The 72,089-nt window shown below is 32.9% G+C and overlaps 1 protein-coding gene and 3 long non-coding RNA genes across 4 annotated transcripts; 1 reads left to right on the top strand and 3 right to left on the bottom strand.

Moving 5' to 3' along the window:
• Window positions 1-14,606: 14,606 nt before the first annotated feature.
• Window positions 14,607-19,999, bottom strand: LOC143069610 (uncharacterized). The gene is made up of 3 exons (XR_012976447.1): window positions 19,600-19,999; window positions 17,171-17,329; window positions 14,607-16,669 (listed from the first exon to the last, which is right to left on the bottom strand). It is a non-coding gene; the product is annotated as an uncharacterized LOC143069610 (long non-coding RNA).
• Window positions 20,000-38,441: 18,442 nt separating this feature from the next.
• On the bottom strand, window positions 38,442-42,171 carry LOC143066677 (uncharacterized). Its single transcript, XR_012975735.1, has 3 exons — window positions 41,856-42,171; window positions 41,217-41,393; window positions 38,442-39,054 (listed from the first exon to the last, which is right to left on the bottom strand). It is a non-coding gene; the product is annotated as an uncharacterized LOC143066677 (long non-coding RNA).
• Window positions 42,172-44,706: 2,535 nt separating this feature from the next.
• LOC143066678 (uncharacterized) lies at window positions 44,707-48,524 on the bottom strand. The gene is made up of 3 exons (XR_012975736.1): window positions 48,285-48,524; window positions 46,758-46,919; window positions 44,707-45,268 (listed from the first exon to the last, which is right to left on the bottom strand). It is a non-coding gene; the product is annotated as an uncharacterized LOC143066678 (long non-coding RNA).
• Window positions 48,525-57,168: 8,644 nt separating this feature from the next.
• LOC143069611 (uncharacterized) lies at window positions 57,169-58,674 on the top strand. Its single transcript, XM_076244328.1, has one exon. The coding sequence runs from the start codon at window positions 57,241-57,243 to the stop codon at window positions 58,381-58,383; it is 1,143 nt and encodes a 380-aa protein (XP_076100443.1). The 5' UTR covers window positions 57,169-57,240; the 3' UTR covers window positions 58,384-58,674.
• Window positions 58,675-72,089: the final 13,415 nt, after the last annotated feature.

The following is a 72,089-nucleotide window of genomic DNA, read 5'->3' on the forward strand; positions in this document are numbered from 1 at the left end:
TCTGGAAAATGAAAGTTTTTCAATGTTTTGAAAGAAATAATTTTATTTTAAAAAATCATTCAAAATTGTAATTTAGAAAAATAGTTTTATTTGGTCACACGTTCAAAAACACACAATATTGTTGTTATGACCCCACAGACTAAGCTCCGGTACTGGGAATTCTAGCTGAGATTGAACGCCTTTTATAGTTGTTGTGTGAAATGCATCTCGGGAGGAACATTAAGTCATATCTATACATAGATATTGTATAAAAAGAAAACACACTTTGTCATTGGTCGGTTTATAAATGAATAAAAGGAAAACAAATGTTATAGTAACCTAGTAACAGTAACATAACAATACAATTATGTCAATTTGAATTTTTATGTGCTTAGAAACGTATCAAAAGGTAGCGTTTTTGCACTATGAGAACATTTGCGGATAAAAAAAAATGTTTCGTATAAGAACATCTTCAATATGAAAATGGATAACAAATTAAATGTAGATTTGACATGATTGTGTTCACATTCAGAGAGCACTTCGTTCTCCATAAACACGTTACGTATTTAACATGGCGATGGCGTGACTGTGAATTTTAACATGTCTTTAATAGACCACTTTTAACATAGACATTTTTCTACATCAAATACGTTTTATGTAACCAATCTAGACCACCATGTTCTCGAGTTTCCTTTTCCAATCGTTGATACAAACTTTTGGTTTTAAATAAACAACTATGAACTGCCGATTTTTAATGTTTCAAATTGAGAAATCAACTCGTTTGTTATGAAAACCTGATGATTTTCGCGAAAGATATCAAAATAAAATTTTACAACAAATGAAAACTGTTAGTTTTCTAACAATATTATAATAGTTGAATGCAATCTGGCTTCACTATCAATTTGTCACATGAAAATTAAATTATTCATGTTATAATTTTATTGTATCTAATTTAAGAAAGCACTGATTTTATCTGGTAAGAATTTAATGTGTTATCATATCTCATTTATTTTGATATGAAATAGATCAGTACATTTTAATAACAAATAGAACCAACAGACGAAAGATACCAAAGGGACGTTCAACTCACAAGTCGAATAATTAAAAGGACAGCGACATGGCTAAAAATGAAGAAGACCAACAGAAAACAAACAGTAAACAAAAAACAACAAGGAAAACTAAAGTCCGAGCAACAAAAACTTTGGCTAAACTAAAGACCTATCAACAGAAATTGTGGCTGATCTGAGGTGTTCTAATTAGGTAATCAGATCCTGCTCAACATGTGGTAACATTCTGAATGTGACTCGCAGTCCCGTTGCTTTTAAGAAGAAGTCAGTTCAGTAAACACGAACACTCTTTAGATTTGTGCCTGTGTTTCCAAATATCTTTTGAAAGTATATAAAACAATTGAATAAAATATATAATTATTAATCACCAATTATCGCTTCCCAGTGTGTCACTAGTAGAGCAGGAACTGCAAACCCCTTCCGGATCACCTCTGTTCGTTCCAGTTTTTTTGTTGGTCTTTGTGCAATTATACCTTTCCGTCATTTTCTTTTTTCCATGATATTTGCTTTGACTTATGGATTTGGGTTGTCTTCTTTTTCTAAATATTTATCCATTTCAAAAGCATAAAACTAACATTAACGGACCAGTTTTACTACACCACATGCACATTTTAACAATTAATGTATCTAGTAACGCTAAAAATTGAAGGTTTGATAAACCATAAATGACAAAAAAGATACCCAACGACGAAAAAGGAATCATAACTTTGCACGAGCGAGATATATTCTCAGGCCGATACTTTTGCCTTTTTCGTTAGTTGTGTTTTGTATCTATCTAACCCCTTTTCAACAGGTTTAACAGTTAATTCTTGTTTTTTGCGGTTTCACCACTGGTTGGTCGCGTTTGTATTTACCAGCCTCGCGTTTTGAGTTGAAAAATATAACTATCGACGACTGAAAAATACTGTTCCAGACTCGATGCAATAATATAATATATGCTTTTATGTACTTTAAGCTTAATTAATCGTAAATTTCATGACTTGTGCATCGTTTTTACACTTTTAGTATTATTTATGAAAGGATGAAGATTAGAAAATCTAACGGTAATTTGCATCATTTAAAATGACAAATTTAATTTGAGTTACAACATTAGTGAAATGAACTGTCTTTGACAGTGATTCTAAAGTATACATAATCAGCTAATGGCCCATTATATCTGAATAGCCATACATTTACACGTATTCAGTAACTTCATCAAATAGCTAGTGACGGAACCTTAATAGATACCCATTGTCAACCAGTGTAGAATAATAGTAACGTTGTAGGGACCACTAATGACCAAGACAATACAATATTATACAGGGTAAAATGAGCTTCCACGCCATTTCAATAACTACCAATTGACGTTGTTAGATTTCGTGTCAAGCTGTTTCAAATTACACAATTGAAGTAATCTAGGCGATCGTGTAGATGAAAGTATTTAACTAAATAATCATGATAACTCTAACGTCGGACGTTCAAATATTGATATTTAATTGAATACTGTCTAATATGTGAATAGAAAGACTCTTATGGAAATATGTCGGATACAATTAATTTCAAAGAAAGTGATGATGCTTCTCTTTTTCCATATTGTTTCATTACAATCGTTGTTAAACAAAAATAAATTGTTTCAATTTCGGACCACGTTTTATTGAAAAGACATTGCAGTGATTGTCTATTTTTCTTTAAATTTTGAAGATTTTGATACAACTCGACTTAGTGGCGAAAGCCATGATACTTGATACTGCTATTTTAGACTGCGTCTTCAAAAAATTGTCAAATTTGTGTTATTAGGTCAGTGTAATGATATGTTTAAGTGAAATATATCACAGGGACATTCAAACTCACAAACCGAAAACAAACACAAAAACTGGGAGGCAGTTTTATAAGGAATAATGTATCTGATTTCCACGGAGAATATTTCGCCCGACTCTCATTTATTTGAATTTGATACTATTATGATAAGCTTATTTAAAGAAGCGATATAGGTATTTTAGAACTTTAGAAGATTATTCTAAAAGTACTGCCACTAAACATTTAAGTTAACAAAAAAAAAAAAAAAACAACCCTGAAATACCTATGTACTTCCTTCTCAGTTATGCTGTCAATGCACATGCAATGTAATGCAAATGTAATTACATTCATTACCAAGAAAAAAATATAGAAAAATGCAAAAAAGTCTTTTGTATTAAGTAGATAAACATTATGTTAATCTGTTCCTTTTGAGAATGTTTGTGGTTTGCTGCACATGGACTCAATCTGTAACAAATGACAATGTTTGTCCGTTGGAAGGGGACGATAAATGGCTGACCCGTGTAAAGAGAGAGCCATATCGTTCGCACGTAAAAGACACCCTTGTAGATTTCCGACTGACACAGAAATGCTTTTTTACACCACAGTGAATTGCTCTTTTCTGAGAAACAGGAAGAGCTAATTAAAACATTGGCAACTAATATCTACTCATATTTAAGGTGGTATGAGTCTAAATTAAAAATGATAGAATTTGTTAATACTTCGCCAAAACGTAGTATCAAAAATTATAATAAAAATGAGAGGTCACCGCGCATTTTCTCAATCTACAAGTTTTGACAAAATGACACATTTTGTATAGTTTATACAGGAAAAAAAAAACCATCATAATGTGATAAGAAGCTAAACTAAATTATAGAATTGTAAAATAAAATACGAGAATATAGCTTTAAGAAAATGCTTTGAGAATATCAAAGAAAAGATATGGTCACCGTGCGTTTTTCCCGGCTATATTTCAAAATAGCAAATTCCCATGTAGATTCCATCAGAAAATGCACTATTTCAGAGTTATCTCCCCTTAAAATGCGAATTAAAAAATCAAGCTAAAAAAAATTACACTTATAAATTCACTATTGTTAACTGCATTCATGTATCAAATTTTACTAACTTGATTGAAAATCTTGACCTTAAATTTTCTGTTTTTCACAATCCAATTATCTATTTTTTGACACTTAAAGTGAATGTTTTTGACATCTCGGTGTATAACATCCATAAACTACCCGATGATACAAAGTAGAATACAATTAACAGACAAGCCTTATATGCACCATGTATGTTCAATAAGAGCCTTGACAGCTTATGAACAAGCAACAATGAAGAACTGGGTAAATGACTTTGGAATAATGTGTAAGTCAGAGAACTGTAAGACTGGAAACTATCGGATTTAAAGCGGGTAAAATGTCACTTAACATTATTAGCAAAACGTTGTTCAACAAGGAGAAAAAGCAATGTTCGACAATATTGCGGCAGGAGATATACCAGAGAAAAAACAGACACACAAGAAGGGGAGTAAAATACTTGAACTGTTTCAGAATATGATTCTTAGTCTGAATATGTAGATACCATTGTTTAACGAGCAGCGTAGTTCTAATCAACCTGTAACAACCACTTTTAGTACGGCGGCTAAGTGAAAAATTGCAAATCCTGCTACAAGCATGAAATTTGGCATATACCTTCCTCAACTAATACTCTTTTATTTCAGATAGGGAGGCATTTGAAAAAAAAATGTCTCACTTCCGGTAAAATTCAAAATGGCGGACATCATACTTAAATCAGCCAAATATCGAAGGCTAGTATGTGAAAAGGTGTTACTATCATGCTACTATCATTATATTTGGTACAAACTTTTGTTTTTTACTACTTTTGGATATATTATATAGACTAGATGTCTTTAAAAACCCTACTGCCGGTAAAATCCAACATGACGGAAATTGTACTAAAATAAGCTTATTTTTGAGGGAGGGAAATTGTAATGTGTTTTAACGTATTGCTACTATCATTACATTGTGCAGGAATCTTTCTTTGGTGCTTCTCATGGATACAATGTATACAAAATATGTCTTTAAAACCCTTACTTCCGGTAATATCCAAAATGGACATGGAAATATCAATTTCTTATTTTAATATTCAACTTTTTTTAAATATAAAGAAAATGTTTTTTTTTGTGCTGGTCATTAAATTTTTGGCTTTAAGTTATCCTCAAAACCACTAATTCAATTCTGTTGTAAATGCTTAAATACAAAGTTAACACTTCCGGTAAAAAAAACCAATATGGCGTAAATTTCAAAGATGAGTCCTCAATCCATATCTTCGATGTAGAGTTTTGGATAGATTGATTTAAACAAAATAAAATCACTCAAGTACTAAAACATTTTTAAAATTACTACTATTTGGCCAAAAATACATGTTTATTCACACAGGACAGTGAACGGGAGACCCGATTTTCTACATTAACAACGACCGCGGCATCCTTTCTTACATCCACAATGTACAAGCTTCTGACAAAATGATGAGGCCTAAGAAAGAGTTTTTTAAAAAGGGATCAGCTTTGTTCCTTCGCCATCCATTAGCGCCTGGACTGGATAGCATAAGAGCCAATCCCAAGCTCGTCCCCCTAAACACCTGCCTTAGTATATTGCACGTTTTACATGCTGGAAAAGACTAGACCAAGTTGAGGGAATAGCCTCAAATAGCATTCCCTTTAATAGTAATTTTCTTGCTTCGTTAACCATGTTAACCCCATCTGTTAAGTTTGTGCGATCTTACAATAAAACCCCGGTGTTTTAGATTGATCAATCATCATTCTTTATGTTAAAGTCACATCTTCAAGTGCTATCAATGTCGCCCATGCAGTCTTTTTCTTTTCAAGCAAACAGAGAACTGTATCACAACCGGTAAAGGCATTGATCACAATAAGTGTGTGTGATCACTCATTGCCTATGCCATTAATAGATATTAATCCAAAGTTTTTAGCCCTCCCAAACACAATCCATAGTTCGTCTACCCCTATGTCACGGAATAGCAAAACAGTAATGACAGCATCATCAGTAAGGACTGTTTGAGTCATTACTCGTGTAAGTTCGTGTTTCAATGCATCAGACACATGCACAATGATTCTAGTGTCAAGATGGTGCTAAGCTTGAAATACATCACGTGGTTGATAACACTGAACCTCCTACTCGTTAGGAAACACCTTGAAACTGTAACAAAAGTGGTTGTAGTCTCGGATGTGTACATAGACAATACTGGTAGTTTGAAGGCTGCTAAAACAAGCAAGAGCTACATTTAGGGGAAAGGGAATACACAGACGAATCCAGGGTCAAAACAAATTCCTCAAAGTTTTCTGAGAGATGACGACAATAAGAAAGAACATTTTAGTTTTCATTCACAGCAACTTGCTCAATAAAATTTTGATGAAAATGTAGTTGTAGCAACAAATGCTGAGGATGTTCAGTGTTATCCACCACTTGATGATGTTTCAAGTTCAGCACCATGTTTACATGAAGAGACTGACACTAGATGGATGTGTCTGATGCAGTGAAACACGCACTTAACTGAGTCATGACTCAAACAGTCGATACTGATGTCATTGCTGTTTCGCTATTCCGTGACATAGGGGCAGACGAACTTTGGTTTGCATTTGGAAGTGGAAAAAACTTTAGATATATATCTATACATGACCTTTCAAATTCACTAGGCATTAAGTGATTACACGTTTGATGGAAAAGGAACTGCGTTGGTGACATGGATGGAGTTTGAAGATGTGACTTTAGCATTTAGAATGATGATTGATCAGCCAACATCACCAGATATGGATTTGATAATGTCATTGATAAACCGATACGTGGTTTTGTTGCAAGATCTTAAAAACTTATCAGATGGGGTTAACAAAGCAAGAAAAAATGTGTTTTTGGAAGAGGAAAGACTTATTGCGGTTATTCTCACGACTCTATCTAGACTATTTCAGCATGTAAAGCGTGCAGTATACCATGGCGGGTGTGAATGAGTAACAAGCTTGAAATTGGTTCCTATGCTAACTAGTCCAGATGCTTATGAATGGCGAAGGAACAAATATGATCCATGGGAACCCTTTTGGACAACTCTTTGTGAGGCCTCTTCATCTTATCAGGAGCTTGTACATTATGGATATAAGAAACAATACCACAGTCTTTGTAAATGTGAAAAATCAGCTCTCCGATTGTGAATAAACATGTATTTGCGGCATAACGAATATGCTGATTGGGTATTATGTCCTTACCTTAATAAAATACCTTGAAACAGTAACACGAGTGGATGAAGTCTTGGATGCGTATGGTAGTTGTAGCAACAAATGCTCAGGATATTCTATCTTATCCACCACGTAGTGTATTTTAAGTTTAGTACTATATTCACATTCAGAGGCTGATACTAGAACATGGTACATGTGTCTGATGCATTTTGTCAGAAGCTTGTACATTGTGGATGTAAGAAAGAAGGCCGCGGTCGTTGTTAATGTGGAAAATCGGGTCTCCCGTGCACTGCTGTGTGTGCATGTGGTGGTGACTGTGAATAAACATGTATTTTTGGCCAAACAGTAGTAATTTTAAAAATGTTTTAGAACTATAGTGATTTTATTTTGTTTTCAATCTATCTAAAACACTACATCGAAGAAATGGATTGAGGACTCATCTTTGAAATTTACGGCATATTTTTTCCGGAAGTGTCAACTTTGTATTTAAACACTTACAACAGAATAGAGTTAGTGGTTTTGGGGATAGCTTAAAGCCAAAAGTTTATGACCAGCGCAAAAAAACAACATTTTCTTTACATTTAGAAAAAAGTTGAATATTTAAATAATAAATTGATACTTCTTTATCCGTCATTTTGGATATAACCGGAAGTAAGGGTTTTAAAGACATATGTCTTATACATTGTATCCATGTGAAGCACCAAAGAAAGGTTCCTGCACAATGTAATATGTGTAATGATAGTAGCAATACGTTAAAACACATTTCAATTACCCTCCCTCAAAAATAAGCTTCTTCTAATACAATGTCCGCCATGTTGAATTTTACCGGAAGTAGGGTTTTTGAAGACATCTAATCCATATAATTTATCCAAAAGTAGTACATAACAAAGGTGTGTACCAAATATTATGATAGTAGCATGATAATAACACCTTTGCACATACTAGCCTTCGATATTGAGCCGATTCAAGTATGATGTCCGCCATTTTGGATTTTACCGGAAGTGAGACATTTTTTTCATATGCCTCCCTATCTGAAATAAAAGAAAAGTAGTTGAGGAAGGTCTATGCCAAATTTCATGCTTGTAGCAGGATGTGCCCAATTCGTCTGATATATGCTTGTAGTCGCTGCACTAACTAGATTTCATGAGGTAGAAACAACAACGAGACCCTACATTTGGTCATTTATAAATTTATACATGTGACCTTTGTATAATTCATATAAGGCAGAAATAATATAATTCCCTTTCGTAGATCTTTGAAGTCTTATATCTCAGGTAATCAAAGCACTTAGACTACAAATATAAATCAAATGTATGAAAAATACAGTGAGGTGTGTCCATACAAGACAAACCATAAATATTTTTTTGGAACATTTCTAAGAAAGCCATGGACAAAAGGAAAAAAGAGACAACAAGCAGACAGTATAAACAAGTCTTAATTGAAAACAACGTTCAAACCTATGATTGCGTTGGACAAAACCTCAATTTTTATACGTGTGCATGTAAAACTAATTTCGTTGTAGAAGGATTTAAATACAGCACAAACAACATTTTCCAAAAGACTATTAAAGTGAAAAAGTATATTTTAACAAACGCATTTGACTTACAGGTTGAACAACTGATGTTCTAAAACCCTGCTGACTGCCATTGACGATTGCCAAATAAATTGATCACAAGATGTAACAAAGTTGATCTTTATATTAATTCAATACCAAATAGAAAACAATGAACTTGTGGCAAAGATGGTAAAAAGTAAAATCACAAAAATACTGAACTCAGAGGAAAATCCAATCGGAAAGTCCATAATCACATGGCAAAATCAAATGACAAAACACATCAAAAATGAATGAACGGGAACTGTCATATTCCTGACTTGGTAAAGGCATTTTCAAAGGTAGAAAATGGTGGATTAAACCTGGTTTTATAGCGCTAAACCTCTCACTTTGTTGGCAGTCTCATCAAATTCCGTTATATTTACAATGATGCGTGAACTAAACAGACATAATAAATAATATAGTCAAAATATGGGTACAGCAATCATCATCGTGTAACAATTTTAAAAGGAACAATTTAACAGAACACAAAAACATCTATCTACAAACACATTCATTGATTCGCGTGTCTGACGTCAGAAAATTATATACGTCACATATTTTTGTCGTTCAATGTTTACACAAACAATTTTAAAATTTCACATGGGCAATGTTAGCAGACAGGGTTAAAAAATCAAAAGTATGTAAGAATTAATTTCAGAAATAGACCGATATTTAAAATAATCCAAAAGTTATATAGAATTTATAAGAATCCACAAATAGTTCATTCCACTACGCGATTGAATAATTATGACGTTTGTGGTTCAACGTATTTTCTAATTCATAATAGAAAAATATCATACTGACGGGATCTTTTAAAGTACAGAGTCACGTTATAAGAACCAAAGAAACACAAAAAGTCGCATATACAAAACACACCAGCAAAAAATGAAAGATAATACAAACACATTGACTGGATGTTTAAGTACCGAGCCACGTTAAATGGATATCACATAAAACAATCCAACAGTAAAAGTAATAATATTAATAGAACAAAGACAAATGAAAGAGTAATATAACACGTTGTTAAGATAATAAACAACATCAGTACGCAGAATCTATACATCAAGATCATCATTTACTATTTGTGAAGTTGATATGGAATATTTATCAACCTTAACCACCATCTTGATGTGCTAATTTTTTTTTACACCATATCCGGATTTCGACAATTAAGGTCTCTTCAGTGATGTTAGGGATCATACAGTATTTGGAAGGCTGTATAATTTTCCTCAATTTAGGATAGACTCTTGAATTTTAAAGAGTCGAAATAGAATGAACGGATTATATAAACCCGAAGAAAATATAATACAAGCCCAAACGAAATAAATATAAACAAGTTTAAATTGAAAACAACGTTCAAACCGCAATTTTTATACGTGTGCATGTAATACAAATTTCATTGTAGAGGGGTCTAAATACAGCACAAACAACATTTCCAAAAGAAAAAAAAGTGAAATAAAGAAGTAACGGTCACACACACTATTTTTAAAGTTCAACACATAATCACAAAAGTGATAAAAAATTGAGTGAACTCGAATGTTTTGATTTAAAAAAAAATGTGTTTTGCCAGACACACTCCGTTTTCATTAGAAATCAAATACACATTAAAAAGCTTTGTTCGATTTCTCAATATTGTTATTGAATGTTGTTTACGTTTTTACACCACTGTCATCTGTTATTCAGTTAAAATTGGTAGTAAGGTTTATGACCCCTTCTGTAGCCATTTTTGTACCAATTTTTCAAACTTCAATTGTATCAAAACTACATATATAATGAATAATAGAGATATGACATTTTGTACATATACCAAGGGGAAACTTGATGCAAAGCATTATTGTTTACTGTTTCATTGCATTTAATAGAAAATGAGTACTTTGTGGCAAATAAACCAAGATTTTTATAGAAAATCCACAGCCTTCAATACAGAGATTTTTGTTATAAAATTTGAAACATTGATTACGCAGTTACTTTTCTATGATGTGCTAGTGTTTATTTTTTACAAAAAGTTCTAAACAACCTGTAAATTCCAAAATACCTCGTGCTGAGTCACTAAAGTCGAGCCTTTAAAGGTGTACTTCATTTGTTCAGTATTTTTATTTTAACCAATAACTGAATTAATAAACTTGTTTTAATGAAATCAATGCTAGCACTGCATGCAGTAATCCTATATCTATCAGTCATCAAATTCCCAAATATGAGAGTACAAGGATAAAGGCTGTTAACTTTCTATAAAATTTCCAGATGTTTAGCATTGAATCAACACAAGGGTACATAATCCTTAAAAAAATCAGTTAAAATTGTTGTAAAAAAACTGTTATCACCTTCTTCTTGAAGTAGATCCCTCCAGGGTTGGAGCGCACACAGATTTATAGTTCTTAACGGATCAGTTTAAAATGTTAACGTAATCAAATAAAGCTATTCAAAATTTAAAATGTTGAAAAATAAATTCTCAATAAGAACGTTGCACATACACAAAATTTATTTTCAGAAATGTACATATTAAATCTTACATTCGCCAGGATGCAGATTCGATATTAAAAGCAATGTCCTGCTTAAAATCGACAAACAGAGTAACTGGATAAAGTTTTGGGGCAAAAGACACCATAAAAAAATAGCCAAGTAGAGTCCAAAGAATTTGCATTCCGGATATGTTACAGATTGATATGTGCTAGCTATGTTGACATCTCTGTTAAAAAGCATTGTAAAAAATAGTTATACTGAGATTTAAAAAAAGTCGCCATTTTGTTGTTAATTTTTTTAAACCAAAATCGACATGTTAACGAACCCCCTATTGCCCCCTTCATGTTAGGTCACAAGGCATCAACAGTTCATATGAAGTTAATTCAAATATTTATTGTATAAACTCTGAACATTGTGACCTGCTCGTATATATCAGGGTGTTGACCTACCAAATTCTAAAATTATCCCGATCAAGACTTATACTGAACCTCTTCCAAACATCTTGTACATTTTAGAAATTTATAAACGTTTGCGACATCAAAAACCTCCTACCAAAATGTATTTGTTTATTTGTTTGGGCCCAATGTTCATTAGTTCTAAAATATTTATTTTCTCTGTCAAAAGCATCGAGTGTTTTAGTGTCTATTTTTCTCTAGGGTCCTGTGTGTGTTGCATTATCGTTTTTTGTTGTTGAACTTTATTGTTTCTTTTGTTTCGGCTTATAATATTTGATGTGTTTCCCTCAGTTTTAGTTTGTAATCCGGAATTGTTTTCCATTAATCGATTGGTAACTTTCGAACAGCGTTAATTTATACTCTTTTGAATCTTTCTTTTATTATGGACAGCGCTGATTTATGTATGTAATTCTTTAGATAGTTAGGTGTATTCTCTGTAGGACCTGAGTTATTAAGCCTCGTTTTAGCCCTTAAATAAAGGCAACAGTAGTATACCGCTGTTCAAAACTCATAAATCTATGGACAAAAAACAAAATCGGGTTAACAAACTAAAACTGAGGGAAACGCATTAAATATTAGAGGAGAACAACGACACAACATTAAAATGTAACACACACAGCAACGGACTAAGCATTAGACAAAATCCGATGAGAATAACCAATATAACATCAAAACCAAATACATGAATTTGGGATAGAAAAGTACCGTGACACGTCTTATAGTAATGTGAATTCACACTCAAAAATAGGAGAAAACAAACGACACAACGGAAACACAACGTAAAAATGTTACACACACAGAAACGAACTATGATATAACAATGGCCATTTTCCTGACTTGGTACAGGACATTTTTAAAGAAAAAAATGGTGGGTTGAACCTGGTTTTGTGGCATTCCAAAGCTCGCACTTTGATGGCATTGTTAAATATAACATTAAAATGACAACATAATAATACAGGACTACAATACAAATAAATAGCAGAACGTATATGGCAAAGAAACACATGAATAATAGATAACAAAAGGCATCAGGTTTAAAATTCATTACGTCAAAAACGCGCCTCGTCCAAACAAGACTTACCATTTGCATTGTATTAAAGCTTATTGGTTATCAAAGATCAAAATAGTTGTGAAGCCAAAACGAGTACAAGTTGAAGAGCATTTAGGATCCAAAATTCCAACAATCTCATGCACTATTCATTCTTATATGTTCACCTAATTTTTAAGCGTTTGATGGCTGCCTAAAATTAGCACTAACTAAAATAACTTGACACAGTCAGCAGTGTATACGTTGTAGGGGAGGCAATCCTGTCATAACTATGAGCAGCTTTTTAACACACACACGTTAGTAATATTCGAATAAGTGACCACAGTGACTGTTTATTAATAGAAACTGGTAGATACAGGAAAATTCCCAGAGATTTAAGACTATGGACACATTGTGATGAACTAGATGATGAGGGTCATTTTTTTTAAAATGTAAAATAAATGAACAATTAAGAAAATAATTTTTAATTGAAATTAAATATAAAAACTTAAACGATATAGATAAATTAAAACATATCCTCAATCCTGAATCAGAGAAGGACACTAACAAATTAGGCTCCTTTTTAAAAAAAAAAGTCACTAAGACTGAGGGCAGGGAGTCCTTGATATTATTTGGATCTCTTATATATATATTATGTATATATATACTGATAAATAAAAAGTCCATATGCACAATAGTAATAAAATTTGAGTTACGTGATAAGAGACTACAGAAATTGAAAAATTATCTAAAAAGACAAAACTATCCAGTCAGTTTAATTGACAATGGAATTAAAAATGCATTGAGCATTCCAATCGCTGAACTAAGAAACACAGTACCAAGGGATGACAAAAAAGATAAACAACAATCAATTCCGTTCGTTATTACTCATAATCCACATAATTCAGTTATGGTGATACATGGCTGTGATGGTGATACATGGCTGTGTACATTCTGTATATACAACTCGTCTAAACATCAACCAAACAATGTTAGATCTGTAAATTTGCTTTCGCAAATTTTTTGTTCTTCCCTCACCGGGATTCGAACCCATGCTACTGAGGTATCGTGACACCAAATCGCCTGCACTGTAACCGGCGCGCTAGACCACACGACCACCTGGGCTTCATAAAAATGAAGCTTTCGGTGGCTGGGTGTTACCTTTCCGTGTCAGTTTTAATCTAGCGTCGTACATATTTATCGTATCAATAAACCAAAACGGATAATGATCATAAAACTGTATTAGCGTCGGTTTCAGTCGTTCTTTATCATGTTTTTATTTATCTCTGCTAATGAAAAGTAAAATCACAAAATACTGACGTCCGAGGAAAATTCAACATAGACAAAAAATCAAAAATAAGACAAGACTACAATGATTCACCATAGCACAATAACGGGATGTATAAGTAAAGAGTCACGTCATAGTTTTCAAAGAAACGCAAAAAGGCATATAAACAAATGTAAAATAACAAAAATATTGAACTCCGAGGAAAATTCAACATGGAGTGGACTAGGATCTACAGTTTTTGGTGGGGTTTGTTTTAATCAGTTAACCTTTATCTGATGTTTTTGTGGAGTTATTTATTATGCCACGACGATCTCAGTTTATCTCGACAAATGAGTTTAAAGTCCCTTTGAGGTAATTTGTAAATAATTTTATCTCAAATTTTAAACGTGTAATATTGTTTGTTTTTAAATGGTTTTGTTTCTGTTAAAAAGTAAATTCTCAAAAATACTAAACTCCGAGGAAAACTTAAAACGGAAAGTCGCTAATCAAATGGCAAAATCAAAAGCTAAAACACATCAAACGAATGAATAACAACTGCCATATTTCTGAATTGGAACAGGCATTTTCTTATGTAGAAAAAGGTGAATTGAACATTGTTTTAAAGCTAGCTGAACGTCTCACTTGTGTGACAGTCGTATCAAATTCCATTATATTGACAACAATGCGGAAACAAAACAAACAGACAAAACAGGTAAAAATGTCAAAAATATACAGCAGTCAACATTATGCTATAATTCTAATCACTTATACTAAACATACGAACATGTAACAAAGAAGCACAAAATGGCATACAGATCAAGCATATTTGTAAAAAATAGAGACAAGAATGCACAAGTTTACCATAGTACAATAACACAATGACGTAAATATAAGTACGGAGCCACGTCATGTATGTAACGAAGAAACATAAAAAGGCATATAGACAAAGCACGTAGCAAAAATGAAAGACGAGCAACACACAAGTTTTCGAAGTAACACCAAAAGGCATATAAACAAAACACATTATCAAAATGAAAGACAAGAATACGAGTATATCTTAAACTTAATGACAGCATCTACAAGTACCATAAGTATCTCAATACCAATAAAAACAAACAAACATTTAACAAAGAAGTACAAACATGCATATATCAAATGTAACAACCTCATTCATTGCTTTCTTATTTTTACAATTTTATTTATGTATGTTTAATCAATTCATAAACGATTGAAGGGTTTTACGCACTGGGACCGAATTGTTAGATGAACATGGCTCTAACATTGAATCGCGCGTATGACGTCAGAATGTAAAAGAGGGACGAAAGATACAAGAGGGACAGTCAAACTCATAAATCGAAAATAAACTGACAACGCCATGACTAAAAATGAAAAAGACAAACAGACAAACAATAGTACACATGTCACAACATAGAACAATAAAGAATAAACAACACGAACCCCACCAAAAACTAGGGGTGATCTCAGGTGCTCCGGAAGGGTAAGCAGATCCTGCTTCACATGTGGCATCGGTCGTATTGCTTATGTGATAACAAATCCGGTAAATAGTCTAATTCGGTAGGTCACATTCATGAAAGGGAAGGGAATTTGTAGTTACGACGTAAGGAATATGTCCGATATCATTTGTGAAACGGTTATTCCATAAAGGTCAACCAACTCGTGATGGCGTCCGTAAAATTTACGAAGGGATGATTTCAACTTCACCATTTGGAACTCTTGGTTTAATAGCTTCCTTGTGAGCAGCAACCCTCTATCAAGAAAATCATGATAGGAAATGCAAGCACGGGAATATCGTATCAATTGGGAGGTATATACTCCGTATGCAGGTGCTGCTGGGATGTTGCTACTTAGAAATGGAAAGTTCACAACTGGAAAGCTGAAATCATCTCTTTTGTCGTAAAGTTTTAAACGTCACACAGGTAGAGTTATACAATAATGTCGTTCAAAGTATGAAAATAATGTAGTCTATAGTTATTTAGGCATATCCTCTGCAGAAGGTTAATTAGAAGTTAAATTTCTTTCTTGCCGCTTGTCTATATGTTAATTGTGTATTTTTTCTAAAAAAAAAAAAAAAAGAGCCACAACAGGGTATAAAGGCAAAGCATTAGCAAATATGAAAGACCAGATTACAAAAAATATCATAGAACAATAACACAATATCGAGAGCCACGTCATAAGTTTCAAATATTAGTAACTCACCAATTAAAGAAAGAGACCTGATTCTAAGAAAAACTGAATAATGTTAACCACAGATTAAAAAAAACGACAAAAAGACAAAACCAATAGTGTTGATAAGGCTACTTAGAAAACCAAAGATATAAAATATTGGGTTAATTTATTCTTTGGATTTCTAAACATAAATTTCTTAGCATCACTTTTTTTCCCAGAATAGTTGTTTTTTCATACCATTACCTAGGGATTTTTTGTTTGTTTATAGCATTAATATAGATTAATAAACTCAAATATATATATATATATATACTGTATAATGGAGTATCTATACAAATCATACTGCGGACAACAGAATGTTTCCCCTTAAATCATCCTAAATTTAAATACATATGACCCTCTTTATTTCAGTAGACAGATAGTTCAAGGTGTCTTCAAACTAAATTGCTCGTAAAGAGACAAGTCGCCAGGTTTCCATGCACGGACAAAGAGCACTCCAGAAATAATTGCTCCGATACCAGCTACAACACAGAATGCAAACGAGAAATTCAGGTGATCTAAAGCAACGGTTCTAATAGTGCAGAAGAGGATGCATCCAATCAAACCTAAACTTCCTGTAAAGAAAAAGTAATATTTTTAGGTATTGAAAGCGTTACAAAAAATTGAGAGTTACAATAATACGTAAATATACTATTTAACGAGTAAATTGGTCATATTAATTGAATAAGTGGAATTTGCTAGCATATGAAAAAAAAATCATTTTTACCTGTATGTAAAGTTATTTATATTTTTCTACACCTGATCATCCCTCAGTTTGGGAAAGTATGTTAAGTTGATACTGTATTTTTTGTCCAATCACACTGTTCAGAAACATAGGTAGGATACACAAAAGAGCAACCTTAATTCAACAATGCATATACTACCGTGCCACCTGCACGAGAGACCAGATGACACAGAAATTAACAGATATAGGTCAACGTACGACCTTCACCAATGAGCAAAGCCTACACATCATAGTCTGCTATAAAAAGCCCCGAAATCAAAAATGTAAAACAATTGTTTTTTTGCAATTGACCGGTAAATAACAATAGCAAATTATATTTTGATTAAAATACCTGCAACGCAGTTTGTAGTAGCTCCAACTATGAACAGTGATCTTTGTTTCACAACAAATGAATGTAGTGTTGCACACACAACAGCGGCAACGTAAGTAACCAAAGCTAAACTTTCCAGGATTTGAGTAGCTGTTAACGTGACAGAATGATCTCGAATGGCTAAAAAACATAAGGTATGTTAATATCTATTGTGGCCGGTTAAGGCCATTTCGCGTTTTACCCTTTCATATTCTATAGGGCGAAAACGCGAAAACGCGAAGTCGCGTTTTCGACTTCGCGGTTTCGCCTTTTCGCGTTTTCACGATTTCGCCTTTTCGCGTTTTTACGATATACATGTTATTGTAACATAACATTTTAAATGTAATTGGAGACAAGACTACAAAGTATAAGTCATTCAAATGATTGTCATATAAATTTCATATCTGTGGTTTACTTTAAATATTTCATAAATTAGACAATTCCTTTACATTCTTTGTTTAATAATAATAATAATAATATCTTATTTAGAGAGAGTAACTCATTTGGATTACACCAATTTTCAATAAGGCTCTCTTAATACAATAACAACTACATTAAAAATAAACAATGCATGATCAATAATAATGATAAATAAAGATTATATACAATTTCAAATACAATAAACAATTATGATATGGCGTTACAGTACAAATATAATGGTAATGTTAAAAGTACATATATCTGTATTTATGTTTAAATTGTGATACTGTATTTGATTTTTTGATTGAATTAGGAAGAGCATTTCACACTTTTGGTCCAGTGTACGAGAAACTAGACTTATACAACTCTGTATTTGTTTACGCAAATACTCTAACAAGTCATTATCTTTTTTTTAAAGTGTCAAATTTATAAGTTAAGCCACAATGTAAACTATAGGCGGTTTTTGTTGTAATAATATTTTGTTTATATACATCTATTGTTTACATGTGTAAACTAGTAGATTAGTTATCTTTTAATCATGTAGTTGATATTGTATTTAGAGAGCCTTAGGCAGCAACCATTTGATTTTCTTGGGGGAGCTATGGATTTTTTTCTGGACGAACTTTTTTGTTTTGCCTTCGGCGAAAGACAATCTATTTTTTTGGCGACAAGTCGAAAACAATGTTTTCTTTCAATTTTAGCATTACATATAGTGGCAGCTGAGGGTGAAACAAACATTTTTTTCTCAGGGTCAAAAACAATTTGTTTTTTTCTCCCAAAACTGGAAACAAACTGTTTTTTCCAAAAAAATCCATAGCTCAAATTAGAGCAAATCTGATGTAGGTAAAATTGTTTATAAAGTAAAGTTCTATCAGCCCTGAAATTTTCAGATGCATCTGATAACCCATTGTTGGGTTGCTGCCACTAAATTTGTAATTTTAAGGAAATTTTGCAGTATTTGGTTATCTTGAATATTATTAATGATAAAGATAAATATTATAAATGATAAAAATAAACTGTAAACAGCAAAAATTATCAGCAAAGTAAGATCTACAAATAAGTTGATATGAGCAAAATTGTCAATTGACCCCTTAAGCAGTTATTGCATTTTAGGACAACTTTTCACAATTTGTTTATCATGTTTTCTAACTTAAAAAAATCTTCTACTCTGAAACTACTTAACCAATTACAACCAAACTTAAGCTGAATAATCCTTATGGTATCTAGAATAAAGTTTGTGTTTTACTTTCTGTTTCGTAAAAATAACATGGCCGCCATGGCGAAAATAGAATATAAGGTAAAATGCAGTTTTTGGCTTATACCTCAAACACTTAAGCATCTAGAGCAAATCTGATCTGACGTAAAATTGTTCATAAGGACAAGTTTTATCAGCCATGAAATTTCAAATAAATCTAACAACCCATTGTTGGGTTGCTGCCACTAAATTGGTAATTTTCAGGAAATTTTGAAGTTTTTAGTTATCTTGAATATTATTAATGATAAAGATAAATTGTAAACAGCAAAAGTGTTCAGCAAAGTAAGATCTACAAAAAAGTTTTGTATGACCAAAATTGTCAATTGACCCCTAAAGGAGTTACTGCTCTTTAAAGAGAATTTTTCTGAATTTGTTCATTTAGTTTGCTTGCTTTAAAACTGCTGAAACAATATCAGCAAAACTTAGGCTCAATGAGGTTCAGAATCTCTAGTAAAAAATTTGTATGTTATTTCCTTGTACGTCAAGAAACAGAGCCACTATGACTAAAATGGAACATTTCCATTCTCAATTTTATTTTTTATACCGTGTAAAATGCTTTTTTTCACTTTTTAAGTAAATATGACAGATTCAAAGAACATCTAAATGGAATTTTTAAGACACTCATTAATATATTTTGAAAAGCAAAATTATCATTGGGGAAAGATTTTATGCAAAAAATAACAGGTGAGCGATTCAGGCTCTTGAGAACTTCTTGTTATAATCTATTGTAAATTACCTGACATACTAACACATTTATTGTAAATGTGTTTGATATGGTCACACCTTTCCCAAAGTCCAATATGAGTTACGATTTCCCCAAACCATGCTAACCAATACGATGTTACATATCCTATCAAATGAAGAACAAATGATAACACTGTAATTATGAATCCAGCTATCACTAAAGGAGTACTATTACAATCCTTCATGTTGCTTTAGCCCAAACATGTAAGGAAAATAAACGACAGCGATTTAACATCATTTCGTCAATGGGTTTTCCTTGATAAAACATTAATGTGCGGTTTAAAAAAAAATATGTATCCTATTAATAACATATTTTCATGAATTTATGTTGTATCACAACCACCAAATTGACGTAAATCATTAAACATGTGCAATACTGTCATCAATTGTTGTCCGTGATAAAACAACATGTGATTTTCTAAAAATAGTTATTACGATACAAACAAATGCTTAATTTATTAAGAACTTAAGCTTTGATGATCTAGATTATTTTAAACATAGATCACAGATCACTAGCATCCCTTAGAAATGTCTTTATCACAAGTGGAAAAGAGGTGGGGGAGTCTGGTTTAAAGGGGTCCTATCCCGTCTTTCCTGGAAAAAAATTTGGTTGATTATAGATTATATAGGGAATCACTGAAGCATGACAAGAACGGGCCCCTTCTTATGCAGTCAGTGCCCCGCCCCCCCTCCCCACTTGTGAACATTTCTGGATTCGCCACTGGGTGGAAGATGATCTTTGAGGACATGCATGTATAAAATGCGGAGTACTTTCAATTTTATTGGATTACTCTGATCTTTAAACAAATACAAAAATCTATAAGATCAGGTAAATAACTATGTTACATAAGCTGCTCCTGAATAACAGCTACAGAAAAAGTGAAAAAGATAAGGTAGACACAGAAAAATGTTAAATGGAGATTTATACAAAAGACTTTGGTAATATATGTACTGAATTTGCATATTCATGTTTAATTTGTATGAAAATAATAAGATTTATTCCTATGAAGAAAAAATCCGGTTATCGGAGGAAAGTGTGCTAACTTTTTGGGAGTTGTCTCGCTTTGCACACGTGGTGGATTTAATGTATTATGAGTGACGTTGATTATTTTAACCTTGATAACTGTGACGTCATTCTTTTTTACCACGATACAGCAGAGAGAAGACGTAGAAAATTGGGTCCGTATGAATTAACAAATGTTGTTTTAAACGATATTCAAATTACAACAAATTTAGTTGAAAATTGAATTTTAATTCTTTGATTTGGTATATTAAATAGATGTCTTTTAAAAAATTGTAATTTTATTGAAAAGGTTTGGAAAGTTTGAAAGATAGAAAAAGCACATGGTCTTGATCCAGTAATTAGTGTTAATGATTTTAAATATTTTGTTGTTTCTTCTGTTTAGAATTACTTATACATTTCATTGTAAATTTTTAATTTTAATTGTTGATTTAATTCAGTGGAAATAATGAATTTCGTTTCCAGAAAATAGAAATTTTAACGAACTCATAATTTCAGAAAAAAACTGCGCACATAGTTTTAAAGACGCGTGTCGAATGGACGTCTGCGATTTTTAAACTATCGTATGAAATGTTTCCATCAGCTACACAGCAAGCAATTTAAAGTGAAACCAATAATGAATAAATGTATGAAGTTTAAAGAAAACAAATTAAAAAAATTCAAGGGTCGTCTCAATAATATTGTTGCAGTATTTTTTCAGTTTTAAAAACCAAACATCTTACAGAAATGGGAAAAACAGTGCGTATGTCACAGAGATCCTATACAAGTCCCTACGCAGCCAAGAAAAGTTTACGCTCCTCAGCACAGTATAGGAAGCAAGCATCTGTTAGTGGTAGTCAGCAGTCCGACAAGGTTAATTACCAAAGGGTACAACAGAGGGACGTACTGACACAGTTGGGAAACAGATCTAGCAATGTTGTTTGACAGCATACTTCCACACAAGTTTCAGCTCAGATGACTACCGTTGTTCAGACTGTCGATGCGTTAATTCACTCTCCAGCTACTGTTACATCTCATGATTCAGTCAATGAAAGGCAACAATCGAATACAGTTATAACACAAAAGTCTAATATTTTGCCGGTAATTAGTGTAAATGATAATCTAGGTTTAACAAATGTGACCTACCGAAGTAGACTATTTACCGGATTTGTTATCTCATAAGCAACACGACGGGTGCCACATGTGGAGCATGATCTGTTTACCCATCCGGAGCACCTGAGATCACCCCTAGTTTTTGGTGGGGTTCGTGTTGTTTATTCTTCAGTTTTCTATGTTGTGTCGTGTGTACTATTGTTTGTCTGTTTGTCCTTTTCATTTTTAGCCATGGCGTTGTCAGTTTATTTTCGATTTATGAGTTTGTTTGACTGTCCTTCTGGTATCTTTCGTTCCTCTCTTAAATGTTTCACAAAAAACTCAGGACAAAATAATTAATGGTTAATATGTAGATTTAGGTATTTTGCTTACAAATTCAAGCACAGAACAATCAAATTCTTCTCTAACTTTAGATACAAATGGACAGTTGGTTATCCAAACCAACCAAGTAAAAAGATTACTGATATTAACACATGGATAGATGCTTTCCTTATTTACACAAGTATTATGTTGGTGTGCATTTAGAAGATACACAAAATATTTTAAAATATATGTATTCAGTTAAGTTAGGTGCAAGTCGTTCAATTGGGCTAGGTTGGAAGGTCTATGATCAACAGTTTCGTCTAAAGAAAGCTAGAAATCCAGCTATGTCATGGGCTACAGTTGCCCAAGAACTTTGGCTGTTATATATTCATACAGTGCAGCCAAATGTACCCAGTTATGGGGTTAATATGGTTAACACTAACAGGAAATGTTACGAGTTCAATAACATAGGTACATGTATGTTACCACAATGTCAATACATTCACAAATGTTTGAGATGCAATGGTACCCATCCTGCCATAAATTGTAGGGTCCCTCAAAATGAGGCTGGTTTACGAATGGGTAATTTTTGAAAGATATATTTTTTTTTTATAGAACTTGTACCAATACTTTTGACCATAGTTATATTATTTGCGTTCGAATTGAGGGACAAACAAATCATGTTTCACACAGATAAATGTTCTTTGGTTGCTATTTTAAATAAAACGTCTTCAAAATCGACACAAGTTATGCAGTTGGTTCGACTGTTCGTATTGCAAACAATGGTGTATAATATGCAATTTAAAGCATGCTTTATCGAAGGACGGATCAACTCAGATACAATCTTTCGTAAACAGTAGGAAAGATTCAGAAGCATATATCCAGCGGCAGATTCAATACCAACACTAAATATCACGAGATTTTTCTGAGGCTGATATCGATGTTGAAATTAACAAACTAGTTCATTCTTCAGTTTCATTGAACACAAAAGAGACATATCTTGCAGGTTTAATGGCTTTCAAAGCGTTCCGTAAATTGTATAATTATGATATCATTTGGCCACCTTCTTCTTCTTCCTTATGTAGATCCCTCCGGCGTTGGAGCACGCACAGCTAGCTGTGTTCCCTTAACGGATTAGTTTTTAACATCAATTCTCTGTAATAATAGACCATATATGAAAAATTTTGGCCAGATTATTTTTTTTCGATTACTTTTTTTTTAAGTTGAAATGGTCCAAACTAACAGTCAAATTAAAAAAAAAATCATTAAAAAAAATCTGTATAGTCTGGTTGCCATGGAAACAACGTGACATCATATGTATATATTAGTATAGCAAGGAGAAATGGCTAACATTGTATGTTATGGTGAAAATGAGATAAAACATCACATTTTTGGTTATTTTCATGGGTATAAGAGAAGAATCCAATCATTTAAACTGCTAACTGACAAATTTTTCGAATAAAAACAGTTTTTTGGTACATAAGGGGGTCCACCTAACACAAAAATCGGCATGATTTTTGCCGATTTTTGTCATTTTTTACATCTGATTTTACGAAAACGCAGAAATCCTCACATAAAGGACTATAAAATATAAAATTATGGATGTTTTGTCAACAAAATGCTGCAAAAAAATTCTTGGGTAAATGTTGCAGAAAATGACAATGTGTAATGTATCAAATGAGGTTAACATGGGTTATGAATAAATGTTTTTGATATAACTATAGTATTTTTAAGAGTATTTTATTTGATATATTATCAAATGATAATTTAAAATTTCATCTATTTTAATAAATCTCAAAAGTTCACTACATTCACTGACTATATACACGAGCATTGTGTCACTGGTCATATTGGTTATGACCAATTACACTTTATCATCATTGATCTCTGAATTATGTTGACTTCAATTAAATAAAGATTTATAAAGAGTTTGCTGTTTGTCTTCTTACCTATTCCAGAATTTATATGTATTTCAAGAAGAGTTAATGGAAGTTAAAATATGGATGAAATAAAGTTACCAGTTTAAAACTAATCAAGTCAAATTTCAATATGATTGTTTAATCAAATTGTAAACCAAATATAAGTACTAAAAATCATTGCATTTTACATGTCCAATCCAAATACATATCAACATCTATTTATTTTAAACAACATTTTAATTTACTTTGTGCTAATTAGATAAATTTTCAAATGTATGATTTATCTTTTATCATATATATTGCCCTACAGCTATACACAATATAGTTGGTAATTGCAATAAAAACAAACCTTAACTGGTCTCCTACCTGTCAATTCAAAGTTGACAAAAATCACAATATTAACAAAAGATTATAATTCAGGGTTAATGAAAAATATTACTTGATTATAATAGTAACTATCAGATATATATATATATATATATATATGTAATCTTTGAATTGTGAATATATGCACAATATCTTTTACTAAGGCCAGAGACATATATGTTTCTGCTTTGGCTAATGATGACTTTTCAACACTGTGAGAGCTTAAGGTTTTTATTGAATTATACAAATCAATTAACGTGCTTAAGGTAGACAAAACTATTTCAACATGTTAAATATTCATTTAATTTGAATACCTAAAAGGTTAATTTATTGACCATAAACACAGTTTTAGATTTTTAGCATTGTAATCAGAATGTAATCAAAAAGTAATCAAGATTACAGGGTATTTTGAAAAGTAATTGATTAAATTAAATTACATGTAATCAGATTTTTGGTTGATTAATGATTACAATGATTACTTGAAAAATTGTAATCAATTACAGCTGATTAATGATTACAATTACCCCAACTCTGAGTATTCCACAGATAGTGACATACTGAATTATGAATGTTGCCTGTCCATTTTTAAAATAATTTCCGGACATATATAGATAGAGATAAACTGTAAACAGCAATAATGTACAGCAAAGTAAGACCTACAACCTACAAATAAGTCAAAATGACCAAAATGGTCAATTGACCCCTAAGGAGTTATTGTCCTTTATAGTCAATTTTTAACAATTTTCATAAAATTTGTAAATTTTTACTAACATTTTCCACTGAAACTACTATATTCATTATAGATAGAGATAATTGTAAGCAGCAATAATGTTTAGTAAAGTAAGATGTACAAACACATCACCATCGATTTATATGTATACCTTATTATGTTTGGACCTCTTGTACACGTTTGTGTCTGAGGAAATAAAATATTTTGTCTTGTCTTGCCATCACCAAAACACAATTTTGTCATGAAGCCATCTGCTTCCTTTGTTTAATATTCACATAGACCAAGGTGAGCGACACAGGCTCTTTAGAGTCTCTAGTTCTGAAACAATAGCATAACATCACAGAACATAGAAAAAGTTAGTTGAAGTATGAATACTAAACAACAGTAGCACTGCCACTGATACTTAAAATTAGCATCTGCCTAAAGTACACTTCATTCCAAAATTACGGTTTTTCAACAAAGATGTAGTATTTTGTCCTCTAACCTTTACTTTAAATTGAATTGAAAAAAAAAATTACCAAGTTATATGTTCAGTTTTGATTCAAAAGAGTTTTTACTTAATTACTCATCGTAAACCCTGTAAAATAAATTGATTCTCAAAATCCCCAATTTTTAACATAAAACCCAAATTTTCCATAATTATAATGAACCTAGTGATGAATCCATTTTGTTTATCTCTTTATTTAAAGAAAATCATTTGAAGTATCCATCCCAAAATTCTTTGATTTTAGTGCCTCTCCATTTCTAAATTTTTTGTGCCAAAAAAAAAAAAAAAAAATTTTTAATGTCACAACCCCCCCCCCCCTTTTTTTAAGGCTTGTATTAAGGTTTTTTTATTGTCAACCATAGGTCCGTCATTTGATCAAACATATTCAACAAACATTAACATAAATATAACATGTTAGTTGGTTTATATGGTGGAAATTGTCTGGTATGATAGCAAACATATAAAAAATTGGCCTACATGAACAGTTTACACCCCTAATGTGACCCAATTTGAATTATCCGCCATTGATTTAAAATATGTTTACCCAGAGATATTTTTTCATTAATGATTAGCTAAATACCTAATCTTTAAGTGTAGTGAGTCATGTTTTGGCTATATTTCTGCAAAAAAAATATTTTAGGGACCAAATTTGGTCGAATTTGACTCTTTTTGCTTAAGATCCACAGTACCTAAACTATCTATTAGCTCTGATATTCTATACTGTATTTCACCGTATATAATTTACTTTAATAAATATATCTTTATAAAGCATATTCTGTTGTTCATTTAATGGTAAACTTTTAAAAGCTATCTGCTATAATAAATGAGCTGTTCATAATTGAAATTTGGTCATTTTGAGGTAAATTTTTCCTTGGTTGCTAAGGAAATTTATGTTCCTTAGCAACCGACAATAAGGAATGGGATGATTAAGATTTTAATCTGATTTTTATGAATAATGCAACTAACTTTGGTGTTAGAGGTAGTTTTTCTATCACATTATTTTTTTATGTGGCCAGCTGTTGGTTGATGCATACAGAGAATTGATGTTAAAATGTTAACATATCAACAAGGTATTCCAAATTGTAAAGAAAATCCTCCACCAGAACGTTGCACATACACAAAATTTATTTACAGAAATGTACATATTATATACACGGATAACCCATACTTTGTCCAGGATGCAGGTTCGGTAATAAAAGCAATGTCTAGCTTAATAAAAGCATTGAACTATTCTAGCTGTTGAATTTACTGGATAGTGTTTACGTTTTAAAAGTCTTCATTCATATGAGAGCCTAGTAGAGCAAGCCTAAAAAACTATGCATTCCGAAGATGTTACGAATGGATATGTTCTGTTAATAAGCAATGATATATTTTTGCGTTATAAAAGTTAGTTTTACATTGTACTCAGATTTAAAAGTCTAGATATACACACATTCAGGCTTATATATATGTTGTATATTAGAGGTAAGCAAGCATATATTAATGTTGCGGGTAGTTAAGCATATATATAGTTGTCAAAGGTACCAGGATTATAATTTAGTACGCCAGACGAGCGTTTCGTCTACATAAGACTCATCAGTGACGCTCATATCAAAATATTTATAAAGCCAAACAAGTACAAAGTTGAAGAGCATTGAGAATCCAAAATTCCAAAAAGTCGTGCCAAATACGGCTAAGGTAATCTATGCCTGGGATAAGAAAATCCTTAGTTTTTCGAAAAATTCAAAGTTTTGAAAACAGGAAATTCATAAAAATGACCACATCATTGATATTCATGTCAACACCGAAGTGTTGACTACTGGGCTGGTGATACACTCGTGGACGAAACGTCCAACTGCAGTGGCATCGACCCAGTGGTGTAACTAGTTATCAAAGGTACCAGGATTATAATTTAGTACGCCAGACGCGCGTTTCGTCTACATAAGACTCATCAGTGACGCTCAAATATTTATAAAGCCAAACAAGTACAAAGTTGAAAAGCATTGAGGATCCAAAATTCCAAAAAGTTGTGCCAAATACGGCTAAGGTAATCTATGCCTTGGATAAGAAAATCCTTAGTTTTTCGAAAAGTTATATCACACTAAAGTTTTTAACGGCAGCTATTTTGCTATTTATTATACATATATCAGATAGACACATGGTGGTAAATATTGTCAATGGTGTCTTTGTGGGGAGCTGTGTGCTTCGTAAGGCACTTTTGTTGCATGTAACTATATGTATTGCTTATATGTCACTCGACAAATTTATAGGGTTTATAGGACAGTTAACTGTTATCCGTAAAGAAAAATCACGTTGCATTTGCTAATATTGTTATCCCATTCTAAAAAACGGATCAATATGGTCATGATACATGTATAGAAATAACAGAAACTAAACTAAAAGATTGTCCAATTTATTGGTTAAATTATTTACTGCAAAGACCAAAGGTAAAAGGCTGGAGGAAGTCCAGTGACAAGTACGAGTTTTTATGTGTGTAAGGTTTTAATACATGTAGGAATAACGGATTCAGTTTCATATCGAACCGGATATATGGTAAAAACCAACATGTAATGAATATAGCAGCCACAAGAATGAACAACTTTGCCGCTTGGCTATGTGTACAATTGGGGGGGGGTGTTACATAAAATAGCCTGAAATATCATGATATAATAATCCCGGAATGTGCACATCCGATGGCGTTAATTAATCTGATTTGTGTAATTTTTTTTTTTAATTTTTTTTATTTCATTATAGGGTTATTTTAAATAGATACATGTATGGTCATTGAAACATACGGTCAGGGCGGGTGTGTTGTGTCGCTACCGCATTTGTGGCGGTGGTCGAACTCAGTGTCCAATAACACTTGGCATAGCCACTAGCGACACAACATCTACAAATGTATTATGCTTCTTATAATGGAATTATGAACCCGCTTTCCCAAGGCCAGCATCCGATATACTTTGAAAGCAATAATGTTAATAAGGATATTATATTGATATATAAGGAAATGACGTTATAAGGAATAAGAATAAGGTGGAAATAAGGAATAAGAATAATGTGGAAATAAGGAATAAGGAATGGACTATAAGGTTTAATTATATATGCTAGGGACTTTCCAATTATGTTTCTCGGCAGTCCCATTCTTTGTCAAGCCTTGGCCCCACGTTGTCTCAGATAACTATGTCATTTAGGAACGTTTACGTTTCTTTGTAAATTGTTTCACGGTTTGAGAAAAATTAAACTGGAATCTTATTTGCAGTTTTTTGTGTTTTTTTAATTGCATTTTTGTGAGAGAAAATAAATAAATATAGCGACTATTCAAGAAAAAATAAATAGTCTTCACTTAACTAAACTTATGTAAAATGGAATACTTTTAAGAAATTTTCTCTGATTTAAAGTATTCAATTTATTTTAAATTTGCTAAAGAACTGCTCAACAACCCTTACATGTGAGCCTGTAAAAAAGATTTGTGTGTTCTGCAACGTTCATATAAAGCAGTCATTATATTTCGCATGTCTGTAAAAATCAGTATTTTCAAACTGAAAATAGGTCCATGAGAAAAAATACTACTACATTCAAGCAGTTGACAAAGAATAAGATTTTAAATAGGTTACGTATCGACGAAATGTCTTTCGGAACTGGACCCGGCCTATGGTAAACTTGAAGACGAATCTCACCAGAAAATTCTTTCACAATTGATTTCAACAATTTAATTCTAGTTCTTCCTCATTGTTGTTTTTCTTAACGAAGGATGATAGAAGGAAAAACGAAAATGTTGATAGTGTTCCTTATAATAATCAAACATGGCAAGACAAATATGCTTTCCAATCCGTCTATTCCCACTCCAGCATTTTCTTTTTTCTTCTTCATAATATTTGGATGTTGATCTATTAACAATTTCTGCTATGTCCTAAAACAAATCAACATCTGTACGTCGATACAGCCTCTTTGAGAGAGGGAACTCTGCATCGATCGAGCATCTGTAGTTCAAAAGTGAAAGACCGCTAAGAATTTAAAAAAAAAAACAATTGCTAACTTATTTATAATAGATATCATATAGACATAAAAAGTTTGATATCAAAAATACCAATTCCCCAGGAAAATTACCTTGTCAATTAGTAAAATCAAAAGCTCAAACGAAAGAAAATCAGCTGTCATATTTCTGACTTGTACACCAAATTTTGAAATATATCATTTTGAAATATATCGTGAAAGAACATCATCTATATAGCGGTAAGAAAAGTGAAAAAATAATGCAAATTTATTTTTGTTATTTCTCAGAAATTCTTATATGAGGTCAGCCTTAGATAAAAAGGGTACTTGTTGGTAATTAGATGGACAGTTTGTTCCCATGGAAATGCCAATTGTTTTTTGTCTTCCTCCAAACGCAACACATATGTTGTCAATCAAGAAATACCGCATCTTGCAATTTCGGATTCAGAGAATTAGTTGTTTGAATCCGACTTATTTTTTTACAAAGTAGGATTTATCCCTCCCTAAGACAAGATATTTATATCTACGTTTGTCGTGGAACAAAGCAGGACCAATTCTTTCTATTTGTCTTTTAGTTTAAAATGAGGAATACTAGGGAAAAAGTAGAAATTGTAAAATGTTTTATTATATAGATGATGGTGATTTATTTGAATTTCCCATTGTGATAAATTCCGATAATCTCACATGTGAAATAACTCGTTTATTTTCACTCTCGAGACTTTCCGTGCCATTTACCGGAACTACTTTTCACACACAGACACAAGATGCAATGTAAGAAGCACTACTATGTATAAATAATAAATGTACGATAAAAACAACAACCGTTTCCTTTGTAGTGCTCTACTAGCTTACTAGCTTGAGTTAGATTAAAATAAATAATATCATTATAGATGTCGATATAAATACGTATAAATAGTGTGCTATTTACATCGAATGGTCCCGTTATGTGTTGTGCCGAATTCGGAGCAAATACATATTAATACAGCTTCTTATGGTGTGAATACACAAAAGATTGTAATCACAACAATTGTTGGGACAATTTAATGTACATTTTCAGTTAAATAAATATCTTTTCAACGAAATTATGTCCTCTTTTGGTAAATAACAAGTATTTTACAGTCATGATCGTCTTTTAAAGCGAGAAAAACACCACAAACATGCAATTAACAATTAAAATACGTCATAATAAATGGTATGATAGATAGCTTCCTTTCAACCTCCTTTTCTTTATATAAAAAAAAAAAATCGTCTGCTTTTTCTGAAGATTCCAAAACGCTGATTATCTTGATTCCTATACTGCTGCCATAGTAGGCCAAATTCGTGAACAAAATGATTTCGAGTTAAAAGCAGTGGACTTACCAGACTTCAATATGATAGCTAGAATTTCACGGGAAATGTAGAAGAGGCTCAGTCACAACAGGCAAATAAAAAATCAGATTCGAGATTTCAAGACATAAGTACGGATTTTTTGTGTAATTAAAATTTGCTGTTACAAAATGTCAGAAATTATTATAAATTAAGGAATGTAACTCACTCATGCAAAGCTCTGATTCCTTTCACGATTTTGGATATACTTTTTGGAACTTTTGGATTATAGCTCTTCATCTTTTATATAAACTTTGGATTTCAAATATTTTGGCCACGAGCATCACTGAAGAGACATGTATTGTCGAAATGCGCATCTGGTGCAGAAAAATTGGTACCGTTAATGTTATTACTACCACTGGGTCGATGCCTCTGCTGGTGGACTGTTAGTCCCCGAGGGTATCACCAGCCCAGTAGCCAGTACTTTGGCACTGACATGAAAATACGGATTTTTTGTGTAATTAAAATTTGCTGTTACAAAATGTAAGCTATTATTATAAATTAAGGAATGTATCTCCCTCATGCAAAGCTCTGATTCCTTTCACGATTTTGGATATACTTTTTGGAACTTTTGGATTATAGCTCTTCATCTTTTATATAAACTTTCAAATATTTTGACCACGAGTATCACTGAAAAGACATGTATTGTCGAAATGCGCATCTGGTGCAGAAAAATTGGTACCGTTAATGTTATTATGAAGAAATCAACATTTTTCTTGAAGCCATTACAAATGACAATACAAAAAGAAAAACAGTGTCTGACATGAAACTCTTTAAAAATATTTAGAGGAGTCTGGTGAAACAGATGACGTAGAAAAAATGTCTGCAGAACATCTAAATCAAACACTTTGCACCTATCTCTTGGCTGTGAAAAAAAGGATGGTAACCAATATGAACCATCAACACTGAAAGGCTTCATGTGTAGTGTAGATAGGTATCTTCAACAGTATTACAAAGGGTCCTGAATTTGAAAAAAAAATGTAGAAAAGTTCTTCAGGCCAAACAAAAACAGTTAAAAAGTTTAAGGTATGGAAACAAGCCAAATGCTTCAGATGAGTTGACTGACTCAGACATTGATAAACTTTATGAACATGATTTATTAGGAACACATGCTCCTGTACCTTTGACTAATTTGTTACATTTAACTCTAACTCTTGTTATTGGGATGCGTGGTGGTAAAGAGCAAAGGGATCTAAACTTTGGAGATATTTGTATTGGAGTAGACTCCCAAGGTGGGGAATATCTCTGTCTACACATTGAACGTCAAACCAAAACAAGACAAGGAAATGATCCCAACAACATGAAACAAATCAAAACAAAAACTTTGGCCAATCCTGATAAAAACCGCTGTCCTGTTAATGCATTCCGCATTTTCCAAAGTAAAAGACCAACAAAGATGACTCACCTTTTTTTCCTTGCCATTAATCATGTTGTCAATAGGCAATATTATCATGCATGGTTTAAAGAGTCATCAAGTAATACTACATATAGCCTAACGCTAAAAATGGTGAATGCTTGTTCAACAGTCCTTGGTGAAAGGAAGCTAACAAATCATAGTGCAAGACAACATCTTAGTCAAAAACTTCAAGACAAAGAAAGCGCCTAAATAATGCAAATAAGTGGCCATAAAAATATTGCAAGTGTCAACAGTTACTCCAGGCTAAATGAGGGCCAACAAAGGCAGATTTCAGATGTCCTTAATGATACTACTGGAAAACTCAATATAGGCCAACACTACAAACAACAGCTCATGAAAATGCCATTGTAGCACCAACTACAAGCACAGTATCACACCCATCTTGCAGTCAAACAATTGCACCAGTGTCCACTCAGATGACCTCGGATAATAGAATGTCCTCTTACTTTCAAGGGAACAACTACATCAATGGTGGAACATTTAACTTTTTTAGTTACTCTGAAATTGAGAAAAAACAACACGAAACTGATTCTCTTCCAGAACAGACACCACAGAAGAAATTCAAAGGAATTACTCCCTTAACCTTCAGTGATTCTGACTCTGATTAATAGTTGACATTTTGTTTATGACTGTCTTTGTAATGAAAATCTCAATATTTAATACACAGGTTTAACAGTTTACACCACTTCAAACAATGACAAATTGTACATTTAGAAAATGACAATGTGTAATGTATCATAAGAGTGTATTTTTAATTTTATTTTATTTGGGTGACTTGGCTCAATGTTAATAAAACACCAATGTTTGGTAAGATAATAATCAAAATACTTTATTGCCATATAAATCAAAAACATGATCTGTGACAAATAATGAAACTCAATGTTCATCTTATTAAATATAAAAACAGCAGATTTTGCTTCGGGTAAATGTCAGTGTCAAGGCAGTATTTAAATCAGAAAAAATAAGTAAATAAAAAGTAGATATTTAGAGGGCAACATTCATACATGTACATGTTTAGACTACAAACTACATTGAATTATTATGCCAACCAGGCAATTAGGACAGGCACATGAATAAAATGTTTGATGTTACCCAGGTACACATGTATATCTTTTTTGGTAAACTCTTGGTATGAATAACATAAAAAAAACGACTATTTGTATTTCGTGAATAATAAAGAACTTACCTTAATTCAACTGAAGAGACTAATGCCTTCATGCTTGCCACAGACTCAACTCCATATAAATGTGTTTCAAAACACTTGTCACACTATAGTGACATAAATGTCATACATGTGTTTTCCAATTTTTCCTATTCAATCAACGGCTGACACACAGGTAATTCACGGTCACTAGAAAGACTTTGTGTACGCTCACTTGAGGCCGATACCTCTGCTGGTGGACTGTTAGTCCCCGAGGGTATCACCAGCCCAGTAGCCAGTACTTCAATACTGGCATGAAAATACGGATTTTTTGTGTTATTTAAATTTGCTGTAATAAAATGTTAGAAATTATTATAAATTAAGGAATGGATCTCCCTCATGCAAAGCTCTGATTCCTTTCACGGATTTGGCTATACTTTTTGGACCTTTTAGACAATAGCTCTTCATCTTTTATTTAAGCTTTGGATTTCAAATATTTTGGTTACGACCATCACTGAAGAGACATGTATTGTCGAAATGCGCATCTGGTGCAGGAAAATTTGTACCGTTAATGTTATTGAGACTTCCAACTGAAGATATCCGTATCGACACTTAAAACTTATTGGTTAAATATGTCACACAGCAACAATTAATACCCTAGATGCATAAAAAACCACTCTTCGATTCACGATAACTGCAAAATATGCATCAACCTTCTCGAGGTGACAATCGGAATTTGTCATTTTGACAGTTGTGTGCAATACACATATATTCATACGCCAAAACTTTGAATATCAAAAATAATACAACTTGTGACCGAACGCCACTATGGATTAAAATCGTGCTGCGCACTCGTTTAATCCATGCGTCGTTTGGTCACGCGTTGTCTTATTTTTGATATTCAAATACGGCGATTAGTTATACTATAAATAATATCATTGCAAGATGAAAGTCTTTAAAAATGTATGTAATCTAAAAGAACTCTTTGAATTGTTTAGTATAATCGTCTGATTCACGCCATCTCTTGAATAGGTACAGGTATTTTCACAATAACGCTTTGATGATGTAATAATTTGTAAAGACGTTTCGTGGAGGAGTTGGAAGATCCAACAATATACCGTTGGTTTAAGGACACTTATGAAATTTAGGTATCCAATACATTGATGGAAAATCCACTTCTTCATTTTTTGTCGAAATTCCAAAGGAACATATAACAGATCTATGATTTTTCAAGATTCCCTGTTTAGTTAAGTGACGTTGCGATATGTGTTGAGTTTCCAAGTTAATTGTTAATACCTTACTCACTTATCAAGCAGTTGATGCAATATAATTTACATTATTTGTAATGCACTATTATTTGTCTGTTTGTCTTTTTCTTTTTTAACCATGGCGTTGTCAATTTATTTTCGATCTACGAGTTTGACGGTTCCACTGGTACCTTTAATCCCTTTTTTACACTCAAAACGATTTTGTTAAGGGCTTTATATTAGAACCTTAAAACCATCAAATCTGCTAGCAACACGGAACAATCAAAACTTAGTTGACTTGCTTTTTTCAGTCACTCCAAACTATATAATATTACGCAAAACTTTACTGACGGAAATTATGACCTGTAATAACAATACATAGTATTGATAGGAGACATTTCCCGCATCCCCATGATCCTTTGGAACTTTTCCTTTTCATCAAGATGTGATTTCAGGTTTAGAAAATGTCGTTAGCCAATGCACTCACTTTAAATCATTCCCGACACATAGATTTTGACTCGAAAGAGTACGAATATCTTACTCTTTTTTCGTTTTCCCATACGTTGTTTTTCTACATCTGCAGCCATAGTTAATAACATTTCTTTTTCATTTTTAGAAAGTTCTCTTCAGATTAGAACTTTTTGATAAATACTCTTGGGCTAAAAATAGTTTTAAACAACTCTTTGTTCGTGAGAAACTGACATTTCTGTGGCATTTTGTCTCTTGTGGAGAGTTGTCTCATTGACAATCATACCACATCTTCTTTTGTATATGTTATGCCTTTTGCATTGCCTTTTTCTGGAGAGTTTAAATTTTTGGCCAACTTAAAAAGCTTCAAAGGTTTGCTACGTAATGTTGTCAATTACAGGAGCATATAGGATGCAGAACACTTATAGTCAACAAGTGTATCACTGCACAGTTATTTAAATTCCTGGATCATACTGACATTATGAATACTTGAAAGTATGAAGTAGATTATTGTTAGAAATAATACCAGTATGCTCACAATATACTATATTTACAAGATGGAATGTCAAATTAAATGGTTTTATATAATTTTCAAGGAAAAAACTTAACTAAAGACAATTTATTTGCGTCAAAAACCTTACTGTAAAAGACTATAACTGTGCAATATTGTAGCCCAAAATTGACGAAAGCACAGTCTGTTTGTTTGTTTCAATAAATAGTTGTTAAAATAGAATTTAAAATTGTTTTATCAATCGGAACAGAAAAAAAACCCACCCAAAAATGTTATATCCCTGTCAATTTTAATATTTAGTCCCCGTACTGAAACTGCTGCTTCTTTTTCTTTACATAATCGGATGTTTCAAGTGCCGTGACGGATTTTCTTTATTCAGTCTTGAAAAAATTGCAACTTAATAAAACATAAAACGAAATTACAATGACCACCTGTGCAAATTTGTACACAAAAAATGTCACGAGTAATTTTTCTTTTTTGATTATTAAGTGGTATGAATGTTATGGCTGCAGACAAGTTTGCACAGACTAAAGACAACACTACATAGTCCGTAGTTTATCTGTTGTAGGGGAGGCAATTGTACCATGACGTAAATAAAATCAAAAGCAGTGTCCTTATTGATTTTCAAATCCCATGGTCCGAGAACACAGTTATTTTGTAGTGCATTTCTTTGAGGAAATAAATGGTAATTTAAAAAAATTCCCCTTGGCTTTCTCAATAATATTTTTACAGTGTGTTGTACTACTTTTGGGACAAATTATATCAAAAGTAAAGTAAAATTCATCAGCTCTTACTCAAAATATGGATAATTTTATGTTAAGGGGTCTTGAAAGCTATTGACAACTTCCACAATGCTAATTTGTAATTCCTTTTTCAGCTTGACCAAATCACTACTTCACTTCATTCGTTGATGTGTTTTTTCATTTGATTTTGCCATTTGATTTAGTACGTTCCGTTCAGTATTTTTGTGATTTAACTTTTTACTTTAAAACTCATGAATCAATTTTTTTACAATGTAATTTTATCCCCCTACTTTCTATTTTTTCGCATAAAACATGAATTTGGAAGGGGTATAAAAAAATTGGGCAAGTAACACATTGTCCATACGAGGGACTATATGATATTCGTTCAAATCAAAATTAAAGGACGGTAACTGTTATCCCGGACCACATGAATCGACATAGAAGACAATCAAAAGTAGCAGACTTACAAAAATGTATAATGAGGAAATCTCATAATACGAGAACATATTCGGCAAATTTAAAACTACAATGAGTATTATCCTCGTAAGTAATCAACGAAAAAGATTAATAGTCAACACTGATAAAAGGAATATGGTGAACACATAATTCAAACAAAAAATAATATAGAAGCATATTACAAAATCATTTCTAGGGCCAATACAGTCTTTAATGTTACACATTTGTGAAACCTTGAAGCATCACGAATTCACAAAAGTTTTCAATACTCCCAAATTCGGGATATCCTCATGAATCCAACTACTAAACAAAAGGTAACCATTTACCCTTATGGCATCTTCGCTATCCAAGGGTTACGATCCACTTCCCTCCTCTCCACCCTTGGCGGATTGAGGTAGAATTTCGGAGACACAAGGTAATGACTTTCATTGGTTGCAATCGAAACTCGCTGCCCCCAATCAAAAAGCGCATATAAAATGATCACGTGTAAATGTAGAAAGTGTATGTAAACAATTGCTACATGTACGTGCTTATTGTGCAACACGTCTTTACATCCCTAAACATATACGACGATATTTAGTGACAATTTGAATGTTTTTAATCAACTAATAGAAGTTCCTGTGTATGTTTCTCGAACAAATACATGAATGTCAACTTATATTTTCGTTTCCTGCTTTACCAAGTGTGTAGAATCTAGACGCTACCGTGTTTAATTTTGCCTCCAAATTGAAGAGTTCAAGTGCTACCATTGGTCAAGAATAATGTATTCGGAATGGGCGTGACTTAATCTGCCAAGGGTGGGGAGGAGGGAAGTGGATCGTAACCCTTGGCTAGCGAAGATGCCCTTGTGGTGATTTTGATGTAAATATGATTACCATAGTTTCGCGTCATTTTGTCGAAGACGTTATAATTTTATAAGAAAAGATAGAAACAAAAACTTATCTTCAGAAATAATACAGTTTTCACAATTTTCAGTGTCTTAAAAACAATTAATCAAAATAATGACGGGGACTTTAAACCATTTGGTTATCTGGACTTCTCTCGGTTGGTACTTATGATACGAGGCGTACATTTTTCCTTGTGGGTGTAAAAATACACAGCCATGTCCGGTTGGAACGGATAGTAGAGTAACATTTTATCACAGCCTAGTCACTGTAAAAATACACAGCCATGTCCGGTTGGAACGGATAGTAGAGTAACATTTTATCACAGCCTAGTCACTGTAGATATATTGAGCAGTACCTAATCGTTTGATATATAGGTTTATTTTCAGCCTGAACAAAAAAGTGTGAAAAAATTAAAAACCGTCAATACGTTGAAAGAAAATATTTCTTTTTTTTTTTTCATTAAAAGCATTCATTAAGTCAAATTCATTAAATCAAACATAAACTTGTCAAGGATTTATAATAGATGTAAGTACATCTATTATAAATCCTTGACAAGTTTATGTTTGATTTAATGAATTCAAAGAACATGTTTTTGAAGAAAAGATACCACTGATTAAACAAACTTATAATAAAAATATGCTTAATATCTGAAAATTTGTCGTGCTAGTTAAAAGAAAATTTTGTTGATTTTTTGGTGTGTGTGGGTTTTTAAAAAAAATTTAAATGAAATATGGTCTGGATCGGAAAAACTTCATGCTGGTTTAACTCTACCATATGTGCACACTTATAAGATCGCAAGTGTGGTCGGTGGAACTTTCAATATACTGATATTACTAGTACTAGTTTTCGTAATCTACTTTCCTTTTATTTACCTTGATGTAATCACAAAAGATGGAAGAAAGATACCAGAGGGACAGTCAAACTCATTAATCGAAAATAAACTGACAACGCCATGTCTGTTCCTTCCTATATAGTTTCACTGACGTTGTGTTTCTACGATATAGACATGACATTTTTTATTATTCTCAAAATACAACAGTCGTTGATTGTCTGACAAAGTGATATTTATCTGATGCTTATTGTATAGCATTGAAAGCGCTCTATCTGTGATTTTTGTTTTCTATTGTTAACGTATGATCTCTTCAAATTTAATTGCTCATTAAAAGATAAGTCATCAGGTTTCCATGCACGGAAAAAGAACACCCCAGCAATAATTTCTCCGATACCAGCTATGGTACAGAATGCAAACGAAAAATAAAGATGATGAGCATCGAAGATATCTGCAGTAAAAAATATGATGCATCCAATTAAACCTAAACTTCCTGAAATGTAAAAAATATAATTTTAGGTTTGAAAAGCGTTAACAAAGAAAATGCTAGTATAATAACTAAACATGATTTTTAAGGAGTTAACTCGACAACTGAAGGAATATGTGGAATCTGCTAGCATATATAAGCGATGCAAATCTTTTTCCCAAAAAGTAAACAAATTATTAACTTGCAAAATTTTAAAAGCAAATAGACAGGAAAAAAATCGCCGACAGGCTCGACAAATATGCATTTTGACAATCCTATCATATTCAATAACTTACTATGATGCATAGGTTTAGCTCATTGTTAAAGGACAAACTATGGCCTGTACCTGTCTCGTCTTTGTTTCAATATTCTTGTGAATTCGCTTTGCTATAAGACGTGTCACGGTACTTTTCTATCCCAAATTCATGTATCCAGTTTTGATATTATATTTGTTATTCTCATCGAATTTTTATAATGCTTAGTTCGTTTCTGTGTGTGTTACATAAAATGTTGTGGCGTTGTTCTCCTCTTATATTTAATGCGTTTCCCTCAGTTTTAGTTTGTAACCCGGATTTTGGTGTTTTTTTTTCTATCGATTTACAAGTTTCGAACAGCGGTATACTACTGTTGCCTTTGTATACCACACATCTTATTTTGATAATAAACGATTCCGACAGATTTTTACCTGCTAAAACGTTTCTTTTCAGGTATCAATACACAGTGTGGTTCCGCATTTTGGCCCTTGTGGATTTTTCAAATTAAATTATTGTTGTAAAATTCATTTAAAGACAGATGATGACTTATTTAGCTTTGCAAATGGGTTTTTAAGAACATCAAGATTAATGTTTATATATTTTATGGGCTATTTTCTGATAAACTATGTATTTTCATAGCCAGAACGGCCATAGGTCAAGAAATTGTTGTTATACTTACAAAAAAAAAAATTAACACACTAAAAGAGACAAAAGACGAACGATTTTTATTTGATCTCTTGATAGGTATATTTAAACAGTTAAGAAAACTTCTCACTCAAAGGAATTGAAATTGTCAAATATGTGACATCCTTACTCTTCATATTTTGCAATAGTGTATTGCAAATAAATATAGATTGTTGCCATGGATACACCAAAGAGAAATTATACTGAACCATTTTTACTCATGGATATCAAATCCCCCGATCTTACTCAAAACATTTATGATGACCGATGTCCTTTTTTGTTTGTTTTTAGACCAAATAAATTTGTTTTAATATAATATCTACAAGGTTCGCACAAAAAAGATAAATGAAACGGCTTTTCCTTTCCTTTTCTTAATTTTTCAACTCTTAATTACGGTTTTCATTGGTTCCTTCTTATAGAATATACATTTCTTGTAAGCGATATCCCTGATTTTGAAGTGTAGTCTCAATTAACGTTATATTCTTTGGTACATCTTTATCAGTAGGTATAAAGCAGTCAAAATCGTTTCGACCTATATTGCAATACAAACATCGAAATTTTAGTTCGATTCAAGAAGAGGGACGAAAGATACCAAAGGCAAAGGTACAGTCAAACTCATAAATCGAAAATAAACTTGACAACGCCATGGCTAAAAATGAAAAAGACAAACAGACAAACAATAGTACACATGACACAAAATAGAAAACTAAAGAATAAACAACACGAACCCAATCAAACTGCAGAAGGCATGTAGCTTTTTACGTAAATGTTATTAATAAAGCGAACAGTTCGAGGAAATGCCATTCGAATATTTCTCTTCAACTTGAAATGATTGAGTAAATAAAGGCAACAGTATTATACCGCTGTTCAAAATTCACAAAGTAAATGTCTTGGTAAGAACCCTGCAGTTGTTGATCGATGAATTATCACAAAATTCCTTTTTTTTGGATATAAATAATAAGAACAAAGGTAGATGTGTAAATGAAGTCTTCGGATTGTAGAGGTTATCGGAAGTTGATAGCTTTAACTCATTTCGACACAACAGACGACGTCGTGATTGTGTCATATTGATTTCAATGGAAAAGATAATGAAAAATATGATTTTTTTTTATAAATGCTGTGGTGATCAAATGCTAGTTCATCGGTCAATCTCCTTATAAAGAAAAACAAAATGTCGGTCTAGTTAATATCCTATTATGGCATTTAAGTGAAAGTATAGATGTTGGGTGTATTTTGTTTAACATTTCATACCTGCAACGCAATTTGTTATAGCCCCAAGAAGGTACAATGATCTTTGTTTCACAACAAATGCGTGAAGTGTTGAACACACAGCAGCTGCAATGTAAGCAGCCAAAGCTAAACTTTCCAGGACTTGAGTAGCTGTAAACTTATTAGGTTGATCTCGAAAGTCAATAGGTATGTTTATATCTGAAAATATATGTGTAACAATAATAAGTGCAAAATATACAGTTCTAGATACTGTGGATTCATTTATTTTGAAGACTATTCGCCTTTGGGAGTATGTATTCAAAGTGTAAATAAACTCGAAGAGTAGTTATTCATCATCTAAAACTTTCTCAATGCATATGCAACATGAATTATCACAACTATTAATCTATCAGTTTGTCGCTCAGAAAATTTATCTTTAAGTATAATAATAATTTTTTACCAGAACCGCTGATTGAGTCCTTATGAAATACTTCCGTTTATTTATTATTAATAAGTTTTTAAAGAAAAAATATGGCGTGCCACACGTTTCACACTAAGTTGTTCCAGAAAGTTCCACCAGAACGACAACCACTGAACAATAGCTCATGACTTAGGACAGGTGCATGCAATAGTTATAGTTCCTTTTTATTTACAAATGTGTGTCGCAAAAAGAGAGATTACCTAGCATACTGACACATTTGATATGATCACACCTTTCCCATAGTCCGATATGAAGTTCATATTCTCCAAACCATGCTAACCAATACGATGTCTCATATCCTATACAATGAAGTATGAGTGCTAACACTGAAATAACGAATCCAGTTATCACTAAAAGTGGATTACCGTCACAACACTTCATGTTGCTTAAGCTTAAACATGTAAGCAATTTAAACAACAGCAGTTTAAAATCTTGAATGATTTATCAAGGGGTTTCCCCTGATAAAACACACATTTGTGGTTTTCAAGTTTAAGACATAAAAATGTAAATCCTTTTAACTACATATTTTTTCATGAATAAATTATGTTGTTTCACAACCAAATCATTTACATGTGCAGTACTGTCATTAGTTGTTTTCCGTGATACACGCTTAATTAAAAATAGGTATTACGATACAAAACAAACCTTGTACATTTACTGTGCATATTAATTTTTCAATACACAATTTTTTTTTAAATACTTTTCCGCCAAAAGTTAAGCACCACCTATTTTTATTGCATCGATTTTTTTTCAAATTAAAAAAATCAATTATTTCTCAAAAAAAGAAAAACAATCATATAGCTAATGTATACCATAAACAAACCACAAATATAATTTTGGTCACTTATGAAGGTTCTATGCATGTAGGTTTTTCGTTGATAGAAATGGTGTAAATTACACAATTCAGAAACGGAATTTAAGTTTCACTGTGATTTAATTTTTTTACAACAATTGATCACCCAATATCATTAAAATTTTCTACACATAATCTTTGGTATGTTCGGCAAATTTAATGTCAATATTTGAGTCAATAGCATGTGTAACAACCTCTCTTCCGGTACAGTTTCATAACACGACGTATCATTCTCGGTACAAGCCTTCAAAACTTTAGTTGAGGAAATCTGTTGCATTAAACAACAAATGCCACTTTTAAATCGACAAACTATTGTGAAGGTGGATCACTGCGATTGAGATTTCCGCCAATGGCATCGCAGACATGTTTGAAAGGGTTTATGTATGGAGACAAGGAAGGTCAAAACATAGTGTAAATGGCTTGTTGCTCTTTGGACTCGGTTAAAATCCTTGCCCTGTGTGGTCTAGCGTTGTCGTCCATGTACAAGGGTCTTGGCAATTTTGACGCAAGTGGGGGATTATTAAAATGAGGGACTACAATGTTTTAAGGCACCAAAATCTCTGTATGTCTGTCCGTTTATGCTACCCTGCAGAATTTGCATACCCAGCTTATAACGGTATAAGAAGAAACCCTGTACTGGAACACCACCAGCACTGAATGCAGTCCTTGTGCAAACATTTATTCTAAAAACAGTTGTTGGCATGACACGGGTTATGTTCTTCTCATATATGTTATGATGGTATGATACTAAACCCCTAACGGGAAGGATTGTGCCTGATGTTCATATGATGAAATCATAATCTTTCAGTCAGTTTAATTGAAGTCTGGAGCTGGCATGTCAGTTAACTGCTAGTAGTCTGTTGTTATTTATGTATTATTGTCATTTTGTTTATTTTCTTTGGTTACATCTTCTGACATCAGACTCGGATTTCTCTTGAACTGAATTTTAATGTGCGTATTGTTATGCGTTTACTTTACTACATTGGTTAGAGGTATAGGGGGAGGGTTGAGATCTCACAAACATGTTTAACCCCGCCGCATTTTTGCGCCTGTCCCAAGTCAGGAGCCTCTGGCCTTTGTTAGTCTTGTATTATTTTAATTTTAGTTTCTTGTGTACAATTTGGAAATTAGTATGGCGTTCATTATCACTGGACTAGTATATATTTGTTTAGGGGCCAGCTGAGGGACGCCTCCGGGTGCGGGAATTTCTCGCTACATTGAAGACCTGTTGGTGACCCTCTGCTGTTGTTTTTTATTTGGTCGGGTTGTTGTCTCTTTGACACATTCCCCATTTCCATTCTCAATTTTATTGTTTTGGTCATAGGCCATGTAGTATTCGTTGGTATTAAGCCAGACCCTGCCGGAAGTTGCACGATCCCATGATGCCCTCTCTCTCTCTCTCTTTCTGATAACCATAATAGTCAAGACTTGTACAGAAAACCAAAGAGACAATCGCCTGATAATCCGACACTGAGAACCAATCAGCTTCTTGGGTAAGTGATATCATTTACTCGGGATCACAACATTGACCCTGCTCGCAGCGCAAATGTTGTGATCCCGAGTATATCTCAAGACCGATATATACCTTAGATGGTCGTTCCTGCAGTCAGGAACGGCCGATTGCTCTTCCGGTTGAATACAATGGCTAATACAGACGACTATTCTGACTAGAAGAGCAATCAGCAAACGTCAACTGAATTATACACATGCGTTTATTAAGATTCTTGATCTTTTATGGAATATCCGTTTCAAATATGCCAACTGATATGTTCCTTATGTCGTAACTACAATCCCGTTCCCTTGTCATGAAAGTGACTTACTGAATTAGACTTATTGCCTGGTGTGTACTAACATGAGCAACATGACGAATGCGACATGGCAAGGAGGATCTGCTTACGCTTCCGGAGCATCTGGTATCACCTCCATTTTTGGTTGGGGTTCGTGTAGCTTCAACTTTATTTTCCTGTTGTGTTTTGCGTTGACATTTTATTTTTATTTATGAGTTTGAATGTCCCTCTGGTATTTTTGACCACTCTTTTGAAGGACTGTGTATTTTGTGTAGAAGGCATAACTGCATAAATATACTAAATAAATGTTTTTAACTTGGGGTAAATTATCTATAAGAATGAAAAAATTAGCCTTGCATGACTATGTATCATGAAAATAACAATCAAAGGGCTATAGAGAAAAGTCAGTGCCATAATCTAAAGTTGAAATATATTTAAAGTTTCTTTAGAATCTTTATTTTAATATAAATTAAATGCAGACATACACATTTGAAGTAAATTTGTATTTTTGATGTTTTGAATTGATTCTTCATGCACAAATCCGTAGAATTTTGCGCTATTATATACTATCTGGAAACCATTTTTGACGCAGTTTAATCAAATATAGAATCCAAGTATTGGTCTTGGTGTTTTTTAACCAATATCGTGTTCGAGTAAATAATTCCTTTAAATTTGAAGAAATATGTATAAGTATAAGGGTATTCATCGACATTTTAACAATGGAAAGTGTTGTTACAATATTTGCCACATCTATGTATAACTCTTTCGTTACGTCGATCATTCACTTTGCCGTGTAAATTCCTCATTTTTAATCAGTTTGCCGGTATCCATTTCCACGACAGGATGAAGAACACACCTGCCACAACTCCTCCGATACTAGCTATGATACAAAACGCAAAGGAGAAATGTAGATCACTGGTATTTATGTTTTCAATAGTGGAAAAGATGATGCATCCAATCAAACTAAAACCTCCTGTAATAAAAGGCAAAATTATGCAAAGAGTAACTCAATACATTAATCATTACATTAGGCAGCAACCATTTGATTTTCTGGGGGGGGGGGGGGGGGGGGGGGCTATGGATTTTTTTGGAAAAAAAAGTTTGTTTCCAGTTTTGAGAGAAAAAAAATAATTTGTTTCTGATCCTGAGAAAAAAAAAATTGTTTGTTTCACCCTCAGCTGCCACTATATGTAATGCTAAAATTGAAAGAAAAAAATTGTTTTCGACTTCTCGCCAAAAAAATAGATTGTTTTTCGCCGAAGGCGAAAAAAAAAGTTTGTCCAGAAAAAAAATCCATAGCCCCCCCATAAAATCAAATGGTTGCTGCCTTAATTGTGGAGCAGAACATGCTTGACCTTCCGGACCACTTGAGAAAATCCCCGTTTATAGAGAGGTTGGTGTTGGTTTTTTTTTATCTTGTTTCTTGTCTTTTTAACTATTTTCGTTTTTTGCCTTGGCGTTGTCAGTTTTTCACTGACTTTCCTAGTTTGAATACCGTATGTCTTAAATACCCTTTAGTGAACAAAATCTAAACTACAATTGATCCGTACGGTTTCTATCACGTAAAACGTAATATGTCTAGAATTGTAAAAGAAATTCATCAAATAATATATCTGTTGAAAAAAAAACATTTGCTTCTTTTAAGTATGAGAATTCGATATAAATGTAAGCAGACCCTCCCAACTATGAAGATGTATTCTTGTGGTATATTAAAAGTAATTGCTATTTGACTATATAAACCCCGGGATATACAAAAGAAGATTGATTGGTTGATTTTTTTAAAGTCCAGTGGAAAGTTTTATGCAGGAGTTTAAATATAATCGGTAGTTTTTATGTCCCATTTATGGACATTATATTTTCTGATCTGTGCGTCCGTTCGTCCGGCTGTCCAGCTTCAGATTAAAGTTTTTGGTCGAGGTAGTTTTTGATGAAGGTGACGTCCAATCAACTTGAAACTTAGTACACATGTTTCCTATGATATGATCTTTCTAATTTTAATGCCAAATTGGAGTTTTTATCCCATTTTCAACGTCCACGCATATGGAAAATGATAGTGCGGATGGGGCATCCGTGTACTAGGGACACATTCTTGTTTTTAAATACCTCATCCAGGAAAAAGGTCAGTGTAATTTGAGCTGACATCAAAAATGTTGATATATTGTATTATAACAGGTTACATACCGACCCTTAACAAAACTGTTGCAAAGGTTCTTAACGTGCAAAGAGCGTGACACTCTCCTACAACGTGCAAAGAGCGTGACACTTTCCTACAGGAGGCATCTGATTTAACGTCCTCCTTCTTACCTGACGTGGCTGCATACTTGTTCATCCCTTACAGTTGTAAGTACTTTTAGGACCAATCAGGATATTAAAGAAAAGGAAGAAAAATCTAGCTTTTTCTGTGACAACTTTTCATTTCTCGTGTTTCTTTGAAACTGGACTTCTAATTTAACTTTTCATACCTGCCACGAAGTTGGTAAGAGCTCCAATTATGTACATCATTCTCTGCTTCATAACAAATGTCTGCAGTGAAGCACACACAACAGCAGCAACATAAGAAATGAAAGCTATACATTCCAGTGCTTGAGTAGCTTTAAATTTAGCAGGGAGATCTTTAACGAAAACTATAAAACAAAAATCGAGTTAATGTTAGGAATTTGTTCATATAATAATAAATCAACTATTGATACTACATGTATTTATCCCTAGATATATACGATAACGTAACCATATGTTCTCTTCGATAAGATTACCAGTTAGTTTCATTACTCGCAGGAAAGTAGGTCAGAAATGATATGTTTAAGGCATCAAAAATTAAATCGATGAAACAAATCTTAATTTCGTATATGAAACATTAGACCTGAGACAATATGAGAATGCAGTATAAATCAACATGTTAAGGGCATACGATACAGTTACAGGGAAGGTAATGACGTTGCTAACGTAAAATGATATTTTCGCGACGTCAAACTATGACATATCGGGAAAAGATGCATTTTTCGACTGATTTTTATCATTCAAACTGATTTAATTTGGAAACGAGTGCATGGACCCCTATTTTTTAAAACAGCAATTTGTTTCATTTTGCAAGGAGATTATGTGACCCAAATTTTATAAAACTGTAAATAGCGCAATTTTTTTAATTTTGATAAACATGCATAAAAAAATGACGTTTTTTCCTCTATTCATGAACATTTGATAAAGATAGAGTTATTTCGGAATAAAAATGCATGATTTTTAATGATACTTATAAAATACAGAAATTACCGATTATTTAACAAAAAACAATTTGTGTTTATCTTTTAAAACAAAAAAGTTATGTCTTTCTTTCGAAAAAGAAAATACAGACACAAATCTGAATTTTGAGCAAATATACAAAATTTCGACCTCATTTTACTCAAAAAGTAGCACATGAAGGTATATTTTTTATTACATATTTTATTCAATCAGGTAAAAAATAGCCTATATGCAAATTTTCATCAACTTGTAAATACAGGTTCAAAACTGTATCGTATGCCCTTAAGCGCATGTCTTATGTCGATGCTCTTCAACTTCATATTTTTTTATCCTTTGAACTTTTTCGATTCGAGCGTAACTAGTGAGTCTAATGTAGACGAAACGCGCGCCTGGCGTTCCAACTTATTATTTTGGGTATCTTTGATGATTTTAACTCACAGCCACTAATGGAGGTTTCCGTCTCGAGTGTTGCACCAGCCTAGTACTCAGAACTAGTCCTGTGTATATGAAATCCGGGTTTCGTTTTGACAGAAAAAAAAAACCAAAACATATACGTTATTCTATACACTTTATTTAGATGCCAGAGTGATATGCAAACTCATCGGTCGAAGAAACAATGATATGATTAAAACGAAAAATAAATAACCCACACTTAAAAGTAGATAAACTGTGATTATACTGTTTGACAATGAATAGCACGTCATATTAGAATATTTAGTAATAAATAATTTGTCGTAAAACCGTACTCTTACCTGACATACTGAGACATTGATGGTTTTGGTCATCACAGACGAGCCATAATCCGTCATGGGAATCATAATCCCTTATCCAATATGGCGTTGCAAATCCTATCAAGTGTATTACAAATGCAGACACTGTTATAATGAATCCAGCTATCACTATAGGAGCAGTATCTTTAAAACAATACATAATGATTTAAAATATACACGTTGATTAAACAACTACTAGTAAAAATAAAATAATTATGAAAACGTAAAAAATTCACAGGTAAAACAACATACATTTCTTTCCGAGAATATTTATTATCTTTCAAAGAAAATTGTACAGATATGTTTAGGTAAACAAATTTGTGGTTTTAAATTGCCATAGGCTACATCGATGTTTCTTTAACAATGTCAACCTCGTGGTGTTTTTTCTTTCTTTCTTGAAAACAGTATTCTGTGTATTGTGAAACAGTCGGATTGGTTGATTATTTCTTCACATCCAGTGGCAGATATCTCATGCATATTCAGTGCAAGAACAAATAAATAAACTTATCATAGATACCAGGATTAAATTTTGTATTTACGCCCGCCAGACGCGCGTTTCGTCTACAAAAGACACATCAGTGACACTCGAATTCAAAAAAATTAAAAAGGCCAAACAAAGTACGAAGTTGAAGAGCATTGAGGACCAAAAATCCTAAAAGTTTTGCCAAATACAGCTAAGGTAATCTATTCCTGAGGAAGGACAGCCTTAGTATTTCAAATATTCAAAAGTTTTGTAAACATTTTTTTAAAAAATGTGACCATAACAATGATTATTCATGTCAGCACATAATTCTGACTACTGGGCTGGAGATACCCTCGGGGAATTAAAACTCCACCAGCATTGGCATCGACCCAGTGGTTGTAAATAAACTCATCATAGATACCAGGATTTAAATTTTGTATTTACGCCAGACGCGCGTTTCGTCTACAAAAGACTCATCAGTGACGCTCGATTACAAAAAAATATAAAGGCCAAATAAAGTACGAAGTTGAAGAGCGTTAAGGACCAAAATTCCTAAAAGTTTTGCAAAATACAGCTAAGGTTGTTGAACAATCAATATAAAACTAAGGGTCTGCAAAATGATTTGACCGGGATGAAGTCCAAGAAATTTAGACTGATTTTAGAAAAAAAAGGAGAACGATATTTTCTAGAAACAGGCCAACAACGGAATTCTCGAAGAATTGTTGAAAGAGGACTTAAAAATACCAGAAAATATTTTGAGGGATAAGATAATAATAATCTTTATTGTCATATAAACACATTAATACACATGTTTGTGACAATTAGAAGTGCGATTAATGCATTTCCTAACTAAATTACATGATAAATTGTTAATTATATGATTTAACGTGACAACTGGTTAGTTACGCAAGTTACCTTTTTTATAATTTTGACGGGACGTAATATGGTATACAAATGTCCGGCGTCCGTCTGTCTTTCCGTCTATATGTCCGGCGTTAACATGTCGCAACGTAACTTGAGAACGACTTCTCCAAATTTCATGAAACTTAATATAGTTGTTTCTTATGATGGTCAAATGATCTGTATACTTTTTGGTGAAATTTGTCCCGCTGTATCTCAGAAACAATATATTGTTATTGCTTAAAACTTTCTCAGAAACTATTGATGATTATTGCATAAAACTTCCACACAAGACGACGGGCGTATCATGCGCTCATGGCGCAGCTGTTTATTACCTTTATATGGTCATAATTAAAAATTAACTGTTTACCTGAGGAATAGATTACCTAAGCTATATTTGACAAAGCCGTTCGGAATTTTGAATCCAGAATGCACTTTCAACTTAATTTGGCTTTTAAATTTTTTTCTTTTTGATATGTTCGTCACTGATGTATCGTTTGTAATCGAAACGCGCGTATGGCGTAGACAATTTTAAACCTATCATTTTTGAAAAAAAAAATCATTAGAAACATTCAAAATATAGAGATCCTGTGTACACGCCTTGATTAAAAGGTAAACCCAAGGGGGACTGGGGAATAGAAATATAGGCCCGCAAGTCTTCTTAAAACTCTTGTCGAAGTGGGGCGTTCATTTGGTTATGCATGCAGGATGTACAAATTCTAACACTCATTTTAACATGGGGCAGTTAAATTAATTACCTTTTTTATATAGAGAGAGCGTTACTCTCTCTGCAAGTTAATCACAATTGCAACAACTCTTTGTCCGTAGGTGGCCTGTTGCAAGGCCAAATTTCTGTCCCTATCCGATTTACTAGAGGCATTCCCCGACCTTCATACCAGACGGCTTCTATTACATCACATACGTATTGTATTTATTGTTGATTTGTTCTTATCCTGAACAGGAATGAAATATTTGCCACTGGACGTGTAGCAACAATCAATCAATCTAATTTGATAATTAACATTTTAACCAATAACATTTCTCCTATGGAATTTTGAATCTATACCGTTAGACAAATACCGATGATTTTGAAAAGTACCACAACATAAAACAAAAACACCAAAAACTGTGGTCAGATCATTGTATGTGATGCATGGATACAAAATCTGTATTTTAATCAGATTGAAGATTTCACCTTCTTACATTAAATACAGATTTATATTCATACTTAGGTATTAAATATAACATTGATGACGGTTACTTGAAAAAGAAAAAAAACTTTTAGTGAGATGTAAATATTATGGTAAGCAACTTAATTTAAAATCATTATTTACATGTCGTCTTTTACGTTATCTTTTATTTTTTGAAACCCTTGAACGAACCTCAATTGTGACTTGGAATGGCATTTCCCGTATTTAACTTTTAATTGCATTTTATACTTTTATTAACTGTATTTATTTATTTATTACGTAATGCACATTAACAATGGTTGTACCACGTGGAATCTTGTACTGTTATTTCATTCATTAATCAAGTAAAATACAACTTGAAATAGCTGTACCTATTTCATCTTTAGAAGAAAAAACAATTTGCCATTGACGTTTTGAAAAACCAAATAAGAATGTGTCCATACTACAACCTTCTAAAAGAGGGGCGAAAGATATCAAAGGGACAGTCAAACTCATAGATCGAAAAGAAACTGACAACGCCATGGTTGAAAAGGAAACAGACAAATACTAGTACATATGACTAAGCAACACGAACCCCACCAAAACTTTGGATGATTTCAGGTGCTCCGGAAGGGTAAGCAAATCCTGCTCCACATGTGGCACCCGTCGTGTTGCTCAAGTTATTACAAACCCGGTAAATAGTCTTACTTCGGTAGGTCACATTCATGAAAAGGGATTGAAGTTACGACGTAAGGAACAATCCGATATCATCTGTGAAAGGGTTATTCCATAACGGTAAACCAACTCGTGATGGTGCCCGGACAGGTCACGATTGGGAAGCTGAAATTTTCTCTTATGTCGTAATTTTTTGTTTTCAATCAGACGAACTTTACAAAAATAATTAGTATGCACATCAATGAATATACAATTTTACAGACGTAATCGGATAAATTATGAATTTGAATTTTGCCTTCGACAATAATGATAGTAGAAGATAAAAAGCTGAAGGGGGTAATGCTATAGTCTTGAAGGTGCACTTTTTACACTTTAGTTTGGTTCAATATATTGGCATGTCTTTAACACCTAAAATAAATACATTAAAAAAAAAATCTTTTTTGACAATAAAACTATCTTATATTTTGTTGGAAAAGTTTACTTTTGGCAAAATATGGATATATACTTTACTATGTATTATAAAAAGGCTACAATTTCTTTTCCTGATAGTACATTATTTATAGTATTTTGATGATGTAAAAATTTTAGGATTTTGTACATTTTTTTAACCATGAAGCTTTTGGAAAACCTTAGCCGGAACACTCTAAGAAAAAAAATATTCTGTTACCACAATGTGCCGTGGTTAATATTGAAAACCCAGACACAAACATTCATAGATCAGGGATGGCAGCCAAAGTAAAGAATGAATAAATAAAAAATAACCTTAATTGACGTTACAACATAACTACGATGTAAATCATAACTAAAGGGACATAATATCAATATCACAATTATTTTAAATTTGAATCATTTTGGCATTACTTCAAAAACATCAAAATCAGGACCAATTTAAGCTCTTTTCAAACCTACCTGTTGTTTAATATTGCGATAAATGTTTAAAATGTAATAACAATAATTCTCATAAACTTCACACTGTACTTCATTGAAATCATCCAAATTTTTTTTTCATTATGTTCCTCTTCTTTTATCACTATAAACTCCAAAATAAGGAATATTAATATTCCTTTGATATTGTTGCCACTTGATCAAATAATTTTTCCATTAAAACACTTGGTGGCTTCCCATAGAGCTGTTAATTTTTATTCCTGTATCCAAACAACATCAGTGTTTATTATTTAATTTGTTGTAGGGAAATACAAATCAAGTCATCAATGACGTCTGTTCGTCAATTCTGATATTTAGGTAATTTACATCAAATGATTACTTTAATCAACTGATATATTCAATAATAATTTATTTTGTTGCAAGACAGAAAAAAATAAATCAATGTCACTAATACTGTTTAAAAGCTGAAACAATGCAAGTGGCCTCATAAGCAAGATCATTAGATTGTTCAGGTAACTTTAAAAATGAAAATGTTTGCGTCAGACCTTGAAATAATTTTTAAGCATGTTTAACCTGAAACACATCTATTCTTTGTATATTTGTAGTATTTTAAGAAATGTGCATCTCTAAAAATAGCTTTTAAGTTATTTTTATACATACCAGAATGCAAACTAAGCATTTGAACTTTTTTTCATTCCATCTCCAAGCTTAATATATGATGTATTATGTTCTTATTGACGAAAAATGGTATCATCAGTCCACTGAAAGCTGAAATTTTTAGTTCAGTCTAGGTGACTGAGTGGTCACGATCGATGGACACAGTTTTGTTCTTCTATCGCCGGAATTCGAACTCGTGCTATTGAGATATCGATACAACACTGGGTGCACTGTGTTCAGCGCTCTAGACAACCCGGTCACCTACACCGAACAAAACATTGTCATCAGCGAATAACCTGTATCATATGCAGTACATGTATTTTACTATAAGATATAAAAATTTATTTGTACAAAAAAATCTTGACTTTCACGATGAAAACGTATGGATTTAATATTTGCATTTACATGCATTATTTAAAACATTAGTAAAGCCTCGGTCACATCTTAACGGATAGCACGAACGGACGCCTAACGGATGAAAATAAAAGTTGTCCGTTGACAAAATTGTTATCCGTTGGGAGTCCGTTGATGTACTGACCAAATAAAACGGACGCGTAACGAATGCATAACGGACACACACCGGATATGCAACGTACAAGAAACGGAAACGTACATCCAACGGACGAGTACCGCATAAAACGGACACCAAACGGAAGCGTACCGGATAAAACGGATGATCAAGATATACGGACAAATTAAAGGCAACAATTATAATACATGTAAATCGCATAAATATTCAAAATGTTTCTGTGTGACTGGTTTTGGTTTGTTCTTTAAAATGCCGTCAAATGGCAGTGTCTAGTCTGAATAAGAGCTGCTTGACAGTGAAGACGTGTCCTTACTTGAAGATCGAATATGAATAATAAGAATTCATGAACCTCAAGAAATCTGACATACCAATAATTGGTATTCCTGACGCGAACTTTTTAATTGGCATTTTCCCGTTTCAGATCCGTTCATCATCCGTTTTATGCGTTATACGTCCGGTAGAAGTCCGTTTCACATTCGTTCAACATTCGTTTTATCCGTTCAACGTTCGGTAGAAGTCCGTTGGTGAATTTGTCTTCCAGACCTCCAACGGATGTGAAACGGAAACAAAACGGAAACGAAAAGGACGAGTACCGTACAAAACGGAAGGCTACCGGATCAAGTGTCCGTTGAACGTCCGTTCACAGTTTTGAACATAATCAAATTTTTCTACCGGATAGAACGGACGTCGACGGATAAAACGTACATGAAACGGATATGGACGGACGTCTAGCGGATAAGAACGGATTGAAAAAAAGTTATCCGTTAAGCATCCGTTCGAGCTATCCGTTAAGGTGTGACCGAGGCTTAAACTATCATAATTATCTAAAGCAAATGCTTCTCATTCTCGCTTGAAGTCAAGATATATTGAATAAAACCTGTACCTTTCTCGTCTTAAACCGACGGGCTTGTACTAGGATACACGTGTGTCTTTGAATATCTAAATATGTGCTATCACTGTCAGGTTCTTTAAGTATTATTAGAAACATCGATAACTTAATATGAAGAATTGAAACATGCAGTTTTGTCCAATTTTTAAAACTTTTTTTTACCGAGTCGTTTCATCCTACTCTACTCTAGTAAAAGAGGGACGAAAGATACCAACAGGACAGTCAAACTCATAAATCGAAAATAAACTGACAACGCCATGGCTAAAAATGAAAAAGACAAACATACAAACAATAGTACACATGACACAACATAGAAAACTAAGAAATAAGCAACACGAACCCCACCAAAAACGAGGGGTGATCTCAGGTGCTCCGGAAGGGTAAGCAGATCCTGCTCCACATGTGGCACCCGTCGTGTTGCTTATGTGTAAACAAATCCGGTAAATAGTCTTATTTCGGTAGGTCACATTCATGAAAGGGAAGGGTATTGTAGTTACGACGTAAGGAACATATCCAATATCATTTGTGATACGGTTATTCCATAACCATGATAACGGTCAACCAAATCGTGATGGCGTCCGTAAAATTTACGAAGGGATGATTTCAACTTCACCATAGTAAATGATGCAAGTAGTCTCTTTACATAATTCTTCCATACATTTATAATGAAATAATGGAAACATAGAATATGTCAAATTAAAAGCAACCCATTTTTCAGAATGAATTAAGCCAACAGTGGTATACCGCTGTTCAAAAATCATAAATCGATTGAGAGAAAACAAATCATTGTTACAAACTAACAGCGAGGGAAACACATCAACTATAAGAGGAAAACAATGAAACAACAGAAACACTAAAGTACAACAAAGCAAACGCCAATGCAACATACATAGAAACGACTACAAGACCACCCAAAGCAAAACAGGATAGAAGAAGATTTAATGTGAGTTACTGCTCACCAATGAAAACTGTGACGGACATTTACAACTTGATTATATGTTCAAAAATATGCCAGTTGTCAGTAAACAGGATGATTTTGAGTGGTGAATATGAAAACGCTTCACACGACACGGTGTTGGTTGCATATATATAAACCTTGATACCAAATTGAAGAAAGCTTTATGAGTAGTTACCGACAAAAATGCTATGAAAATTCCCGGGCATATACCTAGTTGAAAAATGTCTACTGGCACATTTTATGAAGGAGGGGGAACAAGAATCCAATTTTATATCACACTTTTCCCCCCTTATTCTAGCTCCATCTTTCAGACATTTAAAAATTAGCTTGAGAGTATTGTTGTACATGCCGGTGTTTGTTCATACATTGTAGTACGGGAACCAGAGTTAATATTTGTTAAATTTGCTGGAAATATAGCTGTCATAACCTAATCGGAGTTGATCCATTTGAATTGGCAAACAGTATCAACATATAATATTTGTGTCACTTGTGATGGTATTTTAAATACGTGTTCAGTATTCCGAGGACCCTTGATGACATGTGCATCGAATATATTTACAAAAATAGCCTGAACTTTAACAAAACATTGATTTTTTAAAATCTTAAACATACCACCGAAAGCCATGAATATTCCGTAAACGGATTAAACTACAAAAATGTGAATAAAGAATTTTTTTAACCACCAGACGGTAGTTAAAATATAGATATTCTATAATTTTAAACAATTTCCTATGTGTGTTATGAAGGAACATTACAAACACGTTGATAGAGCGTATTTTTCTGTCAGTTGCAGTGGTAATATGTACATCTCTGACTTCAAACAGACGTTTTATAGGAAGAAAAGATATGGTCACTTCAGATCTTCTTCTAACCGGCAGTGAAATCTTTGCCAATTAGGCTGTGCGGGATGTATAATGTACGCAGCCATGTCCTGTCAGGCTGAAGACATTAAATGCGATGATTCGTGATGAGAGAGCGCCACGGTTTCTGCACGTTAACGATATTTGCAACGCAACAACTCTTTCGGGGGTCCGTATGTGGCCTGTTGCAAGTCAAAGTTTCTGTCCAAGCTATATCCTCATTTTTCAGAGGTAGTTTAAATTTTCCTCAACCTTCATTCAGTGCTGTCTCTAACATAGGACACATGTATTGTATGTATTGTTAATTTGTTCCCGTCCTGAACATGTATGAAATATTTGCAACTGGACGTTGAGCAACCAACAAAAAATCAATCAATCTGAGGGAGAATGACACAAAGTTTGTATTATCCCTTTAACCTCTCGTTTTTAATATGATTTATAGTTATACACCTCAGCTGATATACGATATGTCGGGGCTTGCTTTTCTTATCAGTTCATTGAAAGGCGGTTAATGCTAACATGGAAGGTATACACAGAAGAGTGCCAAATGCTAAACATCCCCTCGAAAAATTTACGGAAACCTGTATGATTTCGTTGACTGTTTTTACAATCTGTATCATATGACCACGTATCAAGTACAACAGGAACTTGTGCTCCACAATGTTTAGATTTTGCAAGATATACTCCTCTACTCGACTCTTGCGCCTGCGTGAATTCTTATACACTATTTAGTTTCATCCCGTGTCGTACATTTTGTTTATCTAATTTCCTCGTGATCTGAATATTTCCGTGTTGATCTTAAACTTTCAGTTAATAACAATTAAAAATACACTTGAGTTTGAAGTAGTAAGTTTTGGTTCCGGGAAGGACTGATATATTATAGTTAGCTGGATGAGTCTGTTTCAAACGTTCATTGCATACCCAACTCATCGTATACAACAAAGTACAGAAACATGAATACTAGCACAAATTATGATGTTGCCTTTGAAGATATCAAACGCCGAGCTTTTCTATTGTATTGGAATGAACTAACATCAGAGTATTTTTTACCGAATACCATAGTTTTGGCTATTTACCTTTCAATCGGATTAGTCGGAAATATAGCCGTCATACTTGTATACCAATTTGGTTTGGATAAAAAGACAGATGGAAGGTACTTTATAGTGCCACTGGCATGGATCGATACGACCGCTTTAATAGTAACAGCAGCGTTTAACCTTACTAGAAACACAAAGCCAGTCAAATTCCCTGGACATGGCGCCTGCAAACTACTCATATATTTAAGTTACGTTACAACTTGCACTTCACTGTTTCTTCTGAATGCCATTGCAGTGCAGCGATATTTGAAAATATGCAAACCATTTGGTTCACAAATGAATATAGTATGGAAACGTTTTTCTGTGCTTATTTGTACCATTGTGTCAGTTCTGTTGTACATACCTGTGTTGTTTTACTATGGAATTGTAGAAACCATAAATCATTCTCTTGGTAATATCAGTGGACATCAATGCAACAAACTACCTGGTTCCCCAAGCCAGCTGAGTGGACTGAAAATATTCCAAGGATTTGGATTTTTTGTCACAATTAGCAATGTTGTTACAATAACTGTACTATACATTTGTATAACAATAGCAATAGTAAAGCAACTAAATAGGATGAAATTTGTAAAAGTGAGGAGAGATAACGTTATTGTTACCACATCAGACGCTACAGGACAAACGTATGCTCCAAAAATCCAAGTTAATCTACAGTCAGCGACAAGTGATACGGAAATTTCCATGGACACCTCTACTCGAATGAATGAAATCCAAGAACATACAACTAAAACTGCTACACAGAAATCGACTTTTAGAATATCTTTCATGTTTATGACCATTTCCATCGTTGCATTTCTTGCATACTTGCCATCATGGACATTTATAGTGATTGAAACGAATAATCCTGCGTTTTGGAAAAGTCTTCCTCCTACTGCATTTCATATTTGTCTTACCTTGCGTCGGATGTACATGATTAATCATTTTTGTAATCCATTTATATATGGTGCATTTGATTATTCTTTCCGTGAAAAGATAAAGAAGATGTTTTGCAAAAAGTGATCAAGAAAAATGCCAGCCAAGATCCCGTTTGTTATGTACTATCTTCGAAGATAATAAACTAATCTTGTATTACATCGACTTTTCTTTTGTAATAAATCAGTTTACTATAAATATGTACGAGTGGAGAAAACAAACTAGTGCGATATATTCATAATCCTGTTTCCTTAATTAAAAATATTTTAATTTAAAATTACAATTTAAGTTACAGACCATTTAGATATTATCTTTGTGATGTAGGTTTGTGAAAAATAAGACCAAAGACAACACGTTGTAAATAAAAAAAAGTGTTTATTTCTGCGTTGATATTTATACATAGTCACGTATGGAATCATTATGAAGCCATTTAGTGTTTAATATATATAAAGGAGATGTGGTATATAAAGGCAACAGTAGTATACCGTTGTTCAAACTTATAAATCCATGGACAAAAAACAAAATCGGGGTAACAAACTAAAACTGAGGGAAACGCATTAAATATAAGAGGAGAACAATGACACAACACTACAATGTAACACACACAAAAACGGACCAAGCATCAGACAAAATCCCACGAGAATAACAAATATAACATCAAAACCAAACACATGAATTTGGGATAGACAAGTTCCGTGACACGTCGTTTGGTAATGTGAATTTACACTAAAAAATAAGAGAAAACAAACGACGCAACGTTAAAATGTAAAATACACAGAAACGAACTATAATATAACAATGACCATATTCCTTACTTGGTACAGGACATTTTTAAATGGAAAAATGGTGGGTTGAACCTGGTTTTATGACATGCCAAACCTCCCTCTTTTATAGCCATGTGAAATATAACATTAAAATGACAACTCAACACCACAGGACTACAATATTAATAAATTGGAGAACACAATTAACAAAGAAACACACGAACAACAGCCAACAAAAGGCAACAAGTTCAAAATTTTAATACGCCAGAAGTGCATTGTCAACACAAGATCTACTAGTGACGCCCAGATACAAAAGTTTGAAAGCCGAAACAAGCACAAAGTCGAACAGCATCGAGGACCAAAAAACGAAAAAAGTTGTGCCAAAAACGGCCAGGGTTTTCTGTTAGTTACCAGAACATCCCTATTATTTAGAATTATTTATACTTTTGCAAACAGTAAATCTATAAAATTACTATACAAAAGATGTACATGATAAAACTGAAGTATTAACTAAATACAGGAAACAACTAAAATACATTACATAACCAGACATTTGCAACACAAATATGTTACAAATCAATAACGACAACCACTGCATTACAGTCTCCTGACTTGGGACAGGCACATACATGCAGCATGTGGCAGGATGAAACATGTTAGAGATATCCCAACACCCCCTCAACCTTGGACAGTGGTGTAACAATACAACATAAGAACGAACTATAAAAATCTGTTAACAAGGCTTAACTCATCAGAAGGATACAATTAGAAATACATCTAACAAAAACACAGAGTGGACGTGGGCGGGTACTTGTATATCCCAACAACAAAGAGACCCTAAGTACTGATTTGTAGAATAATGATATATTTACTTTTCCTCAGTGCTTTTCAACTTTGTACTTGTTTTGGCTTTCGAACTTTTTGTATCTGGGCGTCACTAGTAAGTCTCTTGTGTACGAAACGCACTTCTGGCGTACTAAATTTTAAACCTGGTGCCTTTTGTTAGCAATTATTTGTGTGTTTTTTTGTCCAATATGTTCTCCTATTTACTTGTATTGTAGTCCTGTAATGTTGTGTTGTCATTTTAATGGTATATTTAACATTGCCATTAAAGCAGGAGGTTTGGCATGCCAAAAAACCAGTTTCAACTCACCATTCTTTTCTTAGAAAAATGTCCTCTACCAAGTCAGTAATATGGCCATTGTTATATTATAGTTCGTTTCTGTGTGTGTTACATTTAAACGTTGTGTTTCTTTTGTGTCGTTTGTTTCCTTTTATATTTAAGTGTGAATTCACATTATTACAAGACGTGTCACGCTACTTTTCTATTCCAAATTCATGTATTTAGTTTTACTTAATAAAGTGTTAGATTTTGAAGAAGAAAAACAAATGAATGGTAGCGTAAAAAACAACATAAATTTTCGCAGCGAAAAAAAATCTGACCGCCATAAAATTATTTCCCACTTGAAGTCTATAGGTTAATTGCTCCGTAACTTACAATTTGTCTATGTTTTGCACTTGCACTAATATTCAAAATCTGTATGACGTCCGAAAAAGACAATAGTCAATACATGTATACATTGTAACTTATAAACGTTCATGTAGAAAAAAAAAAAACAAACAAAAAAACACGCCCGTACAGAATGTTTGAATATTCATTATTAGTTATTTTAAATCATCTTACAGTTAAATGAAAATCCTATTTCGATCTTCACGCAAATAAAACTTTTAGACTATAAAGCAAAAACAGTTTTGAAGTCTAGTCTTTTTATAATAATCTTTATTGTAAATTTATAATTTCATACGTCAGTTTTCTGCATGCAATATTTTATTTTATAATTTAATTATACGAAGAGTAAACCCCTTAAGCTTGTAACGTCAACTTCACAAATACGATAACGTAGATGAAGAACACAAAGAATCAACTATGAGTTTTTGCGAAGATTGCTGCAGACGAAAGTCTTAAGCTCCATCGTTTTTCAAATAAGTGAAATTTATGTGATGTGTTCAAAATCGTCATCTTACAAAGAACTCTGTGCGAAAAAAAGGGACGAAGTTACTACAACAAATCTGTGAAAAATCATATTCATGCTTTTATCTGGCATTGATATTATTTCTAAAAACAAATATAAATAACCATTTCATGTATGTTTTTGTGAGTTTAATTTCTTTTATTTAAACATGATATATGAGATTGTTTCAAATCAATTTGTCACATTAGCCTTAAAAGAATTCAATAACACACGAATAAACTGTTCTTCACTACCAAATTAAGAAGTGATATTCTTTGGTTACAGTACAATAAAAATACAAAACATGAAATATAATCTGAACTTTTAACATTTTTTAAATTTTTTAATGAAGATTGAAATATAAGAACTCGGGTTATATTTCACCATGTTCTTTTTACAGTTACAGTCCCTTAAACAGCGCAAACCTGAAAATTACTTTTAACTAACTTGTCCTACCCTTTTATTGCCATTTAAAGTTGGAGGTTTTCGATGGCTCCCTCATACCCAAAGGGCTATCAGTAATTTTCTCACTGGGTATGAACCATTAATGCAACATCTTGAACAGGTTTGTACTTGCATATGAAGTGACTGGACCCTTATTTCAGGTCTTTTAATTTATGCATAGCTTGAGCCAAAGATGGCCTGTAACAGCTTTGAATACTCTTTTTTAAGAATTAATTGGACCCCAACCCCTTTTTAGGTTTTTTGTTTTTAATTAAGATTAATAGTTTTAGAAACAACTTTATTTACTTCAACCGTTTGAAATTTAATTATTTAATTGAATGGTTTTGCCTCGTATATGAATGAGCATATCTCTACTAAACTTCCTATATATTCTACTTGATAGTGTATAAATTCTTCTAATTGATTATGATTATATAAAAAAGAAGAAAAACGATACAAAAATTAACAACTATAGGTCATCGTACGGCCTTCATCAATGAACAGAGCTCATACCGCATAGTAAGCTATAAGAGGCACCGAAATGACAATGTAAAACAATTCAAACGAGAAAACTGCCGGCCTAATTTATGTAAAAAAAACAATGAACGAAAAACATATATGTAACACATAAACAAACGACAAACACTGGATTACAGGCTCCTGACTTGGGACAGGCATATACATACAGAATGTGGCGGGGTTAAACATGTTTGCGGGATCCCAACCCTCCCCCTAACCTGGGACAGTGGTATAACAGTACAACATAAGCACGAACTATAAAAATCAGTTGAAAAATGCTTAACTCGTCAAATAAAAAAAATACAAGTGGACGTTGCCGGGTACTTTTACATCCCAACAACAAAAAGACACTAGGTACAGATCCGAGAGTACCCGCAGTTAACTGACAGCTAGTTCAAAGCCTTCCATAAAATAATTCATGCATCTAAGACTAAATTAAATTATCAATCCAATGGCCAACAACTGTTATATTCCTGACTTGGTACAGTCATTTTCTCAAGTAGAAAATGGTGGATTAAATCAGTTTGATTATACATTGTAATCCTTGAAGCAGAGTTAATATGGGTTTTATTTTAGTTTAATTTTCTCGAAGAGCACACACTTGTATGCCTATTGTTGGAAAGCAGCCAATGTGTTCAATAAGAACACTTTTATTGAACACTTTGTTCGTTAAATCAGAGTATGATATATCTATTTTTTGCATGAACCCCCTTCATGCTTATATATATTTGCGAGTTTTGGATATGTGTATGGGCCACTCGATATCTCTCGGCCGGACGTCAGAATAAAAATTTTCGGAACGTCTTGAAATTTTTCTATTATTTATACAAGTAGTTATCTTCGTCTTTGATACGATCCCATGGGCTCTATGTCTAGGCTTCCACATTTAGCATATAGTAACAATCAAAGTTAATTGGAAAGTAAAACAATAAAGACTAAGTTGCAGTCAGTAAATCGTTTAAATATAAAATATAAGAACCCATTGGCTTTTTCACAAAACATATGTGTTTTAAATTATATAAGCGCTTTGATTTCTAAACAATAAAATTGAGAATGGAAATGGGGAATGTGTCAAAGAGACAACAACCCGACCAAATAAAAAACAACAGCAGAGGGTCACCAACAGGTCTTCAATGTAGCGAGAAATTCCCGCACCCGGAGGCGTCCTTCAGCTGGCCCCTAAACAAATATATACTAGTCCAGTGATAATGAACGCCATACTAATTTCCAAATTGTACACAAGAAACTAAAATTAAAATAATACAAGACTAACAAAGGCCAGAGGCTCCTGACTTGGGACAGGCGCAAAAATGCGGCGGGGTTAAACATGTTTGTGAGATCTCAACCCTCCCCCTATACCTCTAACCAATGTAGAAAAGTAAACGCTTAACAATACGCACATTAAAATTCAGTTCAAGAGAAGTCCGAGTCTGATGTCAGAAGATGTAATCAAAGAAAATAAACAAAATGACAATAATACATAAATAACAACAGACTACTAGCAGTTAACTGACATGCCAGCTCCAGACTTCAATTAAACTGACTGAAAGATTATGATTTCATCATATGAACACCAGGCACAATCCTTCCCGTTAGGGGTTTAGTATCATACCATCATAACATATATGAGAAGAACATAACCCGTGTCATACTTTTTGTTTCTTGTGTATAATTTGGAGTTTAGTATAACGTCATTTATCACTGAACTAGTATGCATATTTGTTTAGGGGCCAGCTGCAGGACGTCTCCGGGTGCGGAAGTTTCTCGCTACATTGGAGACCCATTGGTAGGCCTTCGGCTGTTGTCTGCTCTATGGTCGGGTTGTTGTCGCTTTGACACATTCCCCATTTCCATTCTCAATTTTATAATGACGACGTAATTATATTAATTTTGTTTTGAAACAACCGATATACACTGTGTATCTAGGTCAATTATAACAGGTATTATGCATTGCGATAATATGTTTGAAGATTTAACCACCTGATATTGTGTATTTTCATCATAGACTTAGGAGAGAACATTCTGGTTTTAATATTTATATTAGATCGGAAAACAGAAAAACGATATTATTATCAAACGTCTTTAATTTGATTAATTTAACCGAAATCAAAGAAATATATACATGATACACAAATATACTGTATTTATTTTTCTGTAGATTGAAGTCTGAATATTTAGAGTTGCAATATAAATAAACTCATCATAGATACCCATGACTAAATTTTGTATATACGCCAGACGCGCGTTTCGTCTACAAAAGACTCATCAGTGACGCTCGAATCCAAAAAAGTTAAAAAGGCCAAATAAAGGACAAAGTTGAAGAGCACTGAGGACCAAAATTCCTAAAAGTTTTGGGTAATCCAGCTAAGGTAATCTATGCCTGAGGTAGAAAAGCCTTAGTATTTCAAAAATTCTAAATTTTGTGAACAGTTAATTTATAAATATAACCATATCAATGATAATTCATGTCAGCACAAAAGTGCTGACTACTGGGCTGGTGATACATGAAACATAGTAATTAAATCTGAATACATCCTTCCAACCTACAAAAAAATGTTTATAAACAATAATCATTATAGTTGTACGTTAATTATTTCTTACAGTTTGAACTGGGACTATTATATTATGTCAGCATACTAGTTCCAGGTTTAAGTAAGGTTTTATAAGTAATTGTTATCTATTTTTTTTTTGTATTATAATATATCCATTAAACGAATAGTAGGATAAATGAATTGAATATTTAAATTAAACGGTCGTGAATAAAAAAACTTGTGTGTTTTCGATTCATAAAGCATGATTTTTAAAAATCCTTACAGCTCACAAAAAACCGTAATCACAATTTACAATAATCATTACAAAATTAATTACTATCATAATGTTAATTATCTTATACTGTTTGAGTATGGATTTATAAGTCTTTGCTTATATCTTATATAGTAATACATAGTGAAATGTTAGAATTTAAAATAGGTTCCTTCGATAAAGAAAAATTATCCGTCCGTAAATACTTGACACTTGTGTTCATTGATCATATTGATATTATATAAAAACAAATTAGAAAAAAAATACAATCAGGAACATGTTTATTATTAAATTTCAATTCTTTTTTTGTTGGGTTTAATGGTTCAACCGTATAGCATCTATGGTACGGCTTTGGAAATTGTATCACTTTGTTGACCAACTATCCTACACGTCTTGATTCATTCACATTTCAAACGCACACTATCGGTTTGAGTTCTCAAAAATTCCGGCTAAAATGTCGATGAATCTGGAGTCAAAACATTTGATGTAGGTAGTTTGACATTCGAAATCAACTATTAGAATAACAAATGCGAAGACGCAAATGAGTATTATTTTCCTGAGTATCAGTGCGTATACTTTCTAGAAAACGGGGGGGGGGGGGGATAGGGGTCCGTAAACATGTTAACAACACCTCGTTTTTACCCAAAACAGTTAACAAAAATGCAAAAATTCTGATAACAGTTAAAGTTTAAATTTCAGTCAATCTTTAAGTATATCATACACGTGACAGACATATGGAAATGTGTGAGATATATTGGGTAAAATGGTATAACAACTGGTTATTATTCATATTTGAAACTACAACTCTTGTGTGTTCTTCCATTAAACGGGGAAACGTACACATATAATTGTGAACGTATACAATGTTTCCTAGTCTATAGTTGATCAACCTTCTATCATCTGCAATACATATTCGGTGTAATTAATACTAGTTCACAAGTCTCTTACGGCAAATCTTGTAGACAATGTATGAGTTTGACTGTCCCTTTGGTGTCTTTCGTCCCTCTTTTTGTAGCAGCATTAGCAATGCATAATTTCTTGTTCTGAATATAATGTAAAGGAAAGTCGCTAAACTCGTTAAATTGCTTAATATTTAAAAATTGTACCAAGAAAAAAAGCTGTCCCTGATGTGTAAGTTTACCTTCAAATTAATTAAAAGAGAAATGCGATCAACTTATTCATATTTTCACTCAACAAAGTTTTCTTGACAAAACACATGTAGTTATAAAAAGTGGAAATCTCAATAGAATAGTTGTGTCACTGAAATACAAAATACTGTTTTTCAAATGCTATCAGTCTTTTCTTGACTTCAATCAAATACTGCGTGCCGATTATAAATTTTAAAATATTAGAGAATGGTATTTTAATTCAACAATTGATCAACACATTTACCCTGGTACTTTTGATAACTATTATATCGTCGCTGGGGTACCAAAATGTCGTATTTTTTGCTAAAACAACTTTTTGACACAAATCGTCTTGGCTTGAGGAAATCTTTGATATTCCAAAAAAGGATACAGTTAGATCAATGAATGTGTTCGTAGATAGTAGATGTTTTTGTGCTCTGTTAAATTGTTCCTTTTAAAATTGTTATACGATGATGACTGATGTACCCATATTTTGACTATTTTATTTATTGTGTCTGTTTATTTAACGCATCAATGTAAATATATCGGAAATTGATGAGACTGTCATTAAAGTAAGAGGGTTAGCGCTATAGAACCAGGTTTAATCTACCATTTTCTACATTTGAAAATGCCTGTACCAAGTCAGGAATATGACAGTTCTAAACTTCTTGTCCAGTCGTTTTTTATGCGTTTTTTTATTTGATTTTGCCATGTGATTATGGACTTTCCGAATTGATTTTGCTCTAAGTTCAGTATTTTTGTGATTTTACTTTTTTTTTTAGACCAATCAAAACATTTGAAATAAGACATGTTACAAAATTATCAGTCTCAGTTGTTTGTTCTTTCCGCTATTTAGATGATGTTCTTTCATTAAATAATTCAAAATTTGGTGACTATGTTGAACGCATTTATCCTATCGAACTAGAGATAAAGGATACAACAGATACTGTTAAAGTCTACCTCATATTTTGACTTACATCTAGAAATTGACAATGAGGGTTGGTTGAAAACAAAACTTTACGACAAAAGAGATGATTTCAGCTTTCCAATTGTGAACTTTCCATTTCTAAGTAGCAACATTCGAGTAGCACCTGCATACGGGGTACATATTTCCCAATTGATACGATATTCCCGTGCTTGCATTTCCTATCATGATTTTCTTGATAGAGGGTAGCTGCTCACAAGGAAGTATTAAACCAAGAGTTACAAATGATGAAGTTGAGGTCATCCCTTCGTAAATTTTACGGACGCCATCACGAGTTGGTTGACCGCTATGGAATAACCGTTTCATAAATAATATTGGATATGTTCCATACGTCGTAACTACAATCCCCATCCCTTTTATGAATGTGACCTACCGAATAAGACTATTTACCGGATTTGTTATAACACGAGCAACACGACGGGTGCCACATGTGGAGCAGGATCTGCGTACCCTTCCGGAGCACCTGATTTCATCCCTAGTTTTAGGTTGGGTTCGTGTTGCTTATTCTTTAGTTTTCTATGTTGTGTCATGTGTACTATTGTTTGTCTTATTTATTTTCGATTCATGAGTTTGACTGTCTCTCTGGTATCTTTCAACCCTCTTTTGTAAAGTTTGCTTCCAAAATGTTGTATGAAACTTGAAAATTGTTGTACAATGGCTTTATGGGACGCTGTACATGAATCCTTGACCTCGTATGTGTAAAAATTTCTTACTAATTTAGGAGATCGAGGGTCTAAATCAAATATTTTTCTGTAAATGAACTTTATCTTATACATAATAGAAAAATGAAATAAAAAAATGTGGTTACCGTTCATTTCCGCTCACAATCTGTCTTCGAAAGAATTATCATACACTTTTGTAAAAGTACTTCTTTTCTGTTGAACTATAGGAGAAATAGAGGTAATATCAAAATAAGATAAGAACTTTATTACAGAAATCGCTCAAATTTTATAATAGTTTTGTTTAAGTACAGCTTATTTAAAAATTATAATAAAAAATATAGGTCACCGATGAGTTAAAAAAGATATTTCAATTTAAATGCCAAACAAATGTCATTTTTGCACCAAAGGGAGATAATTTGGAGCTTTTTCAATGATATCTACATTTTTAAAGTCATCTGGGGCCAACACGAATTGATTTTTTTGTATGATTTTTGTACCATCTGATAAAGTAGCAACTACAAAAGGTAATTAATCAAATTTGTAGTGAAAAATATTTTTTTTACTCTTAAGTGAAATATTATAAAAAATGAAATATTCTGATTTGATTGAGTTCCAAAACACATTTTATGAGAAAATTGGAACAGGACTCTACCATGAATATTCAGCTGACAGAACAAGCAACACTTAGTGTTTTGGGAGCTTTTTCTCCTTATTTCTTATATTCTGCTATGATAGAAAATTTTCCAAAGAAATTCTTTAATAAATACATAGTTATCAGTAAATAAAATAATTTGTAATGCTGTAACAAGAAATTATTCACTAAAAGAAAAGCCTGTTATGTTCCTCTCTGGAACGCGGGGAAAATTATTTTTTAACGTAAGAACTTATTTTAACCTCCTTTTATATGGATTATTCATTCTGCTTGAATACTTCAATTACTCAATTTTTATAACATTTCTGTCATAAATGAGTGAAAGTTGCCCCATTAATTTTATTCCTTGGCCTGGAAATTTGATTTGAGGAAATGAGAGGTATAAAAGGACCAAAAGAGACCTTATAAAGAAGACAAAGAGGTCTATTAGTGGTATTTATCCTTCTAAAATCATCTTTTGTATCATATTCAACTGTTTGTAGGAAGATGAGATCAATATTTGATCATTTATTATTGGTCCACACTATATTCCATCATGATGCGGCGTGGTTCTGATTTGTCCAAGACCGCTGTAGATGTGGTCTTTCTTTATACAAGATTTGATTTAACCAGAATTACAAAGGAACAAAGTCAAATTCTGTTTATTAATCATTAAAGTCTTCTGTAGGTGTAATACCACCAAATCATGGTACGTCACATCCGGTTGTATAGGAAAATAGGTCGAACAAAATATTCCCTTGAATTTGACAGTTGTATGTAATTTATCCTACATTTTATTGTAGTAAAACAGTTCTGTGTCATTAACATATGTCTTGGGTAATTCATAGCACCTTAATTTTTTTATTTGGGGTTTCTATAGAATATTTTTGAAATTTGCGGTTACATGTTTACTACACCTTGTACACAGGTTAAATAAGGGGATACATTTGATTGGTTGACTTCCAGTGATGGTTATTTTCTTATATGTGAATGTTATGTGAATTTTTTTCCATATTACTGGACAGGATAACACTTTACTCATGCCAAGTATATTTTTATTTGAAACAAAGATAAATTCACCATTGATTTCCCCTATTAGTCCTTGATAAATTTGCACTTTCAAAAAATTGTGCAGAATTTATCTTTCAAAGCCTGTTTGTGAGATATTTTTTTTTAGAAAACAATTGTAATTTACAATACTTCGGAAGCCCAGCAACGATATGCATACGCCTGTTTGCGCAACGTATTATGGTTTACCGTTGTCTGTCGTTCTGTCGTCAACACTTCGGATGAAAATAAAATACACTTTCACCATTTTTCATGAGACATTTGTGAATTGTTTATATCTATTGATATCATCTGCCTTTCAATTTTTATAAATTTTAGAATTACTTTCTCCGAGATTTAATTCCTAAACGAGGTAAATTTTACAGTTCTCGGAACTCAAAAACACAATATCAAAATATAAAGAAGGAATTATAATTTCCTCGTGTTCTATTAAATATGTCCCGTGTCGATCTTCAAGTTTGAGTTTGTTACAATTGAAAACAACAAGTATTTGCACTTACAAGAATTAATTGAGATTAATGTAACAAGTAAGTTTGGTTTTCGAGAAAGACTGACATATTATATTAAGCTTGATGCGCACATTAATTTCATATCCAACTCATCTTATACCCAAACATTTCGTACGGGAATATGAATACTAGCACAAATTATGATGTTGCCTTTGACGATATCGAACACCGAGCTTTTCTATTGTATTGGAATGAACTAAGAGCACAGTATCTTTTACCGAATACCATAGTTTCGGCTATTTACCTTTCATTTGGATTAGCAGGAAATATAGCTGTCATACTTGTATATCAATTTGGTTTGAATAAAAACACAGATGGAAGGTACTTTATAGTGCCACTGGCATGGATCGATACGACCGCTTTAATAGTGACAGGAGCAATAAACCTGACTCGAAACACGAAGCCAGTCATATTTCCCGGACATGGAGCCTGTAAACTGCTTTTATATTCAAGTTACGTTACAACGTGTACTTCACTTTTTCTTTTGAATGTCATTGCAGTGCAGCGATATTTGAAAATATGCAAGCCTTTTGGTCCACAAATGAACGTACTATGGAAACGTTTGTCAGTTTTAATTTGCGCCATTGCGTCTATTTTTTTGTACATGCCCGTGTTGTTTTACTATGGAATTGTAGAAACCAGGTATCATTCTCCTGGGAATATCAGTGGACACGAGTGTAACCAACTCCCTGGTTCCACAGACCAGCTGAAAGGATTTAAGATTTTCCAAGGAGTTGGATTTTTTGTCACCATTGCCAATCTTCTGACAATAACTGTGCTATATATCGTTATCACAATAGCAATAATGAAGCAATTGAAAAAGATGAAAGTTGTAAAAGTAGGGAGAGATAACGTTAGTGTTGCTACATTGGACACAATAGGACAAACATATGCTTCCAGAGTCCAAGTGAATTTCCAGACAGCAACAAGTGATACGGACATTACCATTGAAACCTCTAATCGAATTAATGAACCCCAAGAAAAACATTTCACTCAAACCGCTACAAGAAAATCGACTTTTAGAATATCTTTTATGTTCATGGCTATTACTATCGTTGCATTTCTTGCCTACTTGCCAACATGTATATTTATAGTCATTGAAACGAATAATCCTGCATTTTAGAATGATCTTCCTCCTACTGCATTCCATATTTGTCTAACCTTGCGTAGGATGTACATGGTAAATCATTTTTGTAATCCATTTATGTATGGTGCATTCGATATTGCTTTCCGTGAAAAGATAAAGAACATATTTTGCAAAAATTGATCGAAAAAAATGCTAGCGTTTGTTTTGTACATAAAATTCACCAAAGATAATAAACTCATCTGGTATAACTTCGATATTAACCAGTCTACAATAAGTATACAAACACATGTGGAGAAAATAAACTAATGCCATATATTTAGATGCATTGAAGATATATTCTGTCACCTTTTATCCTGGTCCCATAATGAAAAATAGTTTAATTTGAAATTACAATTCATTTAAATAATATCTTAACGTGCTGTTAATAAAACATTATATATATGAGTTTGACTGTTACTCTGGTATCTTTCGCACCTCTTTTCAGCGTGTTCCATATTGAAAAATAGTTTACTTTGAAATTACAATCATTTAAATAATATCTTGATGTGTAGTTAATAAAAAATTATATATACGAGTTTGACTGTCCATCTGGTATCTTTCGCACCTCTTTTCAGCGTAGATATTTTTACAGTTGAATAAAACAATATTCAAACAATATAAGAAATATAAAAATCGTTATAATGATAAGAAGAAGCATATGGGGTCCAAATAACATTACATGCTAACTGCGATTTCCCCTCTTATGTTTCATTAAAAAAAAACACCAGGATGTTTTTTATGTACGCCTGTCCGTCTCGGAAGAAAACTTCTGCCACATTTTCCCACAAAAATTATATTTCACTGTTTGAGTTTGGATATTAACAAAGTTTAGAAAAAACGTACAAAAAATTAAAATGAAAAACACACCGTACTGAGATGATAATTCAAAACTCAAAGTTTCTGATCAATTAGCAAAATAAAATCTCAAACACATCAAACGAATGCATAACAAACGTCATATTCCTGGATGGATACAGGCTTTTACTTCTGCAGAAAAAAAATGGTGGAGTTAATCTGTATTATAGCTAGCTTTACCTCTCACTTGTATGACAGTTTTGGCTTTGTCTTATGGTGTGATTAAAAAACAATGTCGAATTTTATGTGATAAGAATTTTTTTCACTTACTACCTCCCTATTTCTTTCT

This window comes from Mytilus galloprovincialis, chromosome 3 (genome assembly GCF_965363235.1).
Source record: "Mytilus galloprovincialis chromosome 3, xbMytGall1.hap1.1, whole genome shotgun sequence".
In the NCBI taxonomy this organism is placed as follows: Eukaryota; Metazoa; Mollusca; class Bivalvia; order Mytilida; family Mytilidae; genus Mytilus; species Mytilus galloprovincialis.

Excerpts from the sequence above, each read along its gene's own strand:
- LOC143069611 (XM_076244328.1), top strand. The coding sequence starts at position 57,241 with ATGAATACTAGCACAAATTATGATGTTGCCTTTGAAGATATCAAACGC.